The sequence below is a fragment of the Equus przewalskii genome, unplaced genomic scaffold (assembly GCF_037783145.1).
Source record: "Equus przewalskii isolate Varuska unplaced genomic scaffold, EquPr2 ChrUn-8, whole genome shotgun sequence".
Taxonomy (NCBI): domain Eukaryota; kingdom Metazoa; phylum Chordata; class Mammalia; order Perissodactyla; family Equidae; genus Equus; species Equus przewalskii.
The window spans coordinates 150,144-222,232 of NW_027228756.1; the positions used below are offsets into that span (position 1 = coordinate 150,144).

A 72,089-nucleotide genomic window follows, 5' to 3' on the forward strand; every position below is an offset into this window, starting at 1 on the left:
CTAGGAGTTTTATGGTTTCAGGTGTTACATTCAAGTCTTTAATTTGCTTTGAGTTAATTTTTATGTATGGTGTAAGATAGTGGTGTAGTTTCAGTCATGTGACTGAAGTCAAGTTTGCATGTGACTTTCCACTAATTGCTTTATATGTTCTATTGTCTTTTATTTCCTTAATAATCTTCTCTCTAGATTTTCTGTCCATTACTAAAATTGGGGTATTGAAGTTTCCAAATATTATTGTTGAATTGTGTCTTTCTACTTTCTATTGTGTCATTTTTTGCCTCCTGTATTTTGGGGCTCTGTTTGTAGGTCCATATAGGTTTATAATTGTTATATCTTCTTGATGGATAGACTACACTGTCATTATAAAATATACTTCTTTGTCTCTGGTAACAAGTTTTTTTTCTTTTGAGGAAGATTAGCCCTGAGCTAACATCTGCCACCCATCCTCCTCTTTTTTGCTGAGCAAGATTGGACCTGAGCTAACATCTGTGCCCATCATCCTCTACTTTATATGTGGGATGCCTTCCACACTATGGCTTGATAAGTGGTGCATAGGTCCACACCAAACACCAGACTGCAGAAGTGGAGCACGTGAACTTAACCACTGCACCACCAGGCCAGCCCCTCTAGTAACAAATTTTGTCCTAAAGTCTATTTAGTCTGAAATTAGTATATCCACTCTATCACTTTTAGTTATTATTTTCATGGCATATCTTTTCCCATCTCTTTATTTTCAGCCTATTTTTATCTTTGGAACTAAAGCATGTAACCTATTGGCAGTATATAGATGGATCACCCTATTTATTTTATTTATTGTGTCTAAATTTGCCTTTTAATTAGAACTATTAATATGCTTACATCTAATGTAAAAATTAACTTAAAATTTAGCTCTGCCATTTGGAAGCTTTACATCTGCCATTTTTCGATTAATTGTCTATCTTATGTATTTTTTGTTTCCTTATTCTGACATTACTATCTTCTTCATGTTAAACAGTTATTTTCTATTGTACAATTTTATTTTCTCGTCATTTCTTCCACTAGATAGTTTTCCATTATTTCCTACTGATTGTCCTGGAGATTACAATTTACATATTAATTTATAAATATCCAGTTTGTATTAATACCAACTTAATATATAGATTAACACTATTATAATGGATATAATGCTTATACAGGAGAAGTCAATTAAATAGGCTGAATTTAAGATCAACATATCAAAATTAATAAGCCATAACACATCAGTTGTAGCCAAACGAAACACAACTGAAGGAAAAATGATGTAGTAAAATGATGCCTGTGATTAAATGTAATAAATGGTTTGCCTTAACTGAAACCTGCTTCTCCCCTTACAGATCGTTATCTCCCCCTGAGGCCCCAGAACCTCTCAAGAAGAGGATGAGCATTTTATCACACCCACAAACCTTAGGAGAGAAAGGTAGTCAAGCCTTCCTTGCTTCTCCCTGTTGTAGCCAGGTCACAATTCCTCCACTACATGTCAATTCCTCTATCCTTTGAGGCTATATCTGACTATATTACACACTAACTGCCACATCACAGTAATCCATCAACCATTCTCCTGATCTCCTCTCACCAAAGACAGGATCAGACATTTTCTTCAGCCAAATTCCTGCACTCAGCATTGCATCAGTATCCATGTGTGTATCAATCAGGATGCTTTGCTACAAGCAAAAGAATGTCTCAGCTGTGATGCAGCAGTCAAGAAGCCATCACCAGCACTGCTGGTTGCAGAGCCATGTCTAACCTTCTAGATACACATTGGTAAAAAATCAATATCCAACAATTTGTCTCCCAATAGCCATGGATATTATGCTGCAGAAAACCCAGTGACTCCATGACAGGCCTTAACACAGAAACAGCAGAAACTGGGATGTCTTGAGTCTCACTTCCGCCTTCCAACCCGCCTCTGAAAATAACACTCACATCACACCCAGAACCCTAACTGCAAGAGAGCCTGGGAAATGTGGGTTAGCTCTCCTGACTCTGCAGTACAGGAATCCCACTGAGCGCCTGCATACCATATCCACCACCATTTCTTCACCACCCTGCTAAAATTCCATGGGTCAACTCATAAACACTCTGGCCAGTCTCCTAAATGCACTTTTCCTGCTGACACTCAGTCTGACTTACTTAGTAAATTATAAACCTTGGATCAATCTAACTGTCCTCCACCTCTGCTCAACACTCACCCTGCCTGACAAAATCACTAACCTCCCAGACAACATCCTTATAAACTCACAATATCTAGCCTCAAGCAATCTTTAACACCACTCAGTAATCAGCCATGTGCATGACAGCTATTTCAATATAAATAATATAAATTTGTAATATCTAGCTCTTATTTACTTCTTGCTATGTGACCTACAATATTATAATCATCCTGAGTGCTTTAACTCATTTAATCCTCATAAATCCTCAGTGAGATAGATATCATTATCCCCATCTTCCAGATTAGAAAACTGAGACATGGAAAAACAAAGTCATTTGTTCAAATTTACATAGCTAGGAAACATCAGAACCAGGAGTCATTACAAGTAGTTTGGCTGCAAAGTCCACCTTTTTAAATCATTCTACTGACTACCTCTCACATTCAAAAACATTCATCAGCTATGGACCAAGTTGTGTACCCCTCAAAATTCATATAGCTCTAACTGCCAATGTGATGGTAGTTGGAGATTGAGCCTTTGCAAGGATTTTAGGGTTAGATGAGGTCCATCAGTGTTGGGCCCTCATGGTGAGATTACCACCGTGAGACAGATTCTGTCTCTCTCTCTCTCTGTTTCTCTCTCAATCCAGTGAGAACACAGGGAAAAGGTGGCCACTTGTAAGCCAGGAAGTGATTGCAAACCAGGAAGTAATCTTTCACCAGAACCCAAATATGCTGACACTCTGATCTGTGACTTCTAGCATCCAGAACTGTGAGAACATTAATTTCTGTTGATTAAGCCACCATCCATATTATTCTATTATGGCAGCTGAGCAGACTGAGACAACATCCTCCCTTATCACTCTTGTCAAATGGCAGGGCCTCCTACTTCTCAGGGAAAAATGCACAGCAGAAAGGGATAATTTCAAATACCTACCACCAAACTTGTAACTGACCTGCACTTATTTATGTCTGTCCTAAGTTTCTCTCCTGTCCCCGTGGAAGACATTGAGCTCCTACAGTCTAAAGTTAGTACCTTCACTGAACTTCGTGTCCCTTCTCCTCTCATCTTTTGTGGGAACCTAGCTTTCTAATATATTTCCTCTTTCTTTGCTGTGTTCCACTGATCCATCTCTGCCCACTCCTTTCCTGCACACTTAAATATTCTCAGGAATCTCTCTATTTACATCCTCCTTAACCCCATACCCCTGACCATTGTCCTATGTCTCCCTCTTCCACATCACAGTCACACTGCTGCACTTTCTCCAAGATCCTCCTTCCTTGCCTTCTCCTACTACTCAGAACATCAGCAACTGACATTATTGACCTCTCCCTCCTTCTTAAAACACTCTCTTCCTTCGGTTTCCTTGATGTCAGACTCTCCTGGATCTCCCCTTTCACAATGGCCATCCTCTTCAGGCTCTTTTGCTGGCTCCTCTTCCTCTATATCCATTCTTCCCTCAAATGTTAGTGCTTCCAGTGGTTTTGTCATAGCCTCCTTTTCATCTCATTTTTCACTCTGTCACTAGGACATCTACTCTGTGGGCTCCAATTATCATTCACATACTGCTAATGTCCACGTCTATATCCCCACCCCACATCATCTGCTTAGCATCAGATCCTGCATTCAATGCAACAAGACATCTCCACTCAGGGCTCACTCTCAACATGTTCACTGCTTCATTAATTATCTCCATTTCCAACCTATTTCTGTCTTCCCACTTTCAGGCAATGGACCACTCCAGAAACCTGGACATTTTGCTTGGCTCCTTCCTGTCCCTCCACACCCAGCGTGGTTGATCAAGTACCTACAATGCGTCAGGTCTCATGTTAAGCAACTCACATGCAAAGACTTTATTTTATTGATCCAATCTTAAGAAGGAAAAAATAAATAGTCAAACTTTAGATGTTTCTAGCACTTATTGGAAGGAAATTGAATGGGAATTGCCTAACTACAGCAGGCAGTAATATAATTATTAACTACTTCTCAAACAATCTGTGAGAGAAGTGCCCAACATGAATTAGTAAATGATTCATATTTTCAGTTTAGAACAAACAGTAAGGGGGATGGATCAGAGACTGGAGATGAGTACACAAGACAATACCTACAGAGCCTGACAGACTCCATGCCACCAGTTTCTTGCCACACCCTCTAATCCATTTTGTAGAGATTGGCTAGATTAATCTTCATGTATGCAGACTCCTTCAAGAACCTCAATACACTTCCCACAACCTGGAATTCAAACTTTTGAACCCTGGTGTTCATGTCTTTCATTAGTATATAGAAGTACAACAATATTTTTCTGCTGAGTTTCTTTCCTATAATCTTGCTAAACTCAATTATTAGTTCTAGAGGGTTTTTTATATAGACAAGCATGCTGTCTACAAATAATGATAAGTTTCTCCTGCCTCTTTCTCAATTTGTAGACCTTTTATTTCTCTTTCTCCCCATAATGCACTGGCTAGGACTTACAGTACAGTGTTGAATAGAACTGCTGAAATTGGACATATTTTCTTATTTCCAATACTAGAGGAAAAGCACTCAGTGTTTTCCCATTAAGACTGACTTAACTGTAGGTTTCAGGAATATACCCATTTTTAGATTTATCATTTTCATTAGTTTCTGCTCTTCTCTTTATTATTTCCTTCCTACTGCTTGTTTTAGCTGTTTTTAATTTTCAGGTTTCAGAATATGAGAGCTTAAGTTATTTATGATATATTTCTTCTTCTCTAATATAAGCCTTTGATCCTACAATTTTTCTCTAAACACTACTTTAGCTTCATCCCATAAATTTTGATACGTTGTATTTTCATTTTCATTTAGTTCAATTATTTCCTAATTTCCTTGGAGAATTCCTCTTTGACCAACAGAATATCTACAAGTGTCTTCTGTAATTTCTAAGAGTTTGGAGATGTTTCTGTTCTCTTTCTATTGCTCATTTCTAATCTAATTCCATTGTGTCAGACAATATATTTTTAAAATCTTTTAAATTTGCCAAGTTTCCTTTTATGACCCAGGATAGAACCTATCTTGCTGAATTTTCCATGTTCTTTGAAAAAAATGCATAGCTTGCTGTCGTTTGGTAGAATGTTCTAAAATGTTAATTAAGTCAATTTAGCTGATAGTGGTGTTCAGTTCTTCTATATTCTTACTGATTTTCTATCTACTACTTCCACTTCTGAGAGAGGATTATCACAGCCTCTGACTATTGTTTCTTTCTCCTTTCAGTTCTGTCAGTTTTTGCTTTATGTGTGTGGAAGCACAATTGTGATATGCATACACATTTAGGATTGTTATCTCTTTGTAATTCAACCCCTTCGTCATTATGTGATACTGTGATTTATAATAAAAACATATATTTGGTCTTCCTCTCCATTTCTGGCACAGAGCTCCTAAGACCTTTAGAATTTCCTGTGATGAGAGAGAGAAAAGTGTCTTTTGTTATGTTCATGAGGTGACTTTTGGAATGCACCTAAGGATGGGAGCTGGTTACCAGTGGGGCCAACCATATAATTAGAGGATTGCAACATTCAGTTCCACCTGCTGACCACTGGGGAGGGGAGAGGGGCTGGCAGTTGAATCAATCACTAATTGTCAATTAATCAATCATGCCTATGTAACAAAGCCTTCACAAAAACCTGAAAGAACAGGGTTCAGAGAGCTTTCAGATTGCTGAACACGTGGAATTTTGGGGACAGTGATGCACTCAGAGAGAGCTTGGAAGCTCCATGCCCTTTCCCCATACCTTGCCCTATGCATCTCTTCCATCTGCCCGTTTCTGAGTTATATCCTTTTATAATAAACTAGTAATCTAGTAAAATGTTTCTGTGAGTTCTCTGAGCTGCTCTAGAACTTGCAGGACCCAAGGAGGGCATCATGGGAACCTGTGATTTATAGCCAGTCAGTCAGCAGTCCAGGTAACAACCTGGCCTTGCTACTGGTGTCTGAAATGGAGAGGGGAGAGTCTGGTAGGACTGAACTCTTAAGTGGTGGAATATGATGCTATCTGCATGTAGATAGTGTCAGAATTGAGTTGAACTGTAGAAGACACAGCTAATGTCCAAGAATTGTTTGTTGGTATGGGGAAACACCCAAAACACACACACACACACACACACATATACATTGAATTTGGTACCAGAACCCAATTAAATATCCATCACTATTTCTGGTAATTTTTGTGCTCTGAAGTCGACTTTCTCTGATATGAATTAGCCATTCCAGCTTTCTTTGAATTAGTCTTTGCATGGCACATGTGTTTCTCTCTTCTTACTCTTAACCTATGTGTACCATTAATTTTAAGGTCAAGTCTGATGCAGAATGGTGGTTACTGAGTCATCAGGCCCTTTAGTCCTGTGTCCTGTTGCCTGCTCCCCTAGCGGAGGTGTCCCTTTGGCCATCCTCTGCCTCTTCCTATTCCTCCCTACCAGGTCCTTGTTAAAGGCCCCACACAAATTGCACCACCCCTTTATCCATGCAGGGCCCCTGGTTTTCCTGACCGCTGATTTTCCTGAGATCCTCTCTCTCAACCTTCTTTTCTTCCTAACTTCTCTCCATTCTCACTTACTGTCACACTGAGTGTCATGCTTTTCTCGCTTTTACAGTGGCCATGCAGCCTAAGACAGGCTCCACCCACTCCTAACTCCCTGCCCCAGTGGGGCTGCATCTAGAGTGTGACAATGATAATAGTTTCCTTTGTGCTAAAGTTCCAGAACTGGACCTGAGAGGGAGGAGATGTGGGGAAGGCACCACGCAGAGAGGACTAGAGGGTTTCCTCACCACTTCACCCCCTGCCGAGGTTCTAAGGTCAAGGATAATGACAATGATTTATAGAGATGTCTCTTGTCAGAGCCAATTTCCCTTTCATAATTTTTTTTAAATGCTATAAAAAATAAGTCAAGGGGACAAAGGTGAAAGAAGAGAAAGATTGTCAAATAGGGACAAGCGTTCACCCAACAGCCATGGTCCACATAGCAGGATAGTCACTGACAGTCCAGGCCAAGAGCAGGCGAGGGAGGCTTCAGGACGCTAGATGTACAAACGTCCTGGAGAGACAGTTCTCATTCTAAATACTCACTTTCTTTCCTGCTTCTAGGTATAAAAGGTTGAACATATTAAGTCCCACAAAACCTGGCTCTGGTCCTGCCTCTTGTCTCCTCAGACACATTGTTTCATCCATTATTCCCTCCCCAGTCTTGTGTCAACTTCTCCCTCTCTCCTGAATCTGTTCTCTCATCCTAAAAATATGACTCAACCTCTTCTACTAAAAAAGTCAAAAACTTACTAAATCTTATGACCTCCCTCCTGATCCATCTCTCTCTTGCTCATCTCAGGCAACCTTCCTGGAAGAAAAGTCTGCATCTTTTGTTCCACTTCTTCAGTTCTTTCCCACATCTCTCCCTGGCTCTCACTGTGCTCACTGGTGTAAGGAGACAGGAAAGTCTCACTCACCAGAATTCCCCAGGGGGGTTGCTGGTGAGGGCTGGAAGATGACAAGGTCACTCTCTTGGAGAACGAATTAGAGTGAGGGGCAGTGGATTCTACACCCCACAGGACACTACAGGGCAGGAGAATGGTCATGTGTGAGGACCTTGGGCTTTAGAGGGAGGCTGTGATGGAGGTGATGGCAAAGAGGGGAAAGCCCGTGTGCTGCCAATGAGACTGATAACACCTCCCTGTGATAGACCGGAATCTACAGTACTGTCCACAAACAAACATGTTCTTGGCTCAACTGGGTTTTTTTCACGGAAACCAGGGTAGAAGAGAACCAAGAGAGCGGGTGGGAAGGCAGGCAAGATGTGGTTAATGTGGGAGGGAAAGGAAGCGGGGGGGACTATGAGCTGGTAAAGCAGTATATTTCAGGAGGCACCGGGGGGCTTGTATTGTGTCAAACCCAACAAGTGGTCAAACCGAGTTCAAACAGTTCCTTGAGGACAAGATTGGCAGATCCCATGGCCTGGCTCACCCAACACCCACTAAGTCCCTGATCGAGGATCCTCCCTGTACTGCAGGGGATGCAAATCTAAGAACTACGTTTTCCAGATTCATTATGAGTAAGGTCCCAGCAATCATTTTTACACACACAAGACTTTTATTTGAGATTGAGTTACACTGGGTCCAGGCAGGATGCAGAGCATCCATTTTGCTGGCATGGAACGCTGGCAGAGAGCGAATGGGCACAGGCTAGCAGCTCCCGATCCTCCAGTTTCCTGTTCGTGGCAGAGGCAGCAGCCCTCTTAGCAAACAAATTCTGCAGTGAGGTCCTGGAAGTCATTTCTGGGATCTGACCTGAGTTTTCTTTCTTCAGCCCTATTAAAACACTGTTGACTTGATATATACCCTTTATTAAACGTCTTTCTTCTTAAGTAGCTGAAGAGAATAGTAAGTCTACAACTAAAAACTTGACACAAACAATACATAATATCAAAAATACTTGCACAGTTCTGTGTGAGACAGTTTTCAATTATCTCTATTTTGTGAGGCTGGGCAGCCTAAGACACTATTCTGGAGGTGAGGGACCTCCAATGTTGGGCAGTGAGGGCTGCTGTGCTCAGGTCACTGAAACAGGTCCCTGTGTCCATGGCAATGAGGTGGGAGCTCTGCCCTGAGCTAAGTTCTAAAGGGTTACGGATGGGAGAAGTCTGGCTGATGGATAAATGGGGACACTGCTTAATTTGTTCTTGCTGAATCTACACAACAGACATTCCCCTGGTCTCAAGTCTGTCAGGGGCACCCAGAGCTAAACATCATTAACACCACCCACTTGTCTAGCACATTCCAGTTTACAAGCACTTCCACATGTGAGAGACAGGCATCATTAGGATTACCTTCCCATTTCACAGATGGGGAAACTGAGGATCCAAGGAGTTTCCTGCATAAACCCAAGGTCTGGGAGCCAGCAGGTGGCAGAACCAGGCCTAGAACCAGGTAGTCAGCCTTTCAGACCAATGGTCTTTCCAGATCCAGGTCCCTCCCAGGGAAATGAATCTCCGACACTAAGATGGCTTCAGAGCTTGAGAAGCCACATGGAGGGGGCGGGAGGCCTGTCCTGGTCTCCAGCGGGGCCTATGACCCTCATGTCTCTGAGCTGAAAGCTGCTGAGCCCTCCCCCCTCCCTGGGGCAGGGAGCGCTGTCCTCCTAAGGAGTGTCTCAGTCTGCCTTTCACAAGGTCTTTTCATTTGGTCTTAACCATCCCATCAGTCTCGCCAACTACAATACCATTAAACCTGGAGAGGTCCCACTGGTGGGAACTGCTCCCCTTCCCTGCCTGGCCCCAGCTCCTCTGAAGGGCTCCCGTCTAATCTCAGATTGTCGGTGACATTCATCCCACCCACATCAGTCAGCCCCTTCCTGCTGGACTTCCTTTATCACAAGGTTTCCCTCACGGGTCTCGGCTGGATGGGTTCCCATGATCTCTCATCCATCCAATGGGAGAGGACAGGCCACGACACCCAGAACAACCTCCTGCCCACCCAGGGGCTCAGGCCACACCACTCCACCCCACAGGGCAGTGGGTAGGCTCTGCAGACCCCACAAACAACCACTGAGAACATGCCCTGGGATCTTGGAGACTCCCTCCAGAGGAGGGTACAGAGGAGAGGGAGAGTCCTGTCTCCCCAGCAGGACAGTGAACTGGGAAAAGACCTCCCAATTTATAGGGGCCAATCCCCATCCCCTCTGGACCTAAGAGAGGACGCCCTGTCAGCCTCCAGACTGTGTGCCTGCTCCTGCTCCCTAGAGTAACACCCTTCCCTCTCGTCTCCCGTCACATGTCTGCTGACCCTTCCAGAAGCAGCTCAAATGGCCTCCCTGGGGGCCTGCCCTGTTCTGTCTCAGATGGAATTAGATGCTCTCTGTGCTGGGTTCTCACAGAAGTTTAGCAAGTCATCATTCATTTGGGATACCAACAGGCATCACTGGCTCTTGCCCTCTCCTTTCTGATGCAGGACCCAGGCCCTGTGAACAGGTGAGGCGAGGAGGCCACTCTGGCTGGTGCAAGTGCAGGTCAGCACCTGAGAGTGGGTGTCTCACCCTAGTCCCAGCCCTGCCTGTGAGGACCCTGGGGTATCACATATGCTCTCGACACAGACAACCAGCTTTCAGCTAAACTACACATGGCAGCCATCACTGGTTTCCACTCAGCAAATATTTACTGAGCACACCTGTGTCTCGGCGCTGCCAGGGACTTCCCTTCCTGTCCTGGTCACCATCTGCTGCTTCACTGAACCACGAGGTGGCTTCACAGGCAGCATGACCTCACCCAGCACTTCCTGTTCTGGCAAATTCAAGGGCCCAGACCACACCGTTCTGTGGGAAAACAAAGGTGAGCTCCTCTCTGCTAGTTGTCCCCACAGACCCTGAGCAGTCACATGTGTGCTGTCCTTCCCTAGCTAACACCGCAGCCCACCCTGTCCCCGGTGGGTGCCCAACCTCCCTAGGACCCAGGCATGACTTCATCATGGATTGGGCCCAAAGATATCTTCCAGCGTCAGCCATCTTGCTTTCCAGTGGAGACACAGCATATTCGTGTTTTACTACTCAAATTGAATCATCTGCCCTCAACAACAAAAGAGAAGAGGGAGAAAAGAGAGGCAACTTAAATTGGGCAGCAATTCTACTCCAGTAGTATTTACTCTATTCAAAACCTGAGGACTTGGAGGGAACTTGAGATGGAAGCTGTAAATCCATGGGTTAGCCGTGGGGTCCCTTGGTCCATCTCTCTGCTCCCACCGGCCTTTCCTGGTGGGCAGTGGTGTGCTGGTAACTGCCTAACAGCTGGCTCCTCAGGAGGAACAAGCCCTGGTCTCTAGCATTCGAAAACTTCTGTGGTGTAAATACTCCCATCTAGGGCTCATTTCAAACTACCGCCTTGATCGCACGAACACACCGTTGGGAAAAGATGCATGAAAGCAGCTCTCACAGCCAGTTCCAGCTGGCTCCAGCACACCACTGTCTGTGGGGGAATCCGATGTTTCGATATGCAGGACACAGGTTTCATACAGCCTGGCCCCTCATACCAGCCCACTGTTTCATAAGGAAGAAAAGGCATGTGTTCCAGAGCAGGAGGAAACACCTGCTGAGGGTGGGAGGTCGGCCTGCAATCCCACAGCATCCTAAGGGATTCGCAAGAGTACTATTAACTGCATTTGATTTCCACCTTAAAACCTAATTCTCCCCTTCAACAACCAGAGCTAAGGCTTGGGGACTCCTCATGGACCCTCCTCCTTCACTAGACAGTCCTGGCCCAAACTCAAATGGAGTCACCCCACATCCCATCTACCTCCCCATGAGACTGTGTATCCTGGGGGCACAGAATAACTTTTTCTTTGGGAGCCCAGCGTGCATGGAGGCGGGACTTTGGAGACAAACAGACCTTGATTCCGTTTCTGCCTCCACCACTAAGCTGTGTAATCGTGGGCAGATCCTCAATGGCCTCATCTGTAAACTGGGATAATACCTACTTCACAGGGTTGTTGGGAGACTTAAATAAACATAGTATAAAAAGCACTCAGCACAAGGCAGCGCCAACAGGCACACCACCACTACTTCCCTCCTGCATGTCCCCAGGGGAGTGGGGCCTGAGCCACAGTCAGACAATGTCGCAACTTAGTGGCTGAGCTCAAAAATCGCACAAAGGCCTGTAGGTGTTCCTGGATTTGAGACAAACTGCTCAGAGAAGAGATGGGATGGTGGGTTTCTGATAAGAATGAAGACTGTGTTTTCTGAGAGGCCGTCTGGTGTTATGGAAAGTCATTGGGCACTAGTATCAGGTTCAGGTCCCAGCTTTGCCACATAGTAGCTGTTTGACCTTGGGCTAATTTTTTCAAAACTCAGTTTTCTCATCTGTGAAATGGACCAAATGATTTCTATGTCATTAGATAAACACTCAATAGGTGTCTGATGCCCTTCTCCCTGCTCTTGACCCCTCTTCCAGCCCCCTTTCTAGACTCTAATAAATTTCATCTGACTGTCTCCTACACCTCCTTGGTGGTTGCCCCAACCACATTTTCTCAATCCTGTTTTCAGGGATGCTGCCTAATTTCCCTCAGGACTCTTAACCTCTTGGGAGAGAATCTCAAAGGCCATAGCCATCCATAGTACTTCAGATCCTAATGCTCTAAATGTTTACAATATTCAGTAACGTCCAGACTCTTTGGTGATGCACTTGGGCTGACAAAGTTATGTCAAGGATGACATATGAAGTAGATGCCAAGTTACTCATTGCAGTAAAAGGCTCCCCAGTCAAACCAGTGACCCAAGACACCCTCTTCCCATTAACAAGTTCTCTCTGCAACCACAAGGGGACCTCACTGGGCACAGATCCTGCGATGGTCAGGGTAGGGGTTATCTCTCCCACATTCGGGAACATTCTGAAACTTCCTGACTCAACTGAAACACCTCTGTGGTGGGCAGACTGCTCATGACCCCGATCCTGAGGACACGCACTGACCAGCGTGGCTTCTGTGCTGACTAGGGCCCTTCAGGTTATAGACCCTCCTGAGATGTGCCAGCGCCACAGTCGGCTGTCGTGGAAATGTGGGGCTTTAGGACTAGATGGAATTAGGTCTGAATCTCATCTTTTTTACTTATTACCTGAGTGGCCCTGGACAAGTGGCTGAACTATTTGAGCCTACGAGCTACCACAACAGTGGGGGACATGTTCCTACCTCAGGAGTCTCTGGGTTTAGTAAATGGGGCCCTGTGTGCGCCCAGTGCAGTCACAACTGCTCAACAAATACTCCATGTTATCGAGAATCCACTGTATAGGAGACACTTCCTCCATTATGAATGTGTTGGCTTCACTACTAGACCACAATTCTAGGGGCGTCCCCTCCTGGCAGTACATTTTCCTAATTTCCTTCAAAAAATATAACTGTCCTTGGGGATAGGAAACACCTGAGCATAAATACCCACTATTCCTTTCCGTAAACTTATTTCTGTATTTCAAGATATGAGCCACTGAAACTCTTCACAATGAAAGAGAAATGCAAATGTGTGTCATAACATACTTCCCAACATACACAGTGGATTCTCCACTCGCCAGAAAGAAATGCCATGAAACCTAAGCAAGTGGAAACACAGAAGAAACTAGATATTCATGGCCATAGTACGGGAATAAATGGATCACAAAAGAAGAAATGCAATTACTTCACCTGTGCAGGAGGAAAAAATACGGGGTGACTCAATGAATGTTTGCCCCTAGCTTTGCAGTCTCTGGGTGCAGTTTTCAGCACATGTGCGCTCCCCACTGGTCTCGCTATCTGAAACAGCAATCAGTATAAAACCAGACTAATCGTGAGGCAGAGATCCCTCTGGGGGATTCATTTAGAACGTGCAGCCCTGTTCCTACCACCATCATCATGTGGGACACCAGCTCTATCAAGGAGAATGCTGTCTTTCCCCCTGGCTTTCAGAGCTCATGGGACCCGGCAAATGATGGTGGCATCTATTACCGCTTAAACTACCCCACATGGGTGATGGAAGAACTTCTCCCTCCCAGAACGGGCTCTCCTGGGGCTGAACCCATCCATCACTTAGATCTGCCTCTGATTCTCATCAAGACCTGCAGCGAGAGCTGGCCTCTGCCCATTGCATTACTGTAACCATTCTACTGCTGTGTTCACTCTTTCTTTCCTCTGGGCCTTCAGCCTAGGGAATGTGTGGAGGAAGGCAGGCAAGTCACAGTCCCCATCTCTGTAGAGTTCGCAGATCTAGGGGGACCCATTTATCAGAATGTGAGCAATAGAGCAGCCCCCAGACCCCCACCTGGGGAAAATATCTACCACTAATTTCTCTGCCTGAATGTCACTACATTTTGGTCCTTAAAATAATTTTGACCCATTTCCTATACCTGTCCACACCAAAGGCCAAAATCTCCTTTTCTACCACATTTATTTGCAGGTGTCTGGACAGGCCCCGTGGGCCTCAGGCATGTCATGTGGTCCATGTGTTTTCCCCTGAGCAGGTGCTCTGGACATATTTCAGGCAGTTGACATTCATTGAGTGCTTACTATGTACAAGGCACAGAGACTAACACTTGATATGAATGATCTCATTAATCCTCCAACAGCTCTCTGGGCAGGTAGGATCATTATATCCACTTCACAGATGAGAAAGTGGCTCAGAGGAATAGAATGACTTGTCCAAGATCCAAGGCTGACAAATTACAGTAAGGAGTCAAACCCAGGTCAGTCTGGCCCCAAAGCACTTGGTCTTGTCCTGTACTTCCAATACAATTGTATTTGTAAAAACAGCTTTGCTGAGATACACAATACGTTTCACCCACTTCAAGGGTCCAAATCAATGGCTTTAGTGTATTCACAGAGATGTGCAGCCATCAAAAGAGTCAATGTTAGGACACTTTCTCCACCTCAGAAAGGAACTTCGTGTCCTTCAGCTGTCACTGCCTTCTCCCTTCTTCCCCACCCTCTCGCAGCCCTGAACATCCGCTAATCTATTCTGGACTTCCATATGAGTGGAATCGCATACTACATGGTCTTTGGTGTCTGATTTCTTTCACTTAGCATAATGTGTCAAGGTTTATCCATGTTGTAGCGTGCATCAGTACGTCATTCCTTTCAATGAGTGAATAATATTCCATTGGATTCATGTACAACATTTTGGGTTCATTTTGTTTTGTTGGAGCAAAACTTAAACTTGTATTATCTGTAAGCCACTACCATTGGAGGTATTTCTGTTATATATAACCAAACTGATTTTTTTTTTTTTTTGGTGAGGAAGACTGGCCCTGAGCTAATATTATACACTTGAAAGTTGTTAAGAGAGTGGATCGGAAATGTTATCATCACTCATGCAAAAGAATGGTAATTATGTGAGGAGATGGAGGTGTTACTATCCTCATTGTGGTAATCATTTTGCAATGCACACATTTATCAAATCACCGTGTTGTACATCTTAACATACATATGTTCAATTGCAGTCATATCTCCGTAAAGCTGGGGGAAAAGAATGTGTATGGTGGTTAGCTTTGTGAGGTGTGATAACAAGTGATTTTTATTCTTCTCTTCAATTTTCCATGTTTTCTAAATTTTATATAATCAACATGGATTGTTCTCAGAAAAAAAAAAAATCCTTCCTTTTACACATTTTTATGTCCCTTGGCTCATCAGGCAAGAAGAGTGTGAGCTGAGAGGATTCAAAAGGAAAGTGAGGATGGGAGGGGGACTGGAGGCGGGGAGAGGAGGAGCCACTGGTCTAACCTTGTCAACAAGCAGTCATGGACTCCTTGTGCCACAGCTGGTTCTCCGGCCAGACCCTCATGCTGCAAATCAGCCTCCATCTCGGTGAGTAGCAGAGCAGGTGGGGTGGCTCCTAGGCGGTTGTGGAGGAGGCTGAGGAGCCACATGGGAGGGGGAGCTTGGGCTTGCATGGTATTAAAACTCTGACTCCTCCAGCTCTTTGAGGGTTAAGGGGGAGGGAAAGGGGCTAGGGCTTTTCTGGGATGCCTGCACCTTCCTCAGGACAGGAAAACCTCCATCAAACCTCTACCTCAAAGGGCAGTTATTTGTCCTGCTCTGTTGGGCTGCTGCCGCTGAGATCCTCAGACCAGCGTCTCATTTTCCACCTCCCTGTTTGGTGGGAACAAATCCACAGTCTCAGGTCCTTGTCTCTGTCTGCTCCCCAGGGCCAGCCTGCTTCCTTCTCCTCCCAGGCTGAGGAGGGCTTGTGTGGGGAGTGAGGGGTCAGAACAGCTCCCACTGCCCATCATTAGGGACAGCTGAGCTGTGGCACCATCTGCAGAGGTGGGGACCTGGGGGCCTCCGGTGTGGGGGCGAAGTGGGGTCTTCCCCTTTTGCTCTGCTGGTGACCTTTCTGTGTGGTTACCAGCTGTTTCTGAGCTCTCCGTGGGGGTGGGGGTTATGCTGTAGTAGCTGCCTCATGGGAACCAGGCTCAGACTGGGTGGCCTGGTCCTCTGCCCTTGTCCCCAGAACTTCCTTGTGGTGGAACGAGGGGCTGAATTCAGCAGTCAGACCAGCTGGGTCAAAATTCTCGTTCTGCCACATATTGACCATAAAATTTTGGACACATTGTAAATACCCTGCCAGAGTGACTTTATCTTTCTGGGCTTCAATTCCTCACCTGGAAAATGGATAGAATAATGCCTCACTCAAGATGTTCTTGGGAGAGTAAGTGAAATTGTGCACTTTCCGACCAGTGTCTGAACAGGGACACAGATTCTTTATGTATATAGCATCATACATTTCTTGCTGGATAAAAAACATGCCAATAGACACTGTAATAAAAGGTGACGTTTCCTTGTTTCATAATTGACAGTGTTATCGTGATCCAACAGTTTAAAAACAGGAAAGGTTTCCCTCTGGGACATGAGGTAGTTGTGGTAACACAGAGGTCGCACACGTCCCTATGCTCCCCACTGCCCTCCACCTCCTGCACTGTGGTGAACATTGTGGGAACCTTTGACACAGTCCATTCCCCCTTACCCATCAATAGGAGAAATGTTACCACGATTGTTGATGATGAGCAGAGGATATGAGAGACGAAACATAGGGAAAAAATAGGTAAGATAAATAAGCATGAAAGACAGTCATCGTCACAGGTAATCAAACAAATGCAGATGAAGAAAACTAGGTATTGTATTTTGCCTGTCACATCAGCATGGGTTTTTTTTCTTAATGTGAATGCTCCGTTTGGCAATGGGACACTACGACAGGCACTCTCATATATGGTAGCCAGCTTTTTAAGTGAGGAAAAGCTTCTTGGTAGTATATTTGATGTGTCAGAAACATTTAAACATTTATAATATTTATACCTGGGAGCCAGCGCGGTGGCGTAGTGGTTCAGTTCACACGCTCCACTGGTGGCCTGGCGGCCCAGTGGATCCTGAGTGCAGACCTAACACCACTCGTCAAGCCACACTGTGGTGGCATCCCACATAAACAGAGGAAGATTGGAACAGAGGTTAACTCAAGACCAATCTTCCTCACAAAGAATAAATAAATAAATAAAATATTTCTACCTTTTCCTTGGTAACTCCACTTCTGGGACTTACCCCAAGGGAAAAACCTTCATGCAGAAGAAGCTTATGCACAAAGACATCATTTTGGTCTATTTATAATAGTGAAAAAATTGGAACCCAATGAGAGGGTAAATGACATAAGGGCAAGTTACAACATTAAGGTGGTGACAACAACAGCCCCAGGTAAGCTGGGTTGGGCGGGTGACTGAGAAGATGGAAGGGATTTGGTCAGAAGGAAGACAGGAATAAACATGTGCTGAGCATCTACCATAGGCAAGATCTGCACCTGGAGTGTTACATACACTCTCTCATTGCAGCCTCACATCACCATGCATTTCCTGTGGGGCTGGGAGGGATACTGAGGCAGGGAGGACAGGACAACGGAAGACCTGTTGCTAATGACCAGGCACTGTGACACATGGCAGGAATCTGGCTTTCCCCATTGTAGCCCCACTGAGTAGATGACACCACCCTCGTCTTACATTTGAGGAAACCAAGGCTCAGAGAGGCCAATGAACTTGCCTGAGAGCTCAGCACTACTACGTCTTAGCCCAGGTATCTAAGAGCTCCAGGACCACGTTCTGCCTCAGACTGCAGAGAGCTGGGGACTCCGGCTGTGTTGCCTTCCTCTCCTAACTCTCCCCGCCCCCGCTCCCACACCCAAACCTCTGAATTCTTAACTAAGAGGATAGAGGAAGCTGTGCTATTTGACAGAAATTCCTCTCACACTTTCTGTTCCCGCCACCCCAGCCTCTAGGAAAATTATTCCTTTTATGTTTCTCAATAGGGAAACAGCTGCTCCTTTAGTGCCTTCCCCCATCTGAATTTTCTTTCCTTTTTCTGCTCAACAAATGCTATCATTTCTGGGTTAGGGTCATGGAGTCTGTGGGGTCAGTGAGCACTTTAAGGAGTCCTCCTGGGTTTTTCTTTCTTGAGCTGTAGTTACGTCTATGCTGGCTCCTCTGGGAGTGCTTCCACTGCTCTGCCATTGTAGCATTTGTCACGATTCTCAGAGAGCTGCATACATGGCAGGACCAGGGTGCACAGGAAGCTGCCTCTGCCCCCAGCTGCCCTCTCTTTGTGTGCTATTGGTTGCCACACAACCACTGAGGGCGGTAAGTCCCTCAGAGCAGAAAATTCAGCTGTTCCTGCCTCACCCAAGCTGGCATCAGCCTTACTGAATTCTAAGCAGATTGAGAGCAGCCATTACCAGGCTGCATGGGGTCTCATAGGACAGGGGAGGGCAGGGAAGTAGGAGGGGCCCCTGACTCTAGCCACAAAGTCCTTTCTATTCTTAAATATTGACAAAACAAAATCTCTTTCCTGTAAATGCATCTTAGATTAAAGCTGATTCAGGCAGCACTGGGTTCATGGTTAACTCATTTTTCTTAAGAATTGAAGTTGACTGAGCTAGTGAACTTTTGTCCGTTATTTATAAGAATTATTTTTAAAACATTCAAAGGATATAGCATCATGTCATCATGCTTAATTTTAGTTCCTTAAAATTTTACAAGGGAAAAATTTTATGGAAGTATATTTACATTGTCCTCAAGGAGGGCACGGGATGTGTTGGTATATGAGAGATGGATCGGCAGTCATCGCACTGCCCTTGCCCACTCTATCAGTCATTATTGGAATTGGTCCTTCCTGTATGTTTTATCTGTCAAAGCAGTGAACTAGGAAGAGAACTGGAAATCAGGAACCTGGATCTCATAAAGACTGTGGCACAAACTTCTCTCTAGTGATTTCTCTCAGTGTTCTTATAAATTGGAACTCCATCTCCCTGTTCATAGTAAAGAATCTTTTCTGTAGCCTGTGAGAAATAGCTTAACAAATTTCTTTAAACATAAGAGGGAAAGACAGAGAGACAGAGAGATAAAGCAGGAGTCAGGCAGTTGGAGACCACTCAGATGCACAGATCTAGCTTCACTGCTGTGTGAACTCTGGCAGCTCTCTTCATTAAATCGTTGGTCTTTGGAAATTATCTCATTTCTATCTTTTCCTGAACCCTGGCTCCTTGCCTTCTATTTAGTAATTTAGGTCTATTGATGCAAATAATCCCTAATCAACCTTAAATCAAAATTGGGATGAGTTTATTATGAGCCACATTTGAGGACTATAACCCAGGGCCTACCTTCTTCAAGGAAGGAAGGGCACCAAAGAAGTGTATAGAGTGGATATATACCATCTTGGGACAAAGAACATACATCACATATGACAGGAATAGCCCTTTTCCTACTGTCACGAGATGCTTAGCTGGCACAGCAGGTTGGTGGTCAGCAGGCCAGTGGTCAAAAGACTAACACAGCAGAACAGAAATGAATCCTTAGTTCCTAGGAAAAGATGCTTATTTTTAAAGAAATGCTGATATGGGGGGAAATTACATACCTATATTTAAGGGCATTGAGCCTGTCTTTGCAACATGGTAAATGCTTAAAGCAGGTGTACAATGCATGTTCAACAGGCCACATCAGGCCCTTTGGAAAAACAAGGTCAGGCTGAATTAGTTTTAGAGTAAATGGCTTCCTCAAATACTACTGCTTTTCATTTATTCATCATTTCTCCCCTTTTTATCTATAATCTTTCAATAGAAAGCACTGATGATCAAAATATGGTCCCTCACTGCCAGGGTGCTTGCTGCCTGCCCCGGGTGCATCATGTCCTTCAGTGTTGGGCTTGGATCATATTAATTTGCCCAGTAATCCATGTTGGGAGGAAATAGTTGGACAAGCATAGACATATTATTTAACAGAGGAAGCATTTCATGGGTTGTATAATTTTTCAATTAATTTAGATTGTCACACAAATGTGCATATACTTCACGTGACTCCTCATGCTCACATTGTTTACGATTATAGAATGGGTACAAGAACAACGTTGATAATTCAATATCTGAAAAGATTAGTTTTAAAATGAGTTCCTTGGCATAGTCTTTATTAAAAAAGGAAGTTTGTCCAGGGTTGTAAGATCGCTTGACCATCTCAAGTCACTGAGCAATCACTACTCTAGCCACCATGCCACACTTACAACACTGAGTAAAGAAAACAGTAACTAATTTGAATACTATGACTAATACAAGAATTCCAAGGAGTAATAGAAATAGGAATTGTAATCTGGGTCAAAAAAGGGAACCAATACCTGAAGGGGGCCAACCAAACAAATCAAGACTGGGTGTAGAATTACTTCAGGCATTCACCTATTTTTTTTTCCTGTGCTTTAGCAGAGATGACATATTGGAAGCTTCATCAGGTATAAGATCACAGCATTCAGTGTGAATGATTGTACACGTATCACCTTGGGATGCAGTTAGGACATCTAAGGCCATTCTATTTTGAAGGATGGCTTTTCTCATTAAAGACATTTTAGTGTTTAGTAAGGCTATTTCTACTTGACTATCATTAAGGTCTTGTTGAGTTAATTCAGTCAGGCCTTCTATATGTGATATGACATCTTCTTTCCCCAAGGAAAGAATAAATATAGCTACTAGGTGGCCATATCAGTGGGACACTGAATGACCCCATCTGGCCTTAAAGAGAAGATTGGCAACACATGTTAGCTCAGGGTGAATCCTTCCCTGTATCCAAGGGAAGCTCAGGGTGCAGTGTTTTAGCCATATAGACAGTAGCCAAGGCCAGAGGTTTGTTTCATATAACCATTGGGTTCCATTAGGAGCCACCCAATAAATGCCTGACCTTCAAGACCAGTCTGTTCCAAATCAATCACTTTCTTTAAGTATGATAGTATTCTGAAACCTGAAATAGAACAATCATGAAATAGGTGTATGGTTTAAGCATTACAAAGGTTTAAATGAGGAGATATAAGGTTGGCAATACAGGCCTGGTCTGGAGTCTTGGGACAGCTGTCTACAACAGATGCCATCTTCTTCTCATCCTGGTTTGGAGATGTTTTCATTGGTCAGTTAAAGCTGGGTAACAGAAATAGGAACTGAAACCCACTCAGGTGAAGAAGAGTTTTTTTTTTTTTAATGAAAAATGTGAATCCATGAGTCTATGCCTTTTGATTCCTCAGCACATGAATTGGTTACAAGTACCTGGAGTGTTCCTTTCCAACAGGGCTGCTAAGAGTCTTTTCTCTGGTGTCTTTTCCAATGAACAAAATGTCCAGGTTGAAGTCCGTGGTCCTTAAGGCTTTCGTCTCCCAGGAGCTCACTGGGAAGAGAATCAGCTACCAACCTCTCACTTCCATTAAATGTATTAATGAGACCTTAACAGTAATGTAGGATATCTCATTTAAGCAAACTTGGTTCATACATCCCTTCATCTAATTGCATATGCTGTCCAGTTATTATATCCAAAGGGGACAACTGAAGTTTACTGAAGGGTGTAGATCTAAGGTTGAGGAGCACTTAGACGAAGATCTTTTGGCCATGAGAGATTGAATGATCCTAAAGCTTTGCCAATTGAATTTTGATTGTGCCATTAGTTCTACGGTTGTATTATTGGCCAAATGTCACCACTAGATTTAATTTCTTGTCCAGTGAAATAAGCTCCTTGGTCACTGTGTAACTCAGAAGGATTTCCTCTAACAGGAATTATCCTTTCCAATAATAACTTACCTACAGCCATCACTCTTCTGCAAGCAAAGGCCTCAACCCAGTGTGAGAACCTACAGATGATTACAAGATATATTTATCATTGAGATCATGGCATTTGAACAAAGCCCAATTGCCATACCTCAAAGGATCCCTGAGGAAGGGAAGGTGGCCTTGTGACCCATGAAATAGTTTCCCTAGATAATATTTTGGGCATATAACACAACGAGTATAGGCTTTATGAGCCACTGTGGGAGAAAGTTTCCAAGAATTGTTTTCCCCATGAAATCATCTTTTCAGTCACCTAGTGGAAAATTGCTTGTATGCTGGAGCAGTGGCAATTGTGCTCCAGGAGGCACTATGGTTTTGGGGGGTTTTTTATTGAACCCAAAACACATCTGTGTGGTGGTGTCAAAAATTCCCTATTTTTATTGCCACCTTTGTTTCTCTTCTTCTGTGGCAATTTCTTGAGCCTGTAGAAGGAAATTTTTTACTGGCTTAGTAGAGTTAATAAGAAGTAGCAGGCATTCTTGAGGCTGGACAGCATATCCAGCTGGTTAATGTCCTTGCTCAGCATTTATTTAAGACCTATCTGTAAACCAAATTAGATAATCAAATGCTGTCATGGTCATTTTCCTCCTGTGGTGCGAGAAGCAAGGTGGCAGGATTAAGAAAATGAATAATATTTGCCTACACAATATGACCTAAGAAGGCTTATCAGCATTTAGTTGACAATGCTTCCTGTGCCACTTAGCATAGCAAACAAGCCTAATTAGTTTAGTATCTTCCTCTTTCTAGGAAGAGAGAACACATTTCTCTGAGAGGGCCCAGGGTCACTGAAAATTAGCAGAGAAATTTTTAAGTCAAAAGAAAGACTTCATTAGGATATGAATTTAGGGGAGCTTGTGCAAAATATCAAAATGTTAAAACACTTGATCAAACAACGTCAATTGTTTGCTGAATTGTGTTGCTGTGAAACAGTGCTTTAGTTATCCATTTAGCCAAAGTGAGACTCACTTGAAAGTAAAGAAAACTTTTTATAATCTCTTAACCAAGAGCAGACTAAAAGTTCAGCAAAAGTATCCTTTTAAGAAAGAGAAAACCAAATTCTAACTTTTGTACTAGTTTACTTTTGATGTTAAACCTTACTCACTCCATTAAATTCATATTAATCCTGGCCAACTTGACAAGGTACAAAATTCTTTCCTTGGGGTTCCTCATCCACAAGTCCTCTATAACTTTCTTTTTACATTCAGAATTTTATCTCATGCCTTCTTTCCTTCCTAGTCCTTTAGGACAACTTTATCTTTCTTAACAAAACAAATGAAAATATTTCCATGCTTTATACCTTATTTACTGAAAACATACATCTTACTTTGAACACAAAGATGTTTTCCTTATTAAATTTTAGTAGCCTTAAACACATATATTAATTAGAATTTTTAAGCATTACAGACCATACTTTTTAGTGAAAACTAAGAAGTAAGCAATTATAAAGTGTCTTTTAAATGAGCATTCTGTGGCTTGGGAAACTTATATTTTTCATAATTTCTAGAAACATGCTACTTCATAGTATAATTTTTAAATAAAATAAAAATATGCTTACTAATAGACCCAAGCATCTTTTGATTTCTCTCTACAAAGACAAAAGTAGATAAACTATATTTAATAATTAATGTCTAATATTTTATCTCATTTTGGAATGATCTAGATACTCAATAAATTTTATCATTTAACTCAATTAGCAAAACACTAAGCTTTCAAGTTTCCAAAAAGTTTTGAAATTATTTTAAGTACATACACCATAATTCAGAATTATTGTTAAAAATTCACTCAACATTTTTATCTTTTCCACGTCTATTTGGTTTACTTGTTTCCATGTTGAGAACTCTGAAAATGTGCTTATTTTAATCAAACCAGCAAACTTAAGCTTGCATTTACCAAAGGTGATTTTACGTCATGTTAGCTTGGAAGACACTTGGGTTAGTCTCCATTACATTTATAAAAGCACTTACTTTAAGCCAATTAAATAGAGCTTTTTGGAAATTATACCATCCAGAGGTAAAACATCACACATACATAACACACATATGGATACACACACACAACACTCCACAGCTACTCTTTTAAGATTACTGCCATGAATCAGGTGCAGTAATGTAAGGCTCACTAGTTATGAAAGAATAATTGAATCCAAATTTAGTTTTAAGCTTTTTCCACTAATATTTGTGGAGAAGACACTCAAGGTTCTAGATTTGGGGAGGAAGTGCTCTTATGGCTGTTTTTCTTGCCTTTTTTACTACTTTTTCTTCACTCTTACGAATTGGTGATGGACTAGATAACAGTTGCTGGAGGGATGATAAGCCTTTTGAGATAATGGAAATGAGTGGAATCTGAACTGCCTCTAGAGCTGCATTTCTAGTCTTGCAAGGACTGTTTTTTAAAGGACAGTTGCTCTTAATTCCTCAGAAATTGAGTTGTAACCTAAATGACACTATAGGTGGATGTAGCTGTCCAACTACATCAGCCCTAATTTGCTTTCTTCCCTGTGGATGTTTAGTTTTATTTTAACTTAGGGGAGAAGGCCTAGAAAGAAAATCCCTATCAGGCTTTGAATATCAGCTTCCAGTCTGGCTGAATTTCTGATTGTAAGTTGCTAAATCTTTTCAAGTGTCTTGTCAGGTTTCAGCCAGGACAACCAGTAACTACCTGGTAGTATTGAACCATTCCAGTGATCTTTAACATAGCAGTTTCCCAGAAAGTCTCTCAGAGTCTCATTAACTCAGGGAGTAGATTACAGGGGTGTCTGTAAAACCATGGCCTAATATATTTTCCTTTTGGTACCTTTTATAACTTAATTTTTATTAGCCTTTTGCAACAAAACTTTCAATAAGGTTGTTTTGGAATTTTAAAGTCTTTGCTTTTAAGTGCACTTCTTAAGTGATCTTATCTAATCAGAACATTCCTTCTGATGGCCACTGTAATTCCCCGGAGGCTGGCAGCTGTTTGGGGGGACCCTCAACATCCAATGGAATGCAACCCACATTTCTGTCGGACCATCTCTGACCAAAAAATGGGGTGCAACCGCATTTTTGTCTGAGTGTATTTTGGGATCCCAAACAGACGATTATTAAGCCAAGCCCTCAGGATACAAAACAAGTTTTGTAAGATTCTGCTCTTCTTCATAAATATTTACAGCTTCTGGAAGTTTAATCTTGAGCAATTGTGCTGGACGGTGGCAAGCTCGACTGTTTAAAAATTCCTCTATTGCCTGGCTCTTAAAAAGGAGTCCCACAGTAGCCACTGTAATTTTAAATTATCCCAGGTTATCTTGCCAGCCGTTGTGCAATCCAGATTTCATTACGAACCTGCAAGTTTCAGCATGAAGCCAGCTGCAGTTCTGAGAGAAGGCAGCCCATTCGGGAATTGGTTGGCTTTTAGAAACTCAAATTTAGAAATTCAAACTCATTTTTCTTTCAGTTTAATTTTACTATAACTAAACTAAGGACAGCGTAGTGGGTCAGAAATGTGAGTGCTACTTCCTAACGAAAGGTCATAAACACTCTCTTATGTGCCTCAGTATCTCCCACCAGTCATCTAAAACTGCAGTGGGGGCTTGGAGCACTGGAAGACCACTCCTAATATGCCTGGACGAGCCTTTACTTAATTAACATGAACGATAGTGGAGTTCCCTATAGGAGCCCTATGCATCATAAGGATTGATCCTCTGACACTTCCGTGAGGTTCTCAGTCACCTGAAAATGCCTTTCAGCTGGAAGGAGCTGGTGTCCTGTTCTTTGGAACTGAACATGGTCAGAATCTCATTTCTCTATCAAGCAGTTTGTTCAGATTTTATAAACACAATTCTTTCCAACTTAAAGCCAAATTAAAAAGGTCAGTCTGCCCCATTCACTCCACAGTACCCCCTAGCCTCCCCTGACCTGGGAAATTCCCATTGGGTTTCTCCTTCCTAGCAATTTCCCCTAGGTTCCTCTTTCCTAGGGTGTGTACCGGTACCCCCAAGGCACCTAGTCTTAAGGCTTATATAATCTGGACCATTGACTTAAAATCAGAAGGTCAGAGTTCAGAAGATCTCACCAGGGTCACCTGAAGAATGCAATGATCCAGGGGGCTCAGCGGGCCCCTATTGGTACTGAATGCCAGTTCAGTGGAGGTTCCAGGTGGTCTCCAGTGCATTTCTCTGAAATCCTGCTGTGACCACAAGAAGAAATGTCGATGCAAGAATCCATAATCAATCTATAAATCAAAATTGGGGTGAGTTTATTATGAGCCAGTTTTGAGGACTATAGCTGAGACTTCTTTCTCCAAGGAAGGAAGACCACCAAAGAAAGAGGCTGTACAGAGCAGTTGTGGACCATCTTGGAACAAAGAGCATACATCACATATGGCAGGAATATCTCTCTTACTACTGTCACAAGACGCTTAGCTGGGACAACAAGTTGGTGGTCACAAGGTGAACGCAGCAGGTCAGAAATGAATCCCCAGTTCCCAGGAAGTGACACTTATCCTTAAAGAAATGCCATATGTTAGGAAGGTACATCCCTATCTTTAAGGGCATCATTCTTGCCTGTGGGACATAGTAAATGTTTAAAGCAGATGTACAATGAATGCTCAACAGGCCATGTCAAGCTCTTTTGGAAAAAGAAGTTCGGGCCAAATTAGTTTTAAACCAAATGGCTTCCTCTTATACTGCAATACAGACTATTGCTTTTCGTTTATTCATCAGGTCCCTGTTTGAAAAACCAAACATTGCTTTGGGGAAACAAACTGTCTCCTACTTTGAAATGTTTTGTCTGAAACAGATGAAACCCCTCATTTATTGCCATGAGCACACAAGCATGATTGAGTGGTTCCAATCTTTCCAAACCCTCCCAGGAAAGCCTAAAGACCCAAAATAAGAAATGAAACAGCAGGAAAAAATCACATACACAAAGGAAGTTAAGCAAAAAACTATTTTGCTTAACTTTATACAAATTTATGGAAAACTGAGATGAAATGGATAATTTTCTAGGCAAATATAATTTACTGATAGTGACTCCAGAAGAGAAAGATAATCTAAACAGATAAATTACCTGCTATGGAAAAACACACTCTTCTGTTTCTCCTTTACTCTCACGCGACTACCACACTACTTAAGAAACTAGATGTGTGTGCTCCTCTCCCCTCACGGAGCAATTTTGTGATTTCTCAGACACCAGCTGGGTGTCCTACAATTTTACTCAGTTCTAACACTGTTTTCCCGCAGTTTGTGTCAGATCCCACAGGTTTAGGGCTCAGTCCCACAAGACTATCATCCCCCGACTTCAGACACCAGTCACGAGTCCTGGTTGTTACCGACTGGCTTCCGACTGACAGGCTAAACATCGGAGGTTCCCATGACCTTCTGGTCAGGTTTGAGTAATTTGCTAGAGCAGCTCACAGAACAATGGGAAAACAGTTTACTTACTAGATTCTTGGTTTATTATAAAAAGATATAACTCATGAAAAGCCAGTTGGAAGAGATGCACAGGGCAAGGTATGTGGAAGGGGTGTGGAGCTTCCATGCTCTCTCCAGGTGGGCCACCCTCCAGCACCTCCTTGTGCTCACCAACCCAGGCGCTCTCCTAACACCGCCCTCCTGGGTTTTTATGGAGACTTTGTTACATAGGCTTGATTGAGTAGAGGTTACCAGAGGATGAGGAGGAGGACAAGACAGTAACTATTTGATGGGTATGGGGTGTTCTTCTGGGATGATCAAAATGTTTTGAAACTGGAGAGAGGTGGCACTGGCACAATATTGTGAATACACGAGATACCACTAAAAAATATGCACTTTATAATGTTAATTGTATGTATGAGGATTTCCCTTCAGTGAAAAAAAAAAAGACACCCACCTAAGAGTAGCTGATATAATTCTTACAATACCACGAAAAAGACCAAAAACTTAGAAAGCTTCCACAGAAAAAATACTTTGAAATGAAAAATAATCAAACTTCTTGTCTGCAATAACAGAAGTTTGATGACAGTGAAAGGACATCTATGTACTGCTTAAAGGAAAGGACAGCAATTGACAAATCCTTGCAAATCAGCTAGATGTCACTCACTGTCAGGGTAAGACAAAATATTGGCACTGAGGTAAGGATTCAGAGAATATATCAGCACAGAGAAAATTTGAGGAAAATCCTTCAAACAATTCTCCATCAAATAACAAATTCATCATAACAGACATCTCTAGAATCGGGAAAGATAGAGTCAACAATGATAGCAAAGAACCACATGACAATTGTAATTAAACACAATGGAAGATGGTAATGTGACTGGGAACTTATGATTTAAGTGCAAAGTAAAGATTCCTGGAACAAAGAAGTCACATTTTTGGAGAAAATCTAATAAGGTCTGGAAATAGAATACTTGACTGTTTCGGTGAAGCCTCTAGGTTGGAAGGCTGCTGCAGGGAGAGGGGTAAGAATGTTACAAGACTGTGAGGTGGCAGAGAACGTGGGCTGCTGAGTGTTCTGCATTCTCATCCTACTTGGGGTGGCTGAGCAGTGGGACATAGAGGGCAGAGGGGTATAATTCGAATATTCAATATAATAGCAGGGAAATGTATGTATTACTGGGGTAAGCACCAGTGGAATGGAGAAGCACCAAAGAATTTTGGATGTACTCAGGAGGAAAAGAAAAGAACAGAGGGCAGCCTGGCCTCACTCTCAGCAGGGCTGTCCCAGTAGCCTCCCCTCTCTTCCTGAAACTCCTTCTTTAGCTTTTGCCACACTGCGCTCACCGGCATTTCCCATTGGCTGTTCCTTCTCCCTCTCTCTTAATGGTGGTTGGTGCTATACCATCTTTTCTTCCCTAGCTATAATCCCCGCCCCCCCCCCCCCCCAGGTGATTTTAGCTGATCCCATGGCTTTAGTAGCATGGCTGGGCTGAGGGCCACATCTCCAGCCCTGACCTTCCCATGAGCTTCAGACCCAGACCCATGGTCTATTTAACATCTGTTCTTGGAAGCCAAGATTAAAGATTGGATATAAAACCAAATTCTTGTTTTATGCCTCCCCTCACGCAGAACCTGCTCCTCCTCATGCTTTAATAATAATTACAGGTGGCCGGCCCCATGACCTAGTGGTTAAGTTTGGTGCACTCTGCTGTGGCATCCAGGGCAGTTCCCACGCGTGGATCTACACCACTCATTGCCGGACATGCTGTGGCACTGACCCACATACAAAATAGAAGACTGGCACAGAGGTTAGTGCGGGGTGAATCTTCCTCAAGCAAAAAAAGGAAGATTGGCAATAGATGTTATTTCAGAGCCAATCTTTCTCATCAAAAAGAAAGAAAAAGAGGAAAAAAGGGAAAGAAAGAAGGAAAGAAATGAAGGTAAGAGGGAAGGAAGGAAGCAAGGAAGGAAGGAAGAAAGAAAAGAAGAAATAAAGAAAAAAGAAAATATTTACTGCTCAATAAATGTAACACTACCTACCCACTTACTTAAGCTGAAAACCAGGAAGTCATCCTTGTTTCTTCTTTTCCTTCGCTCTGACATCCAGTCCATCAGCAATCCATGTCAGCTCTACCTCCCAGTCTTTCCTGAGTCTCTCCACTTCTCCCCATCCCCTGCCACCATCCTTCTCTCACTTAACCTATTGCAAGAACCCCCTCACTGGAATCCTTTTTCCTAGCCTTTCCCTCCTATCAATCATTCTCCAGACCATATCTAGTCTAAAGTGGTCATTAAGAATGTAAATCACGTGATATCACTTTGCTAAGAACCATCTGGCAGATTCCTGTTGCACTCAGACTATGTCCAATCTCCCTACTGTCCCTGCAAAGCCTTCCCTGCTCCCAGTCTCGTGTCTTCAGATCTCTGCTTCGCTCCTTCCGCCCCAGCCACGGTGCTCCTTCTGTCCCACATGCAGGCCAAGATCATTTCTACACTGGGAACTTGGCACATACTCTTTCCTCTGCCAGGAATAATTCATTCTGTCCTGTCATCATTCAGGACTCACCTTAATTCTTATCCACTCATAGGGGACTTTCTTGATGAACCACCCACACCCCAACATCTCCACCCAACCAAGACTCTTCTATCACATTATCCTAAGTGTCAGTCAGGGTTCTTGGTTACAAGCAAGAGAAAGCAGCTGACTAATTGGGTATGTATATATTAGAGCTTAGCAGGTGGCCCACAGACCTTTGAGGCATCCAGATGGCCAGGCTTTGAGACCACTCATCCAGGAGCCACACCCTGAGTCATACCACCAGAGCTGGTCCAGTAGAAGCTGGTCCACTAATCCTGGCCAAGACATCACAGCTCAAACCCTTGTTCCACTGACTCTGGACACTTTCTCTGCCCCAGAACTGCTGCCACCACTGCCTCAGGCAACTGCAGGTGGCTGCTGCCATGACTGCCATTGTCAATAGCACAGATCCTGTGGGCCACCTCCCTTCATGTCATCAGATTGTGTTTGAAAGTCTGTGGTAGGTGCATCCGATTGGAAGAACCCAGGTCATGTGCTGTCTCAGCCACAAAGGAGGCTGGGAAAGTATCTGGCATTTATAGCGGGAGGTGGTCTCTGCCTCGTAAGGTAGAAAGTTCCACAGATATGTGAAGGAAGTTCAGATGCCAGGCAACAGAGATGAAATCTATGCCACATCCTTTTCATTTTCTTCACAGCACTTATAATTGTCTGAAGTCATTTGTTTTCCCTGATTTTTTCAGCAGTGTCCCTCACTAGAATGGACGGCTCCATGAGAGCAGGGACCAGGTCTGCTTGTTCATCCCTGTGCCCCCAGCAACCTCAACAGCACCGAGCTTATTAAGCATTTACTGAGTGAAGGCTGGCTGAGGGCGCAGAGGGAGAAAAATTTGTATCAAATAAGTAGAATTTCAAGGAAGGAAGAACAATGACACGTCAAATGCCACATGATGGTCCTGAACAACTACGACGAACCAATGACAGTTGATTTTGTTAATTTCAGGGAGTTGTTAGTGACCCAATCAAGAGCAATTTCAGAGGCGTGATGGGCCAGCAGCCACACTGCAGCGGGTTAAGGGGAAAATGGTGGCAACAGAGAAAGCTGGAATGATTTTCTTCTGGTGTGTACAAACTAATGGAGAAACTGGATTATTGTTTAACAGTGTTAATATTTTCAGTTTCCTTTTTCTGCAATGAGACCAAAGACCATGTTAGGTGCAAGCTGCAAGAAAAGGAAAGAGCGTGATTGTGGGAGGGTGACAGACACATGCTTGAATCAAAACTGCCATGCTCTAGGCAGGACCAAGGCCTGGGCAAGTTGCCTCTCAGTTTTGTTTCCCTGTCCGTAAAAAGAGAGAATTCTCTTTGTGTGAATATAAAGTTAATGAGATGTGAAAGCAGAGAGGAGATGCAGCGTGGTGTTTGCCCTGTTTCTTTGTTTCCTCAATCTCAGCTGTTCTCTCACCAGGTTCCCAGACTGTCAAAGACCCCAGCTCGTCCTGCACGTTGCAAAGGACCGTGGGGGGATCTGTGCAGCTGCAACTGACCTCCTCCTCATCTCCTGATGTCCGAGAGATTGAGTGGATTCGGGATTCTGGTGATGAGAGAGATTTGATCCTGGTGTCCTGGAAACCTGATACCTATACTCCTGAATGTATGGCCTTGAAGAAAAATGCAAACACAGATTCAGCCTAACAGAGCTGGCTTTCTTGATCATCAGAAATCTCAGTATGGAAATGAGTGGACTGTACACAGTGAAAATCAAGTTCCAGTCTGGAAAATCCCAGGAGGAAGCCTTCAGGCTCTGTTTATACAGTAAGGTTTGTAGGGACCATGCCCCACACAGGCATTCTGACAACCACTTTGTCTAAAGCAAGTTAGACTAGAATTGGGTAAAAAAAAAAAGGAAAAAAAAACATTTTTCAGGAGTTTTGCATTTCTTCTCATGTGCTAAAGATAAAACTAAATTTTAAAGATTACACTCCAGGAAAAAATATTTATAATTTCTTAAAAAAGTATAAAATATACATGAAATGATGGAGGCAGAAGGACCCACTGAAAAGGATAAAAAAAATAGTTTATTCAATCATAAAAATACTGCAAAATTGATTATAAGAAATATGCAATTATATCAAAAATGTCCTGAATTGGTTGATTGAAAACCTGATTTCAAAATGTTTAAATGACCCAAAAAGTTGGCAACACCAAAGCAACAAAACAGGACACAAAAAAGATGAAATAAAAACGCCAAGAAGGAGACTGATGATAGGACGAGTCATTAGGTAAAACACTTTGAGACCAATTAACCTGAAGTCCAGCTGCAGAGATCTCAGGACAAAGCTCTGTCCCGCTCTGTCCAAGTCAAAGACGCAGGAGGAGACCCAGCCGCTGTGCCCTGGAGCTCTCAGGCCAACGGGGAGCCCAACACCCTGCCCCAGGAAGCAGAGAACCTGCGCAGACGTGCAGTGGAGAAAGCAGAAAAAAGGGAGGAGGGGGAGTAGATCCTGAGGGCCATCCAACCTGCCAGAGTTCTTGCCCATTGCTACTCTCTGCCTCCACCCTCCGTCTCCTCTGCTTGGGTGATCCCAGCAGCCTCCTAATGGGCCTCCCTGCCTGTTGTCTCTTCCTCCTTCCAAATCACCCTCCAACCAGCTGATATTTGGATCTTTTTAAAAATGCAGTACTCTTCCTGTTATTCCCCTGCTTAAAACCAAATAATGCTTCTTGTCCCCACCCCCACAGGATAATGGCACTCAGGAAAAGTCCAACCCCACACAGGATCTGGTCCCTGGCTGCCTCTCTAGCCTCATTTCCCAGCACTTTGCCTCATGGCCATGCTCCAAATTAGCTACCCTTCACTCACCCACCTGGCCCTTTCTCTTCTCCTGGACATATGCTGGTGGCTCTCTAGGGGACATCCACCTCCCACGCTTCCCCTGCACAACTGGCAAATCCTCACCCAGTGGGAGCAGGGGAGGGGTGAGGGACTCCAACATGGGGGATGGGAACGCTTGTAAGAAGAGACTGGGGAGACTGGCTTGACTGTCCAAGCTGGGGTTTTCCAGTTGGTGAAGGGTGGGGAATACACCCGCTGACCCCCTAGCCTCCAGCTCCTGATTCCTGATCTTGTCTCTGTCCTCCTTGGCTGATAAATTCCTTGCATAGCTTTCTCAGTGACATCATATTGGTACAGTCTCATCCTATCTCTTTTGGCAGCAAGAAATGGAAACCTACTCAAATTAGGTCAATGAAGAGGTTTTCATTATAAAGACACATAGGTTTTTGCTCCATGACACAGCAGTTAAGCTTGCACGTTCCACTTCAGCAGGCTGGGGTTCACCGGTTAGGATCCTGGGTGTGGACATGGCACTGTTCAGCAAGCCATGCTGTGGTAGGCGTCCCACATATAAAGCAGAGGAAGATGAGCGTGGATGTTACCTCAGGGCCAGTCTTCCTCAGAGAAAACAGAGGAGGATTAGCAGCAGATCTCTAGGAGGAAGATGCATACAGGAGCTCCTCTGGCCCTCATGCTCAGGGACTGGAAAGCTGATGGGCTCTCTCTCCTCTCTGTCAGGGACTGTATCGTCTCTCATCTTTGCTCTCAGTGTCTCTCTCTCTCTCTTTTTCCTATTCTCCTGGGCTTCTCCACACGGTAGGGAACATGGCCTTCTGCAGCTATGGGTCCCGCTGGATCAGACAGCAAAGGGACTTTCCTGGTTCACTCCACATGGAAAATCCAGGGAAGGACCCTTGTTGGCTGGTCTTGGGTCACAAGGCCACCCCCAGATGGCTCACTGGCCAGAGGAATAGTAGATTCTATTGGCAAGGCCTGGGAATGTGCCCTCCCCTGTAACCAGGATTAGGGTGCTATGATTAACATAATATCAAAAGCAAGGTTGGAGCAGAATAGAATTTGCTGAAAGAAGAAGTGCTACTAGCTGGTTTCCTTTAGCCTTGTTTTCCATTCCCTGACATCCCATCAATGCCCAAGTTCAGTCTTCCAACAACACTCGCTCTCTCCCCATCACCTGTAGGACTAAGTACTCATCACAGCATTAGGCCCTCCACCAACTGACGCCGTCATTCCAGCCTTGTTTCCAGCCAAACATATTGTGCCTCAAATACAGCCTCTCTCTCCCTCATGGCTTTCAGAACTGCCATGGCCTAAGAAAATGATTTTCTGATCCATATTAAATGAATATTTCCATTTTGAAGTCCCAAAGTTCTTTCTCCTAGTTCTCCTGCAGATCGTGTTTCTGTCTGCCTTGCACTACCATTGTTTGTGTGTGGTCCACTCTCCACTTGAGAGCGGGGTCCGTGCCCTGCTCTCCTTGGCATCTGCCCAGTGTTTTCTACAGCTCTCAGCAGGCCTTCAGGAAGTACTGTATTCCTGTAACCAGATAGAGTTAAGCAATATTTAAAGGATACCTACAGAAACACACCTACTTTTTCTAGGATTTTTGATTATTCAAGCCTGATTACTATTCCTTCACCTCTTGAAAAGAGCAGAATAAAGATTCATGTAAACCAATTATTGAGTGAATACTCTAAATGCCTAAGAGCATGAGCTTTCTAAACACCCGTCTGTGCTTCCTTACTCTGTGTAGCAGACAGTCTATTTGGTTTTATATTTAAATTATTATCTGTTCATTAAGTCAGATCTTTCAAAAAGATAAGTAAATATCATTTTCCCCAGACACATGTTCAAACAGTCTTGAGGAGGGCCCACACATTTGTATTTTTAATAACTGCCCAAGATCAGGACCTGGTAAACTATACCCATTGGTCAAATCCAGCCCAGTGTCTGTTTTTATACATAAAGTTTTATTGGAACACAGCCACATCCATTCATTAACATGTTGTGTTTGGCTCCTTTTGTGCTATAACGTCAAAGTTGTGTAGTTGTGACAGAGCCCATATGGCTGGTGAAACCTAAAATATTTGCTATCTGACCCTTTACAGAAAAGTTTGCCTCCCCTGCCTAGATGAATCTACTGACAGCTGATCCAGGTAACTTCAGAGGTTAACATGAGGATTAAATGAGTCCATGTAAACCCTTGGAGCCATGACTGGAAATGCATACCTGCTCAATGAGTGCTAGCTGTGGTTTTCTTTTCATCTGCTAATGGAGTAAATTACATTAATAAATTTCTGGATTACACTAACTTTGTATTCCTATAATAAACCCAACTTGATCATGATGTATTGTGTGACCGTATTTGCCAATATTTAATTTAGGAATTTTAAGTTCTCTGTTTGTCGCTGACATTAACCCATGGATTTGCAAGTGTGTTTTGTCTTGTGTTGGTGGTGGTATTCTCCTTGTCTGATGTGAGCATTCAAGTTCAACTATCCTTTCAGAACGACCTGAGAAACGTTTTGCCTTTTTCTAAGCTCTGAAACAGTGTCTGTAACATAGCAATTCCATTTTCCTTGGCCATTGGGGAGCACTCAACCCTGAAACCATATGCACTTCATGCCCTTTGTAAGGACAGATTGTTGTCCACCTTTCTACTTTTTTCTAAGGCTGTGGGTGTATTCAGGTTTGCTGCTGCCTCTTAACAGAATTTTGATCATTTACACTTTCCTGGAAAAGCATTATTTCATTTACATTTTCACATTATTTGACATGTAGTTGTACATAGTATTTCCTTATAATTTTTTAATATCTGTAATTTTGCCCCAATGCTCATTCCTATGATATTTATTATAGCTTGAATTTTTTAGTTAGATATCAATATGGCCTCTTTTAATTGGCCTGTTTTTGAAAAATCAGCTTTTGATTTTGCTGATGGAATCTCCTTTTTTATTGTTACCTATGCATATAAGTTAAGAATATATTTGACTGCAATTAGCATAAAACTTGATTTTCAAAGGTTTAAGCAAAGTTGTTTCTCTCATGGAACGAAGTCAAGAGATAGCATTTGCTGGTGTTGGGCCATTTGCTAGGCGCTGTCATGGGGACCCAGGCTCGCTCTGTCTTCCTGCTCTGCCATCCTCGGCACATAGACTTTTGTCCTCGTGCTTGTTGCCTCGTGGTCCAGAGGTGGCGTTGCTCCAGACGTCACTCCACAATAAAGCCAGCAAGGAGAGAAGGACAAGGGGAAGGTCCTTCTCGGTCTGGGGCTCTGTCTTTTCAGGAGTGAAGACCTTTCCTCCCCCAGCAGATCCCCCTACTTCCCTGGTCAGCACCAATGCAGCTGCAAGAAAGACCGAAACCGAGACTTTGGCTCTCTAGATTCCACAGCAGAGGAAGCGAGGACGGAGAGGGAAGTGGGGCTGCGTGTGGATGGGCCACCTCTCAGATTGGCCACGTGGCCGTTACTGGCTGGTTTTACCTGTGTCACATCCTTTGCTCTGGTCTACCCACCATAGTAAAATAATCCACTGGAGTAATAGTGGATTTGAAAATTTCTCCTTGAATTTCCAATAGTGTTTTGGCTTTGATTTTGTTTTGTTTTGCTTTATAACATTTATGCATTTCCAAACCATGTTGTTAGGTACATATTAATCTAAAATATCTCTATTTGGCCTGCTAATGTTTTTTATCTTAAATTTTATTTGGTCTGTAATGACTCTTGCCACACCTGCAGTCATTTTCTTGACATTTTCTTCATCTGCTGTTTCCCATCTCTTTCTTTTTGATCTTTCCGTGTCGTTAGGTAATGGAAATAGTGTGCAGCTGGCTTTACCTCATCTGAGTCCTGGCTTTTAACAGGGGGATATAATGCTTTCCAAGGTATTTCGTTTTTTTACAGGTATGGACCTAAACTCCTGAAATCTTGTTTAATGTTTTTTGGGGGGATTGTTTTTTTTCAAAGATTGGCACCTGAGCTAACATCTGTTGCCAATCCTTTTTTTTATTTATTTTTCCTTCTTCTCCCCAAAGCCCCCCAGTACATAGCTGAATATTCTAGCAGTAGGTCCTTCTCATTCTGCAAGGTGGGACACTGCCTCAGCATGGCTTGATGAGCGCTGCTAGGTCCGGGCCCAGGATCAGAACCAGCAAAACCCTGGGCCACCAAAGCAGAGTGCATGAACTTACCCACTCAGCCACGGGGCCGGCCCCTAATGATTTTTATTTACCTTTTTTTCCTTCCTTTTCTTATTTTTTCTTGCTTTTATTTGATTAGTAGAGTTTTCTTTGACCTAAACTTTTCTAGTAGTTTGGAAGTTATACCACCTTGGATTTTTATCCTACAGCTTACTGAAATTAAATTTTTATTTCACCATTTAAAGATAATCAGTATCCTTTTGTTTCTGTGAACAAAGCTTGAACTTTAACATGTTTTTCCACTGTATTCTCAACACTCCCATGTTGTAGTTATTATATATAAGAATACATAAAATTATTATCATCCATATGATTATCATGGATACATATCATTGTGTAGTTATCATATACATCATGTCTATTTAATCATCTAGGCTTAACTGGGCACGGGAGGGACTCAGCCATCTGCCCCTGGGCTGGAGTCAGAACCCCTTGGGCCAGAGGGAGAAGGGTCCTTCCCCAGGGCTGCAGTTAGGAACCTCACACAGCTGCACCACCTTAGTGAGAGCGGATGATGTACTTGGGGGGCCTCCAGTCCTGAAGGTCAGTTTCTCTTTTGTCCCCCCTTGCCCCAGAGCCCAGCCCCCAGCCCCAGATTCAGATTCATTCATCCTCTCACATCAGGCTGGTGCAACATCAGCCTGGAGTGTGGGACCCCAGGAGCCACAGACAACCTGGCAGTGACCTGGCTGAGCAAGGGCCTCCCAAGGGAGCTGGAGCTGAGAGAGACACTGGGGCCAGTCCCCAATTCCAGCAATTTAAGCCTGAGCCTGCCCCTGGGCCGGTTGAACGGCCACCTCACCTGTATGGTCAGCAACCCTGTGGACGAGAAGAATGCAACCTTATACCTGGAGAACATCTGTCCATTGACGGGTGGGTGCGATTTGCTGGGAAGGGTGACGAAAGTGGGCTAGCAGAGAATGGGGAAGGGACGAGACTGGGTGGGCTCAGGGAATGTGGCAGGACAGGGGAATATTTTAAGGCAATTGATGTGGTGCAACCAACAGGTCCCCACCCCAGTGAATGGCCACACCCTCGTTATAGTCTTTAAACTTGCAAGTCCAGAAATTGGACCAATATGTGGAGACTGCTATATCACCCAGGACATAAACCCAGGACTGGCATGTGGGCACCCCCTTTCCCAGCCTTGAGGAGCCCGGAAGGCTGAATTAGTCATCAGAATCCAAGCAGGGGAGGAGGACTTGAGGATTAAGGACTGAGGATTCCTTAGACCTGGAAAGCTCATGTCACCCAGACTCGGGCCCCCTCCCTGGATGGGCTGGACATGTTTAGCACATTCAGGCTGATAGATGCCTATTTTTTGCTGCATGTCAGTGGTGCCATTTCTGAGATGATTAGCACCTCTGAGTAAGTAAACCACAATTCAACCATCCACTGAGCAGTGAGAGCACCTGTGGTCACTACAGCCAGTTACCCACTTCCCCCATCAGCCTAAGGTGTCACCCTGCTAGATAAAGGGATGGTCCAGGGTAGGTTAGGGGGTGGAAGCCCTTACAAAGGAGCCTTGGACCTGGTTTCATACAATACGAAACCTCCTACTTTCCCTAGGATTACGCAGGAGGAACAACAGATGGATAAAAGGAGGATGAGTTCGGCAGTCCCCTCCCACCCACGTCTCCCTGAGCTCTGCTTGCTCACGTGGGGCTCCCGTGTGAACAGTCTCCTCCGTGTCACTTCCTCACTCACTCAGCCACTCAGCATTCAACCCTCACACTAGCACTGAGGTTCTACCATGTGCTGGGGGGGCGTCCGTGAGCGGTAAGATGAGCCCCGCCCTCAAGGAGCTTACAGTGCAGTGGGGCATTGCAGCACACCAGCTGTGTGACCCTGGACAAGTCACTTGATTTTTGGAGCCTTTTTGTAAGATGTGCAATAATTGTATCTACTTCATAGGGCTGTTGTGCGAATTCAAAGGGAAATCTATGGAAAGTTATCAATACAGTGTGTGGCATAGATTGTGTCAATAATTATTAGAAAATACTTCAAAGAAGAGGAGGAATAAATTTCTAAATATAAAGCCACACATTAAGTGCTGAAGTCGAAGCAAATACAAAGGATATGGTTCAAGCACAAAAAAGAAAGAAACTGAGCAACTGCTGCAGGAGTTGGGAAAGGCATCACAGAGAAAGAAACACCTGAATTGGGCCCTGAAGGATGAATAGGAGTTTTCTTGTGGGAGTATGAGAAAGATACCCCAAACAGAGAGCAGAACATGTCCTGAGATCTGGTGACCCCAGATTCTTCCATTCCCTCCCTCTCTTGGGATATATTTCTTTTCTGGGATTCTGAGAGGAGAAAAGAGAGCCAGGTTGAGGGGATGACCAATGGGACATCTGGTTGGTGGGGGCCTCCAAGTTGCCTGTGCAGAGAAGAGACAGAAAGCCTAGCAGCAGAAACGTTAAAGTGACAGTGGGAAGTGTGCAGTGAGACTAGAAGGGAGGAAACCTGTCAGGGCTGCATCAAGGATGTCCACTTGGGATACAGGTCCTGAGCCAGGGTGGTCCCACCTCCTCCCCCTGTCTGCACCAGGCCTGACTGAGGCAGACCTGACACCAGCCTTTGACCCCACATTCGTTTCAGAACAAACGGCTTTGGAGAGGCATCCGTCCCATGGTTCTGATGGTGGGCCTGGGCGCTGGAGTGTGGATCTGGATGAGGAAGAAGACGGAGACTGGGAGAGGTAGGTGCTGGAGAGACGCTGAGAGGAGCAGTGGGATGGGGGGCCTGGAGGACACCCCAGGGAGCGGGGCAGGACTGGGCAGGACAATGGGCAGACAGAGGCTCATGGACCTCTCCTGTGAATCATCCCTGGAAGGCTGGGGTAGAGCCTGCTGGGGGTGGGAGCTGAGAACATGCCCAGGAAGGAAGGTGATGTGTGGCAGGGACAGGGCAGGGGTCTGGGACCTGAGCTTACAGCCTGGGGAGCAATAGCTGCCCTCACCCAAGGGCTGATGAGGGGTCACCTCAATTCCACGCAGCCTCACTGAGTCTCTGCTGAGTGCAGGTGGGTCTGCTCTCCTGCCCGAGGGGCCCGGCTCAGCAGCTGCTCCCCAGGCCCTTCCCACAGAAGAATCTGCTGACCTGCAGACTGGTGAGGCTGACAGCCACTACTCCCCCTACATGAAGATCAGACTCCTGGGACACCCTGAGGTGGGTCTGAAGGAATCAAATCAGGTTGACCAACATCTACTCAGAGGTCATGAATTCTGGGAAGTCCAGGGTACTCTGCTCCTTGTCGGCTCTGGGTTCAATCCTTGCTTTGGATGATATGGTTGCTGTGCCCAGGCACTCACAGGATGCTGGGAGCTGAGGTGCAATGGGAGGAAACCACTGATGGGGAGGACACCTCGACTGAGTGTCCACAATCTCACCAGATGTCGCTGCCACCTAGGGTGGAGGGGTGGCAGAGCAGGAGAGGGAAGAATGTAAATGGACAGGTGTCTGGTAGACCCTGCCATCTGCATAGGACCCAAAGGAAGCAAAAGTAGGTGAGACCAGCAGGGCCTGGAGGTGGAGCAGACCCAAGGATCTGAGGAACATCAGGAAATCTCCTCCCTGCAGTCTGTCTCCCTCCTACCTGCCTGAGACCCTGCCATTAATGCCACCTCTTTGGGTAAAGGCATTGTTGTCACCACTGATGAGATGTCCCAGGGAGAGCATCTCATGTGGCCACTCGCCCTTAGATGGAAATTGGTGCTGTGATCACAGAAGGAATGATTCCACCAAAGGGAAAGAGCTGGAGACAGGACAACTGTAGGAAGCGAGGACACTTAAGGGACTTCCCTAGAAGCACTGGTTCTTAAACTGAGCTCACATCAGAAATGCCAGTAGGATGTGGTAAAATAAAGGTTGCTGGGCCCACATGCAGAGTTTCTGATTCAGCAGGTCTAGGAAGACCTGAGCATTTGCTCAATCCTAATGAATTCCCAAAGGATGCTGACACTCTTGTTCCCACTCTTTGAGAACTACTGGGCTAAAGAAGGGGCCAGGGAAAGGCAAGTAGAGCCGCTGTCTGGATGTCCAAGACTAGCCTTTCCTTAAAGATAGGGCTGTAGCTCCCCTGACATGGGCACTTCCTTAAGGATAAGCATCTCTTCCAGAAACTAAGGATTAATTACTGACCTGCTGTATTCATCTTGTGACCACTGATGCAGGAAGGAGCAGCGTGTGGACAGGTGAAAGGGAATGGTTTTGGAGTTTGCTGGTTGCTTTGTATCTGCTAAGTTATAGAGCACAGAGAAGGAGGGGCTGGAGAATAAGTTGGACACGGTGATTGAAATTAGGTTTGGACTTCTTGTTCAAGATGTTCATGAACCAAGTAGGTGCATCCTTCTCCTCTCCTTCCCCAGAACCTTAAAACTATACTAAATTGATTTTCATTAAGTGTATACATCACAAAACGAAAGATAGACAGGAATAACTAGTCAGCAGACCTGAGACGCCTGGAGTTTCAGAGCGAGAAGGAAGAGGGCAGCCTAGCAGGGCAGAGCCAGACCCCAGACCAATGACGTCAGCATCTCTGGGCTAGTGCCCAGGAACAGTATTTTTTCAATGGCCCAGGTGAGCCCAATGTGCAGCCAAGTTTGAGAACCAGTGACCTAGGACAGACACTTAGGGGCTCAGCAGGGGACAAAGCTGTATGCCCAGAGGAACCCACAGGGGCTCTGAACTCACAGCCCCAGGTAGGATGGAGGGTGGGGTGAGAACGGGGCTGAAACAGGGAGAATAGTGGGAGGTTTGTGCATGGAATAGTCAACCCCGAAACCTCTGTCCAGCTCTGGCCATGGACCGTCATGGAGCCAGGCATTTCCTTCTCAGCATCAACAAAGGAGAGCTCTTCCAAAACCAAAACCAAAATCCCTCAATGCACTGTCTGGAGAGCCTTGACAGCTTGTGTGGGTATGTCACTCTGACATTTAGGGGTTCTGGGCATAAAAACCAGCTCCCTGCCCACCCACCCCCACAGTGGAGCCTGATGCCCACAGAGCTGCGTGGCTCATTTTATAATTATAAGAGGAAAACCAAGGATCACCAGGCAAATGAGAAAACCTGGCAACAGGAGGGTCAGTTCCAACCACTGGGAGGCAGAAGGGGAGGCAGGAATGGCATCAGTGAGTAAATCCCCCCCAGAGTAGCGGGAAGTCACTAGGTGATGTCTCAGTTTGAAAACTCCAGAAATAGCCTTAGAAGCATCAGCTAGACACATAGAAGTAACCACAGGAAGACTAAAGCCAGAAATAATAATAGAAGTGGTTGCCTCTGGCAAGAAGAATTGAGGTCAACAGAATACTGAGAATTTTCAGCACACTTTTTAAAACCATATACATGTATGACTTTGATGATATATATATTTATGTTATACGGATATTAAATATCTGATCACATATAGATTTAAAAAGGAGAAATCAGTCCATAAAGCAGCACTTGTGCAACTTGAATGTGCACATGAGTCACTTGGCAATCGTGTTGAAAAGCAGATTCTGGGGGGCCCACGAGTCTGCACTTTTTATAGGCCCCTGGGAGACAGTGATGCTGCAGGGCTTAGGACCATACTCTGCGTAGCAAGGCTGTAGGTGATGCTGCAACCAGGCCGAGGCATCTGAAATAAATTCTGTGAATAGCTGGAAGTCAGTGAAGCTCTGTGAACAGGGTGAGGCAGGATAAGAGGATGCTTGAGAGGACTAATCAGGGTAGCATGGCCTCTTGGGAGACACTGGAGGCACAGGGCATGTTGTAAAAACCCAGGCAAGAGACGAGGGGCTGAGTCAGGGCGGGGATGGAGGGGGATAGGATAGAGAGATGTGGCTGTGGGAGAATCACTGAACAGAGGACTGGATGCGAGGAGTGAAGGCAAGGACATCCAGCATCCAGGGGAGAAGGTGCTGGGCCTTCACCCTGGGGATGAAGAGGAGGCCCAGGCTGGGTGGCTTGAGTGTGAGGGGCCTGTGAGACCACCAATGACAGGTAATTTTGAGATAATAGAAAATACACATTGGTCTCTGCCCTGGGTTCCTGGCACAGAATTTGTAAAACCTTTGTAATTTCCAAAGTGATAAGAGTACTACGAACATCTTTTGTTCTAATATTTGGTCTTTGACCCTGGTTCCCGACACAGCATTCCTAACTCCCTTGGAATTTTCGGGGTGACAGCAGTGTCTTTTGTTCTAATGAGGTGGCTCTGAGCGGCATCCTAGATAGGGGCTGGTCACCAGGAAGACCAAGCTATGATTAGCAGCTTGAAACTTTCGGCCCCACCCCTCATTCTCCAAAGAGGGAACAGGGTCTAGAAACGGAGTTAATGATTCAGCATGCCTATGTGAGGAAGGCTCCATAAAAATCCCAAAACTATGGGGTTCGGAGAGCTTCCAAGTGGGTGAAGACGTGGCGGTGCTGGGAGAGTGGCGTGCTCAGAGAGGGCACAGGAGCTCCACGCCCCTTCCCACTACCTTGCCCTGTGCATCTCTTCCATCTGGCTGTTCATCTGTATTCTTTATCACATCCTTTTATAATAAACTGGCAAATGGTAAGTTGACTATTATCTTGAGTCCTGTGAGCCACTCTAGCAAGTTAATGGAACCTGAGAAGGGGGTCATGGGAACCTCTGATTTCTAGCCGATGAATCAGAAGTACAGGTAACAGCCTGGACTTGCAATTGGCATCTGAAGTGGGGTGGGGTGGGGGGCGTACTCTTGTAGGACTGAGCCCTTAACCTGTGGAATCCGATGCTATCTCCGGATAGATGGTGTCAGAATTGAGTTGAATTGTAGGACACCCAGCTGGTATCTCAGAATTCCTTGGTGTGGGAAAAATCCCCAGATATCTGGTGTCAGAAGCGTTGTGTTGTGTGTGTGGCAGTAACAGTAGTGTGAGAGTAAAGGAGAGACACACAGGAGGAAAGGCTGAGTTTTTCCTACATGTTAATGCAGAGCCAGGAGCTCAGAAGAGGCGGAAATTAGCTAGGAAGTGACCCAAGGGCAGGAACCATCCATCACTCCTAGCTGTGTCAGGAGCACACCCAGGGCCTGCATCCGATGTGGGTTCCAGCTCTCAGGGACAGATTGAGGCCATTCAGGCAGCCTCCTTCCTGCACCCCACTCTACTCTGGGGCTCCGTTCTCCAATCCTAACATCACATTTGTAAGTCCAGGGCCTAAAGCTGACCAGAAGAGCCAGGACAATTCTGGCCCCTCCAGAGAAGGGCCTCAGGGTCCCAGAACAGACCTCATTCTCAAGGAGATGTGACCTCCGCTGTGGGCTGGGCCCAGAGTTTCACTTCACATGCCTCCCAACAAGGCTGGGGGTGAGGCAGAGAGGCAGGGAGATGGACACCCTGCCTCTGGGTGACCTCCATCTTTTCAACTCAAGAGATACTCACTGAGCATAGATAAAATACTAAATATATGCATAGTCTCAGGATAGTCACTGAGAAACCCATTAAATGTGGCACTGTAGGTTAAGTTTTTACATCTAATATGTTCAGGATACTTTTGTTTTTTTAAATCTGTAATATGATTTGCCAGAGAATCAAAAGAGAAAATGAAAACAGCTGCATGGTTCTGTGGGGGACACTTGAGAAGGATCTCCATTGTGCGAGGCTGAGCAGCCTGAGAGAAACAATTCTGTGGGTGAGCGGTCCCCAGAGGTGGCTCATGGAAGCTCCTGTGCTCAGGTCACTGAAACAAGTCCATGTGCCCATGGCAATGAGGCGGGAACCCTGCCCTGGGCTAAGTTCTGAAGGGTTAAGGATGGGAGAAATCTGACTGATGGATAAATGGCAGCACTGCTTAATCTGTTCTTGCTGAATCTACATAACAGACATTCCCATGGTCTTCACTCTGTCAGGGGCATCCAGAGCTAAATCATCTTCAATGCCTCTTACTTGTCTAGCACGTTCCAGTTTACAAGCACTTCCACCTGTGAGAGACAGGCACCATTAGGATTACCTTCCCATTTCACAGATGAGGAAACTGAGGTTCCATAGAGTTTCATGAATAAACCCAAGGTCTGGAAGCCAGTAGGTGGCAGAGCCAGGCCTAGAACCAGGTGGTCAGCCTTTCAGACCCATGGTCTTTCCAGATCCAGGTCCCTTGGATCTGAAGTGAGGTGAATCTCCCACACTAAGATGGCTTCAGAGCTTGAGAAGCCACACGGAGGGGGAGGGAGGCCTGTCCCACAGCGGCCTCTGACCTCCCTCACACCACCCCCAGGCAGGGGAACCAAGGCCTGTGGCTGCATCTCACAGCCTCTGAGAACCAAGGCAGGCCCTGGCCAACCACAGCCGCCTCCCCCTGCACTCAGTGCATCACAAATGGGCCTGCGCCTCCAGCCCAGCCCACGCCTGCAAAGGCTGCTGGCCTGAGGAGCCTCAGCTGGTCTCCAACAGGGCCTGGGACCCTCATGTGTGTGAGCTGGAGGCTGGTGAACCCTCCCCCCTCCCTGGGTCAGGGAGCACTGTCCTCCTAGGGAGTGTCTCAGTCTGCCTTTCATAAGGTCTTTTCATTAGTCTTAACTGTCTCATCAGTCACGCCAACTACATCACCCTTTAAACCTGGAGAAGCCCCACTGGTGGGGACTGTTCCCTTCTCCTGCTTGAGCCCACCTCCCTTGGTAGGACTCCTGACTAACCTCAGTTTGTCGGTGACACTTACCCCAACCAAATCAGTCGGCCCCTTCCTGCCAGACTTCTTTTATCACAAGGTTTCCCTTGCAGGTCTTGGCTGGACGGGTTCCCATCATCTCTTATCTGTCCAGTGGGGGAGGACAGACTATGACACCCAGCACCACCTTCTGCCCACCCCAGGGGCTCTGGCCACACCACTCCACCCCACAGGGCAGTGGGTGGGCTCTTCAGATTCCACACAGCCCCTGAGAACGTGCCCTGGGACCTTTGAGACCCCCTCCTGATGGGGGCAGAGAGGGGAGGGAGAGCCCCAGCAGGACAGATAACTAGGAAAAGATCTCCCCGTTTATAGGGGTCAATCCTTATGCCCTGTGGACCTAAGAGAGGACGCCCCGTCAGCCTCCACCCTGTGTGTCTGCTCCTGCTCCCTGGTGTAAGACCCTTCCCTCTCGTCTCCTGACACATGTCTGCTGACCCTTCCAGAAGAAGCTCAAATGGCCTCCCTGGGAGTCTGCCCTGTCCTGTCTCAGATGGAATTAGGTGATCTCTGTGCTGGGCTGTTACAGCACTTTAGCAAGTTGTTGGTCATTTGTGACATCAACATCAACTGGCTCTGTCCTTCCGCTTCTGATGCAGGACCCAGGCCCTGTGAAGAGGTGAGATGAGGAGGCCCCTCAGGCTGCTCCAAGCACAGGTCGGCACCTGAGAGTGGGTGTCTCACCCTAGTCCCAACCCTGCCTGTGAGGACCCTGGGTTGTCACATATTCTCTCGAACAAGACAACCACCTTTCAGCTAAAGTGCACATGGCAGCCATCATTAGTTTCCATTCAGCAGATATTTACTGAGCACGCCTATGTCTCAGCGCTGCCAGGGACTTCCCTTCCCGTCTTGGTCACCATCACTGAGCCCTGAGGTGGCTTCACAGGCAGCATGACCTCACCCAGCACCTCCTCTTCTGATGGACACTAGGCCCCGGAGGGCCCACGCCACAGCGTTCTGTGGGAAAACAAAGGTGAGCTCCTCTCTGCTAGTTGTCCCCACAGACCCTGAGCAGTCACATGTGTGCTGTCCTTCCCCAGCTAACACCACAGCCCACCCTGTCCTGGGTGGGTGCCCCACCTCCCCAGGACTCAGGCATGACTCCATCATGGGTTGGGCCCAAAGACATCTTCCAGTGTCAGCCATCTTGCTTTCCAGTGAAGACACAGCATACTCGTGTTTTACTACTCAAATTCAGTTATTTGCCTCAACAACAAAAAATAAGAGAAAAAAATAGCTGTTTAAATTATGTAGCAATTATATTCTAATAGAACCACTCTCTTCAAATGCTGAAGGACTTGGAGGGAGTTTCAGAGGGAAGCTATAAATCCATGGGTTAGCCTTGGGGTCCCTTGGTCCATCTCTCTGCTCCCACCGGCCTTTCCTGGTGGGCAGTGGTGTGCTGGTAACTGCCTAACAGCTGGCTCCTCAGGAGGAACAAGCCCTGGTCTCCAGCCTTCGAAAACTTCTGTGGTGTAAATACTCCCACTAGGGCTCATTTCAAACTACCACCTTGATGACATGAACACACCGTTGGGAAAAGATGCATGAAAGCAGCTCCCACAGCTAGTTCCAGCTGGCTCCAGCACACCACTGTGTTTGGGTGAATCCGATGTTTCAATATGCAGGACACAGGTTTCATACAGCCTGGCCCCTCATACCAGCCCACTGTTTCATCAAGAAGAAAAGGCATGTCTTCCAGAGCAGGAGGAAACACTTGCTGAGGGTGGGAGGTCGGCCTGCAATACGGCAGCATCCTAAGAGATTCGCAAGAGTAGTATTAACTGCATTTGATTTCCACCTTAAAACCTAATTCTCCCCTTCAACAACCAGAGCTAAGGCTTGGGGACTCCTCATGGACCCTCCTCCTTCACTAGACAGTCCTGGCCCAAACTCAAGTGGCGTCCCCCACACCCCATCTACCTCTCCAGGAGACTGTGTATCCTAAGGGCACAGAATAACTTTTTCTTTGGGAGCCCATCACGCTTGGAGGCAGGACTTTGTAGACAAACAGACCTTGATTCCATTCCTGCCTCTACCAGTAAGCTGTGTAATCGTGGGCAGATCCTCAGTGGCCTCATCTGTAAAATAGATAACACGTATTTCACAGGGTTGTTGGGAGGACTAAATAAATAAAGTACAGAGAGCGCCTAGCACAGGGAACACCACCACTGCTAGTTTCCTCCTTCATCTCCCCAGGGGAGTGGGGCCTGAGCCATAGTCAGTGTCGCTACTTAGTGGCTGAGCTCAGAGTCACCAAAAGGCCTGTAGGTGTTCCTGGATTTGAGGAAAACTGCTTAGAGAAGAGGAGGGATGGTGGGTGTCTGGTGAGAATCAAGACCACATTTTCTGAGAGGCCGTCTGGTGTTATGGAAAGAGACTGGGTACTAGTATCAGGGTCAGGTCCCAGCTTTGCCAAATAGTAGCGGTTTGACCTTGGGCTAGTTATTCAATTTCTTCAAAACTCAGTTTCTTCATCTGTGAAATGGACAAAATGATTTCTATGTCATTAGATAAACACTCAATAGGTGTCTGTTGCCCTTCTTCCTGCTCTTGACTCCTCTTCCAGCCGCCTTTCCAGACCCTAATAAATATCATCTTGCTGCCTCCTATACCGCCTTGGTGGTTGCCCCAATCACATTTTCTCAACCCTGTTTTCAGGGATGCTGCCTAATTTCCCTCAGGACTCTGCCCCTCTTAGGGAGAGAATCTCAAAGGCCACAGCCATCCACAGTACTTCAGGTCCCAAAGCTCTAAGTGTTTACAACATTCAATAATGTTAAGACTCTTGGTGATGCACTCATGCTGACAAAATTATGTCAAGGATGACATATAAAATAGATGCCAAGCTATTCATTTGTAGTAAAAGACTCCCCGGTCAAACCAGTGACCCAAGACACCTTCTTCCCATTGACAAGTTCTCTTCCTAACCACAAGGGGGCCTTGCTGAGCACAGACCGGGCCCTGGTCAGGGTGGGGATTATTTTTCCCACATTCGGGAATATTCTGAACCTTCCTGACTAGCCTGGAAACACCTCTCTGGTGGGAAGATTGCTCACGACCCCGATCCTGAGGACACACACTGACCAGCGTGGCTTCTGTGCTGACCACCGCCCTTCCCGTTACGGAACCTCTCGAGATGTGCTAACTCCAGTCGGCTGTCCTGGGAATGCAGGGCTTTAGGACTAGAAGGAATTAGATCTGAATCTCATCTCTTTTACTTATTACCTGAGTGACCTTGGACAAGTGGCTGAACTATTTGAGCCTACAAGCTGCCACAACAGTGGGGTTACCTCAGGAGTCGCTGGGTTTAGTAAATGGGGCCCTGTGCGTATGCCAGGTGCGCTCACTGGCAGATATTCAACAAATAATCCCATGTTATCTGTGATCCCCTATTTAGGAGATACTTCCTCCATTATGAATGTGTTGGCTTTGCTACTAGACCAGAATTCCAGGGGCGCCCCCTCGTGGCACTACATTTTCTTAATTTCCTTTAAAAAAAATAAAACATTTCTTGGGGATAGGAAACACCTGAGGATAAATATCCACTAATCCTCTAGGTCAACTCATTTCTATTTCAAGATGTGAGCCACTGAAACTCTTTACAATGAAAGAAAAATGTAAATGTGTGTCATAACATACTTCCCAACACATGCAGTAGATTCTCCACTCACCAGAAAGAAATGCCATGAAACCTAAACAAATAGAAGAAACTAGATATTTGTGAACACAGGATGAGAATAAATAGGTGACATAACAAGAAATGCAACTACTTCACATGTGCAGTAGGAAAAACATGGAATGACTGAGTAAATGTTTACCCCTAGGGTTGCAGTCTCTGGTTGGAATTTTCAGCACATGCACGCTCCCCACTGGCCTCGCTATCTGAAACAGCAGTCTGTATAAAACCAGACTAATCATGAGGCAGAGACCCCTCCATCCCACTTGGGGATTCATTTAGAGAGCGCAGCCCTGTTCTTACCACCATCATCCTTTAGGGTACCAGCTCCCAAGGACAATGCTCTCTCCTCACTGGCTTTCAAAGTCCATGGGATTCCACAAATGATCTTGGCCTCTATTACTTCTTAAACCTCCCCATGTGGGTGATGGAAGGACTTCTCCCTCCCAGAGCGGGCTCTCCTGGGGCTGAACCCATCCATCACTTAGATCTGCCTCTGATTCTCATCAAGACCTGCAGCGAGAGCTGGCCTCTGCCCATTGCATTCCTGTAACCATTCCACTGCTGTGTTCACCCTTTCTTTCCTCTGGGCCTTCAGCCTAGGGAATGTGTGGAGGAAGGGAGGCAAGTCACTGTCCCCATTCTCTGTAGGGTTCGCAGGTCTAGGGGGACCCATTTATCAGAATGTGAGCAATAGAGCAGCCCCCAGACCCCCACCTGGAAAAATATCTACCACTAATTTCTCTGCCTGAATGTCACTATATTTTGGTCCTTAAAATAATTTGACCCATTTCCTATAGCTGTCCACAAAGGCCAAAATCTGATTTTCTACCAAATTTATTTGCAGGTGTCTGAATAGGCCTTGTGGGCCTCGGGCACATCATGTGCTCTATGGGTTTTCCCCTGACTGGGTGTTCCTGGTGTATTACAGGCAGTTGACGTTTATTAAGTGCTTACTATGTACAAGGCACAGAGACTAAGACTAATGAATTATCTCATGAATCCTCAAAGAACTCTCTGGGCTGGTATGATCATGATACCTACTTTACAGATGAGAAACTGAGGCTCCTAGCCGTAGAATGACTTGTCCAGGAGCCAAGCCTGATAAATTACAGTAAGGATTTAAACCCAAGTTGGTCTGGTCTCAAAGCACTCGGTCTTGTCCTGTACTTCCAATACAATCTCATTTTAAAAAACAGCTTTGCTGAGATATACCATGCATTTCACCCACTTAAATGGTACAAATCAAAGGTTTTAGTATATTCACAGATACGTGCAGCCATCAAGAGCCAATGTTAGAACACTTTTGTCACCTCAGAAAGAAACTTTGCATACTTCGTCTGTCACTCTCTTTTCCGTCTCTTCTCCACTCTCTCTCAGGTCTAATCAACCGCTAATCTGTTTTCTGTCTCTGTAGAGTTCCCTCTTCTGGAGATCCATATGAGTGGAATCATAAAGTATATGGTCTTTGTGAATGGTTTCTTTCACGTGGCATAATGTTTCGAGGTTTATCCATGTCGTAGCCTGTATCAGTACATCATTCCTTTTTATGACCGAATAATATTCCATTGTATGGATATACAACATTTTGGGTTTGTATTGTTTGAGAAAAAATTAAACTTCTATTATGTCTAAGCTGCTATCCTTGGAGGTATTTTTGTTATATACAGCCAAACTAATTTTTTACAGGTACATTCATACCTTCTGTTACTTCAGTTGAGGCCATGGCTAAGAGCACAGCAAAGCAATTAAAAGCTGAAGATGTTTTGTGAAACTCCCTTGGTTGAAAGCACTAGTTTAAACAAGACAGTGTGAGGGGAGATTATTTCCGTTTTTCTATTTTATTGAGGTCACATTGGTTTATAACATCATACATTTCAGGTTTACGTCATTATATTTTGGCTTCTGTATAGACTGCATCTTGTTCACCACCGAAAGTTAAGCTTCCGTCCATCACCATACATATGTGCCCATTTACCCCGTTCACACTCCCTCCACTCTCCTCCGCTCTGGGAACTACCAATCTTTTCTCCTTATCTATGTGTTTATCTTCCACATATGAGTGAAATCATATGGTATTTGTCTTTCTCTGTTTGCTTAGCATGACACCCTCAAGATCCATCCATGTTGTCTCAAATGGCATGATTTTGTCTTTTTTATGGCTAAGTAGTATTCCATTGTATATATATACAACATCTCTTTATCCATTCATCCAATTATGGCATTTAGCTCGTCTCCAAGTCTTGGCTATTGTCAATAATGCTGCAGTGAACATAGGGGTACACAGATCTTTTGAATTAGTGTTTTCATGTTCCTTGTATAAATACACAGAAGAGGAATATCTGGATTATATGTTAGTTCTATTTTTAAGTTTTTGAAGCATCTCTTTACTGTTTTCCACAGCGGCTGCACCAGTTTGCACCCCCACCAGCAGCGTATAAGGGTTTGTGAGGGAGAATCTTGTGTGTCTCAGGACCATGTTTGGTCACAAGGCTGCCCCAGTGCAGTTGGCAGAGGGCTGGATGGGGTGGAGCAGAGGCCATGCCCCTGGGAAGACTGCCCTCGGTCTCCGAGGCACCTCCTCTGTGTTTCCCGCCTTCACAACAGACCCAAAGGAAACAGCAGCTGGTCACTGCCAGGAAGTAAAGGACACAGGTTTTGGCGTCATGGGAAAGGGGCCAGGGAGGCCAGGGGAGGCCCTTCCATTCTGGGCACAAGCCTAAGGAAAATTTGGGAAAAAGAATAGCAAAAGCTTCTTGTGATGTGAAACCCACTTTCTGCACCCAAAGGAAGAGACTCTGATCTTTCATATAAAGTGCATACAATTCCTCTTTATAGCAAAAGACACAACCAAATGAGCTGGACTTCCTACAATTCACAATGCTGAACAATCACTTCTAAAATTCAATTTGCTGCTAGAATTTGAGACTTGTTTTTTGCTGAACACTCAGTAGAGGTAAAGCACAATGTTTTCTGTCTGTTTGCAAACCTATAATGCCAAGTTCAAATGTGCATTATACATCATACCTCTTGAGAATGAGGTGACAAATTTGCTTTCCTTTAAGGCCCATCTTAAAATACATCAAATCACAGCATTTTTCTCTCAAGATTTTCTTCCTTATTTTTACATTGCTGTGAATCTCTGTCTGTTGTGTTCAACACAGGACCTTCAGCACCTACAATAACGTTTTTCTGGGACAGGGCTGGAAATGCTCTCGTATGGTCAGTTTGCCATCTGCAAAAGAAGTCATCATGCTTCTGCAAGAGACACGTTTCGTGAAGTCCTTCAGTACATCTAATGGCCATACACGAAGTATTTGGAAGAGATTATTTAAATTGTACATTGTCAGGAATTAAACATTCAAGTGTAATAAGTTTAATTGATGAAGGGATTTTTTTTTTCAGATAATGTAGTAACCAAAAAAGCACATCCGTGAGAATGTACTTTTAAAAATATATTTAAATGTTGATTTCCTCTGTAGCTCCTCCATAAGGAAGCTGTCTTGTTCCAAATGAAATGGAGCCATCACTCAAGGGCTGGGAAATGCATCATGGAGGTGTCTGTGAAGAACTCAGCCAGAGAGGCCTGTCCTTGTCCAAGATGGATGCACCCACCAGGGTATGCAGGGCCCTAACTGGGGGGCCCTCTTCCTCATCATTCTCCAGCTTCTGAGCTGACTCTCAGATAGTGATGTTTGCTGTATTGGGTTGTATTGGTTGCCATACATCTTCCCAACAGGCCCCTGGAGTGTCCAGGACTTAGAGATGGTGGGTAGCAATGATGAAGAGTGAGAGTGTGTGTGTGTGTGTGTGTGTGTGTGGAACATTTTGTGTATCCACTTATCCATTGTTTGATATTTGGGTTATTTCTACCTTTTAGCTATTATGAATAATGCTGCTATAAACATTTGTATACAAGTGAACATGTGTTTTTGTTTCTCTTGGGTACCTGCTTAGAAGTGGAATCACTGGGCTACATGGTAACTTTACATTAAATCATTTGAGGAACTTGCCAGACTTCTTTCTAAAGCAGCGGCACCATTTTACATCCCACCAGCGGTGTATGAGGGCTCCAATTTGTAGCTGTCTTCACAGACATTTGTTCTTATTTGACTTTTGATTCTAGCCATCCTAGCGGGTATGAAGTGGCATCTCATTGTGGTTTCGATTTGCATTTCCCTAGTAACTAACGATGTTGAGAAACTTTTCACATGTTTATTGGTCATTTTTAAAATCTTCTTTGAACAAATGTCTATTTAGATCCTTTGCCCATTTTTAAATTGGGTTATTTGTCTTCTTATTGTTAAGTTGTGAGAGTTCTTCATATATTCTGGATAAAAGTAACGTAGATATAGAACATGCAAATATCTTCTCCCATTCTGTGGGTTGTCTTTTCACTTTCTTAATGGTTCCTTGGAAGCACAAAAGTTTTGAATTTTTATGAGGTCCAATTTATCTACATTTTGCTTTATTGTTTGTGCTTTTGGTATCATAACTATAAGAATCCATTGCCAAATCCAAGATCATGAAAATTTACCCCTAAGTTTTCTTCTAAGAATTTGATAGTTTTGCTCTTAAATTAAGTCTCTGGTCCATTTTATGGTAATTTGTGTCTATAGTGTGAGGCAAGGGTTCAACTTCACTCTTTTGCACAAGACTGTCCAGTTGTTTCAGCACCATTTGTGGGAAAGTTTATTCCCCATTGAATGAAATTGGCAACCTTGTTGAAATTTGTTGGCGATAGATGTATAGGGTTTTTTTCTGGACTCTCAATCTATATCGTTGATCTAAATGATGTTCTTGTGTTAGTAGACACAAGTGTCTTGCTGTCTTGATTACTGTTGCTTTGTAGTAACTTTTGAAATCTAGGAGTGTGAGTTCTACTACTTCTTCTTTTTCAGGATTGTTTTGGACATTGTGTATCCCTTTCAATTCCTTATGAATTTAGAATCAGCTTGTCAATTTCTACAGGGAGGTCAGCTGGGATTCTGATAAGGATTGCACTGAAACTGTTCATCAGTTTAGGGAGTATCGCCATCTTAACAATGTGGAGTCTTCCGATACATGAAGTTGGACTGTGTTTCCATTTTTCAGATCTTCTTTAGCTGTTTTGAGAATATTTGTAGTTTTCAGAATATTAGTTTAGCACCTCTTTTGCTAAATTTATTTCTAAGCGTTTTATTCATTTTGATGCTATTGCTAATGAAATTATTTTCTTAATTTTGTTTGTGGCTACTTCATCACAAGTGTATAGAAACATAAACGATTTTTGTGTATTGATCTTCTATTCTGTGACCTTGCTGAACTCATTTATTAATTGTAATAATCTTTTTTAGTGGATCCTTTAGGATTTTCTATATAGAAAATCATGTTATCTGCAAATAGAGATATCTCTACTTCCTTTATGATCTGAATGGCTCATATTTCTTTTCCTTGCCCAACTGCCCTGGCTAGAACCTCCAGGACAATGTTGAATAGAAGTGGCGAGAATAGACATCCTTGTCTCATTCCGGATCTCAGGGGGAAATAATCCAGTCTTTCATCATTAAGTATGATGTCAGCTGTGGATTTTTCATAGATGCCCTTTATCATGTTGAGGAATTCCCTTCTATTTCTTGTTTGTTGGGTGTATTTAGCATGAGAGGCTGTTGGATTTTGGAAAGTGTCTTTTCCGTGTTTATTAAGGTGATCATGTGGTTTTTGTACCTGCTAGTTTTACTCTCTTCGATTGCTGTATGCATGTGATATTATAACTTATAATAAGAAATACATATTTGGTCTTCATCTCCATTCTGAGCACAGAGCTCCTAAAACTCTTGGAATTTCCTAAGTGAGAAGACCTATAAGGAGTCTTTTGTTATGTTAATAAGATGATTTTTGGAAAGCTTCTTTGGATAGGAGTGGGGAATCAAGGGGACCAACCTTATGATGAGAGGGGTGAAACTTTCAGTCACCCCCGACCCCCAATCTCTGAGGAGTGGAAAGGCGGTGGAGGTTAAATCAATTGTCGATGGCAATTGAAGCTTCTATAAAAAAAAGCGATCGGTTTCAGAGAGCTTCTGGTTTGGGGAACAGGTGGAGATTCAGGAAGAGTGGTGTGCCCAGAGAGAGCATGGAAGCTCCATGCCCTTTCCCACATAACTTGCCGTATGCATTCCCTCCATCTGACTGTTTCTGAATGATATCCTTTTATAATAAACTGGTAACCTAGTAAGTCAAATGTTTCTCTGAGTTCTGTGAGCTGCTCTAGCAAATTAATCAAACCTGAGGAGGGGATCATGGCAATCTCTGATTTATAGCCAGTTGGTCAGAAGCACAGGTGACAACCTGGACTTACTCATTGGTATCTGAAGTGTGTGTGTGTGTGCGTTGCAGGGGTCTTGTAGGATCTAGCCCTTAACCCAGGGAATTTGGTGCTATCCCAAGGTAGATATTGTAAGAACTGAGCTAACTGCTTGGTGGTGTGGGAAAAAACACACACCAGAATTGAAATTCCATTAATTGATATTTCTATGTTAAACCAACCTTGAATTCTTAGGATGAAGTCCATGGGGTATAATTATTTTTACATGTTGCTGGATTTGGTTTGCTGCTGTTTGGTTGAAAATTATTGCATTCATATTCATAAGACATATTGGTCTGTAAGTTTTCCTGCGATGCCTTTTTCTGGTTTTGCTATCAAGGTGATACTGATCTTATAAAGTGAGTTGATAAGTGTTCTTTCCTCTTCTACGTGTTGGAAGAATTTGTGAAGAAGTGGTATGAATTCTTCTCTGAATATTTGATAGAATTCAGCAGAGAAGCCATCTGGGTCTGGAATTTTTTTTATGGTTAGTTTTTTGATTACTTAGTCAATCTCTTCACTGGTCATGGATGTATCCCAATTGTCCATTTCTTTTTGTGTCACTTTTGGTACTTTGTGTCTTTCCAAAAATTTGTCCATTTCACCTATGTTATGTTTGTTATTGGTGTAAAAGTACTCATACCATTCCTTTATATCTTCCTTATTGTTGCAAGGTCATTAGTAGTGACCTCTCTTTCATTTCTGATTCTAGTCATTTTAGTCTTCTTTCTTTTTGCTTGCTCAAACTAGTTTACAATTACCGATTTAGTTGATCTTTTCAAAGAACCAGCTTTTGCTTTCATTGATTTTATCTATTGGTTTTCTATTTCATTAATTTCCATTCTAATATTTACTATTCCTTTCTTGTGCTTACGTTAGTTTTAGTTTGCACTTCTTTTTCGAAGGTCTTTGGTGGAACGTAATGTTATTAATTTGAGATCATTTTTCTTTCTTATTATGGGTATTTACAGGTATAAATTTCCCTCCAAGCACTGTACTAGCTATGCCCCATAAGTTTTGGTATGTTGCGCCTTTATTTCCATCAACTCAGAGTATCTTCTGATTTTCTTTTTGATTTATTCCTTGACGCACTGGTTTTTTAGGAGGATGTTGTTTAATTTCCACATACTTCTTGGTTTCTCAAATTTTCCCCTGTTATTAATTTCTAGTTCCCTTCCATTGTGATTGTAGAAAATACTATTATTTCTATCCTTAAAAAATTTATTGAGATTGATTTTATGGACTAACGTATGGTCTATCCTTGAGAATGTTCATGTACAATTGAGAATAATATATATTCTGTTGTGGTTTGGTGGAACGTTCCATAAAAGTCTGTTAAGTCTAGTTGGTTCATAGTGTTGCTCAACTCTTCTATTTCCTTTTTCTCTTCTGTCTAGTTGTTCTACCCATTTTTTAAAGTGGCACGTGGAAGCCACCAACTGTCATTGTTGAATTGCTCCTTCATCTGTCAGTTTTGCTTCATGTATTTTTAGTGGATGGTTTGTGGTGCTCTGTAATCAAGTGCATATACGTTTACTATTGTTATATTTTCATGCTATATGTTTTTACATGATTCTTTAAGCTTTTACTTTAACCTATTAGTGTCTCTGAATCTACATTGTATTTCCTGTAGACAACTTACAGTTGGATCAATTTTTTTTTAATCCAGTTTGACAATCTCTGCCTTTTGATTGGATTGCTTAGTCCATTCACATTTAATGGACTTATTTAATGTTATTATTGATATGCTTTGATTTATGTCTGCCATCTCACTTCTGTTTTCTGTATGTTTCAAATCTTTTTTTGTGTCCTTTTTGCTCCTTTGCTGCTTTCTTTTGCATTGAGTGAATATTTTTGGGTGTTGCACTTTAACATAATCAGCAATATTTTCACTGTATTTTTGAAGCTTTCCTTTTAGAGGTTTCTCTAGGGTTTCCCATAAATATCTTAATGTATCAGAATCAGCCTCAGGTTTATACTAGCTTAATATCAGTAATATATAGAAGTGTTGTTCTTATATAGCTCTGGTCACTTTTCCCCATGGTTATGGTATTATATTTTTATATATTACATCTATTAATGTTAGAAACCCAAGAATACATTGTTAAAATTCTTACTTCACCATCTGTAGTCATTTCCTTAGCCCACACAGCTTTTCCCAAGCCTCCTTTCCATGAGTTTACAGAAATAACCAAATTACCCACCTTGGACCACACCTGTCTGGGACTTAGCCTCAGCAACAGACATGTGGGGGCAAAATGAGAAATGTTGAGTCCTGCTCCCACCTGGAAGAAAGATCTCTGGCTGGGCGCTCTTGGGTTGAGGGAGTTGGAGAGCCCTGTGTTCTCAGCTACAGCAGTCTGCAGTGGAGTCTCTGCCTTCCTAAGCTGAGAGGGAGAAGAAAAGGAGCAGTTTTGTCCAAATACCACAGACTCCCACCTTTCTTACTGAGTTTACACAGATTTTCTTGAGTAGAAGTTTCTTCCTTTGCTGATTATCCTAAGGACCATTTCTAGAGACTTTAATTTCTTAAAAATAATTTTTCCACTGGGAGGTAGGTTAACCAGTATGATGCCAGAAGTCAACCAATCTTTCCAATACAATCTTGATTGCTTTTACAACAGGCCTTTACAACAGCATCTGAGCTGTAGGTATTACTTAGCTAATTCATCAATAAGCCTTAGACTCTCCCTCTGTTTTCCTTGCTTGATTATCAACTTCTTTGTATTTTTCCAGCCAAATGACATTTCCTTTAGTGCCTTTTATTTTAATTACTCTTACTTCTAAAGATGCTTGTGATAATTTTCTAACCACTTTGTGTCATTAAAGTCTATTCATGTCCTAAAAAGCAGGACTATAATAAGGCCGGTGGGTTTGGGTAGAATCTCTGTCTATGGATGAGAAATCTTGTTCTCTATTCCTAACACTTGAAAAAGTGCCGCCACCTAAAGTAGTACCAGATGGAGCTAGTGCCCAGATCTTAGTTTTAATACTGTTCCTAAACAAGAAGAACTGGAGCTTTTTGGAGACATGGGTGAATCTAGGTCTGGGGCAGGGAATATACAAGTTGAGCCTGGAGCATCTTGCAGTGCCAGAAAGTAAGGAAACACTCAAAAACATAACAAAACAGCCTACCATTATGAGGATATGTCAAAGGGACCAGGAGTCAACTAGAGGAACTCCCAGGAGCCAAAGCTAGAACAATTTGAGTCAAAAAATAAAGGAATATTAGACTATATCTCAAGGATAAAATAAATATCTATGAGTTCATACTGTACAAAAGACTGAATAAATAAATAGATAAGGGAGAAGAGACAAACTTCCCATGCACAAGAAATTAAAACAAAGAATCACGTACCATTTAATTTAACCCTTTAAACAGCTTGATGAGGTCAGTGTCGTTAACATCCATTTTGGACTCATGAGAAATCAGAGGTTCTGAGAAGTTGGGTGACTTGCCCAGGGTCACACAGCCAGGGAAGGGGAAGCCAGGCTTCCAGCCCCAGCAGTCAGGCACCCAAGCTGTGAGTGCTCCAGGTGTGAAAAGATCCAGACAAGTGCCTTACAGGTGCCAAGCACCGTGCATCCATCATCTCAGCCTGTCTCCAAACCGACCTGAGAGGCAGGGAGGACTATCTCCACTCTACAGAAAAAAACAAAACCCACCTCAAAGGTGAACAGTGAGCATGGAAAGAGTGACAGAGACCTAACTGCGGGAGGTGGGTTTGCTGTTGACTGGGGGGCTTTTTCTCAGCCCTTCAAAGCAGGCTCCACTTCTAGGGAGCAAAATATTCTACCCAGAGCTGGGTATTTCCCTCCAAATGACACCTCAGCCAGGAAAACCCCTGAGCCCCATCTGCCCTCCCAAGGCGATCTGCCTTCACTTCTCAGAGTCTGTGTCAAGGTGTGGGGTGAAGGCTCCCCACTCTCCTCTTTGAAGCTGTTTCACCACAGAAGCCTCATAGCTGGATCAAGACCTTAAATCTGAGGTTCAGGATCCTCAAAGGTCCCCCACTCCCAATGGTAACACGCTCCACTCCCAGCCCAAAACAATTCTCATCCAGTGGAATCAGAGACGTGGACCTCAAGATCCCCCGCCAGAACCCTGAGTTACGACCTCTCCTACATCAGGACCTCGCCCCTGACTTCTCACTTGAGCTCATACCGCCTGGACTTGGCTCCCAACCGCTGAATCCTGCGGGCATGTTTGCTATGTACTGCTGCCCCAGCTACTGACCACCCTCTCCCAGTTTCTCTGCCTCTCACCACTCCTACCCGCCCCTGTGGTCAATCTGGGAGCCAAACGGGAAGACTGACCCCACAGCGCCGCCTGCAACCAGCGCCTCAGCCTCCCTCAAAGCATCCTCCCGCCCCGCCCACAGGCAGCGGCTGGGCACTCGTGCCCCCTGGCGGCTGGAGACCAAACTGCCGCTAGAGATTTCCTGATAGGAGGCCTTGCAACATCAGGTCACCACCATTCAACAAACATGAAATCAATGCCTACTGTGTGCCAGCACCGTGGGATGCAAAGACAGGAAGCAGAGCCATTGTCCTAGAGGAGCCCACAGCCCAGGGAGGTAGAAGCAGAAATCATTTCCGTGCAGGTTGTAAGTTCTGTAGTACAGACACTGAAGAAGCATTTTCTTTCATCAAGAAGACAAGTGGAAACTGAAATAAAGGAGGAAGGCGTCTTGGAGGAGTCGTGCAGGATGACCTGCTAGGGACAGGTGGAGCGCGCACAGCCAGCAGGAGGGGAAGGGGCTACAGGAGTGGGAGGAGATGTAGCTCAGAGCCCTGTGGCCCGGGTCTCTGCTCCTGATGGAGGCCAAGGCGGCTGTAAACTGGAGGAGATGATCCACGTCCTGGGGACGCACGTTCCTGAGTCTGCAGGTGACTGTTCTAAGGATGTTAGAAGTGGCCAAGGCAATGGCCTTAAGGTGAAGTAAATAGGAAAAAGTAAGCTTCTCATGCATAAAAATTCACCCGCAGCATGACAGTCTGAGGGAGAAGTGCAAAAGGGGAGTAAGTGAGCCCAGTGCCTGCCTAGGTTGTCCCGAGATCCCTCTTCACTCGTCTCCAGGGGCTCAGGTAAGGTTCGGGGTCTCAGCACAGGGGACGGAAGCACACAGGACTGATGGGGAGAAGGGACTCCTGCGCTGCCCCTTCCAGCTGTGAGTCAGTGTCCAGAGGGCTGATGTGAGCTGGGGGGATGGTGGTCCCATGGCCAGGCCCTAAGAGGACGGACAGTGACAACAGCAGCCTCAAGGCAAGAGTGGTGACAGAATTCAGCAGCAGTGGGTTCCTGGTAAACCATCCACTCAGAGCAAGACTCAGCCAGCCGAGAGGAGGGCTGTGGAGAAGCGAGGGAAGCCACAAGCAGAGACGCAGAGCCAGGCCAAGCTGACTGGGGCAAAGGCCAGGAGGGCAAGGCCAGCCACGACCCAGGGAAGGTGGGCAGAGCCCAGTGTCACAGGCCACATCGACATGATGAAAATACAGAGCAGCAGCACGACCGTGACCTCCCATCTCCCAGACTGTGGGTCCTGGTCTGGCTGTAGGTGGGGCCTGTGGCCCCCACAGGAAGTAGAGGTCCCTGAGGACAAGGACAGTCATTTCCACTCTGTGTGCTCAGGCTTCACTCAGGCCCTTCAGACAGTGGGTGCTGAGTAAACGTGTGCTGGGTGTGAGGACGGTTCAGCTTCCACAAGCGTTGCGGGTGGAATTGTGACAATTCTCCTCTGGAGACTTGGCTCCCATGTGGTAATTCAGCCCCTGGAACAACAGAGAATTCCTCCCACCTCCAGGTCTCCCTGAGGATTGAAGGCCTTGGGCTCTGAGCTAACTTTCTCCGGAAGGTGTTTTAGGCTCCAGTCGGGGCTCAGAGGCACCTGCCTGCTGTGAACTCTGCTCCTCGGGGTCCCCAGAGGTCCCTGTAGAGAAGGCTGCCTCCTCCCACACCCTGACCTACCCAGTGAGCACTTCCTGCCCCCTGTCCCAGCTCAGCCGAGACCCTGGCCCCATGCAGGTCGTGACTGGGGACAGCGACCGTGGGCTGCATGCCTGTTGTTTCTCGACCTGGGCCCACGCCTTCATCCATGGACTCAGTGATCACAGGCTGACTGTAGCCAGGCCACCTAGACAGCCCAGAGGACAACTGAACAAAAGTGGGCCTGGAGCTCATTCTGGGCTTTCCTGGATACCGCCCCAATTGGTATTGGGGTTCCTCCTCCTTCCGGGAGAGTCTGCAGCCACACTCAACTGCCCATGAGATCATGAGCTCTCCTCCCTAGGACAGAGGGCTCACCAGAGTCCTCAGGTCCCCCAGGGCCCTGGTGCTGGGCAGCCCGCAACCCCAGAAAACTCTTGTCATTTGCTGGCACCTAACCTGGACTCTTGGGGTCACAGATCTACCCATCCCCTCACTGTCGAGGCTCCCCTCACCGCTTGCCCTGTAAGAAGGGGAAGGACTTGGGACCAGGCTCCCTCATCTGGAACACAGCCCCACTCTCTGTGCATCCAGCAAATTGCTGAGGCCTGGCCACACCTTTCTATCTGATGATGGGAGGAGGATGAGGAGTCCCATTCCTTTTCTCTTCTTGCCAACCTCTCTGGTAAGTTTCCAGGATAAAGCCTGCTCCTTAACCCATGTGGATTCTCAGGAATTCTTCCTGAGACCTGGCATACATGGTGGCAACTACAATAGGACACACCCTGCAAAATGGCACAAGACACTGGAAACTGAGCAGGGGGACACAAAGCTGATGTTTTAAAGGACAGAGTCAAAAAGAGGGGGGATTAAGGCCCCGAGGCTGTTTCTCCAGGCCCGGCTCTGCCCACACTGCCCCTCTCCAAGTCTGGCAGCCACCTCGCTGCCCTAGCCCTGCCTCCCACCCCTGCACGTTCCTGTGGGCTCCACTTCCCGGATTTCATTCTTTTTAGCCTCAACTTCTTTGAAACAATGTCCGAAAAGCCTGAGTATTCATCCTCCTCTGAAATAGAGCTGAAACCTTTCCCACATCCCTGTGTAAAGATCCACCCGCTGAGAGCGCAGCAGCGCGGTCCTTCCCGCAAAGGGTCTTAGTGAGGAACCAGGGGCGGAGACAGGGGCGGCCTCCACTTGGGTGACCCTGTCTTGTTCTTGGAAGAAAATCCTAAGGGGCCCTCAGATGAGCAGGAGCTGTGTGGGCGGCAGAGGGATAGAACACAGAGACAGCCCTGTCCCAGGAGCCAGGGGAGAGAGCCCGGACTCGGGGCGGCGGTAAGAAGCGGTGGTAGCGGGATGGGCAGCAGATCGTACTGGGGAGGGGGCAGGGAGAGCCCTGCTTCAGACATGGGGCTGGGCCCTTGTCACAGAGCTGGGGAAAGAATGACACCGGTACTCAGTGTGCCCCCCCCCCTTATGTTGGGTCTGTGACGAGGGCTTCCCTGCGTTTGTTCCCCCACAGAATACCCAGGACTCAGCGATTCTGCCCCTGCCTGCCGGGTCTACAGAAATGCATGCACTGCACTCCGGAGACACGTGCACTCCTGTGATGTGGGTCACTCTGTGACTTCACTTGTGTGAACCCCAAAAACAGGTGTAGGGGAGGAACATTTCCTCTACTCACTCTGTGTCCTTCTGGCTGGGCTAAGAATTAAATTGACATGAGACAGAATAACAGAAAATCAAACAAAGCTTTGTAACATGTATACATGGGAGAGAGGAAGGAAAACTGAGCAACTTGTCAAAATGGCAGAGGCTCTCCTCTTAAACACCAGCTTTAGCTAAAGACAAAGGATGATGTTGGGGGTGAGGGGAGTCAGTTATGGGAGATTACCAGAAAAGCACAGTAAAGGAGAGTAAGGTTATTATGCTGATTAGTCCTTGCCTTCCACATTGGTAAGAGTTTCTGGAAAAAAGATCCTGCCCCCTCCTTCCCGGTACAGCCAGGGAGTACCTTTACAGTTGGAGATTTCCCTTACAAATGTAAATGTCTCTCACAAATGGTGAATTCTACTTTTATTTGGTTTTCAGAGATGTTTCCTATGTTTGCAGTTTTTGAAAGTAACCAGCCCCAAATAATCCTCATGCCAAAGAGACACAAAGGTGGCCAATTCTGATCCATCATGTTCGTGGACGCCTACTGACGTGGTCAGACACGGGGAAAAGCAAGGAAGTGGTTATCTGGGAGGGGACGGGGCCTTGCGATTTGTAAGGGACACAGAGACTCCTGGGTGCCAGGGTGTTCCACCTCATGACCCGTTGTGCTTACATTGAGTGTTTCTTCATGACAGTTCACTAAGCTATACGCTTGTCATTATGTTCTCCTTGTGTTGTGTTTCTCGATCAAAAAGGTCTGTAACAAGGAATACCGTGGATAACTTTTGAACATAAAGTGTTTCCAATATTTACGGTTTTTTCCTTAGGATTTAGTCACAGATTCAGCAATGAAGCACATGGTGATGTGGGTCAAAGCTGCCCCAGGGAGAGAAGCCCAAGGCCTTCTGGCCTACCTGCTGATCTATACCACCCTCCAGGAAGTATAGGACGTCCTGACCTGATTCGTATCTAAAGTCATAAGACCACACGATAACCAGACCCCACCTGCACTGATAGCATTTTAACGACGTTTTTTACTTGATCTTTCCTTTGTCTTGTAAAAAATAACTCACATACCTATGCCTTATAAATTCATCCCTACCCTCAACACATTGCAGCTCTTCACTCCCCATGGGTCCTGTCCCCATGCCCTTCTCTGAATAAAGGAGCACTACCACCAGAACTTGAGAGTCCAAGAAATCTTTCTTTCAACTCCTCGGCTCGTGGAGCCTGCATCACATGGTATGAACACTTTATAGTTCTTGATACACGTTACATTTGCATGTCTATGAATACTATTAAATTAGAAAATGTGCCCAAATGTTTCTTAGCTGGTTGGATTTCCTACTTTGTGAATCATCTACACATATCTTTGAATATTTTCCTTTGGGGAAATCTCAGTCATCTTTGGGATGGTGACTCCTCAGCATTTTGAGGGGAGAGAAGGACCCACGGAGAGGAAGATACTCCAGATGCCGAGGGGACCTGGGCTACTGGAGGAGCAGCCAGGCCGCTCTTCTTCCAGAACCTGTGACGAGCTGGGGCCCCTTCCCAGGCTGTGGACACAGAGTGTGCGAGTCCTTTCCTGTGGCTCCATTCATCCTGCGTCCACTGCAGCAGCTCACAGGCAGACCCTGGGGATGCGGGTGAGCTGGCTTTCTACCTGCCCAAAGGGAGCAGGTCCAGAGGGGTGGCAGACAAACCACAAGACAACTGAGCCCCAGTTGGATGGAATACGCACAGTGATGGGTGTAGACGATGCACACAGGTGGGGTTGGGGAAAGGGGCACTTGAGCTGGGCCAGGAGGAGTTCTGGAGAGAGGGCTGGTGGGTGGGGAGAAGAAAGAACCATGAGCAAGTAGAGAACTGCAGATTTTGGGTGAAACATGGGGCATGTTCGAGACTAGTCTGGAGAGACCAGAAGAGACTGTGAAGGCCTTGGATGCTGTGCTCAAGGTTCAGCTTTATCTTATAAGGCAGCGTTAGTCATGAATTTAGCAGGCGCTCAGTAGAGCTTTTACTTGAAAAAAGAAAGAAGGAACGTGGAATCCCATGGTCATGTATGTTGTGAATTACCAGATGAAAGAATTTTAAACTGATGTTCCCTCTGGAGTCAGGACTCTGAATATCTCAGAAGGGATCCGGTCTGTAGCATTTCCCAAATTTATCTGAAGTTTGCACCCCACTCCTTCTTTGAGGAACATTCCTCAGAATGGGTGTTCCATGGAGCACACAGAGGATATCTGACGTAAGTAAACTGAGTGCCAGTTTGTGGATTTGGTGAGTGACAGGGGCCAAGCTATGTGTGTTCTCCCACGAGCCCACGCCTTCTTCTCGCTCTCCCCACCTGTGATCGCTCATCAGCAATGTGGGCCTTTCAGTGAAACCCCGTTTTGGTCACAGTAACACAACCATTGCTACTCACTAAATATGAGCTATTTAGGGTGGACCTGTCTGCCCCCCAACCAGGACCATCCTCAGTGGTACACTCAGTTCTTCAGCAATGGTCATGAGCTCCTGCTGCATGCCAGCCACTGGTCCAGGTGCTCAGGACACATCCATGAATGAGTTCAACAAACTCTCTGCCCTCGACTAACAGGAGGAAGGAACTACACAATAGTCGTAATAGACAAGGAAATGGTACAGGATGTGAGAAGGTGATAAGGGCTCTGGAAAAGAGCAGGTTGGGAGGGTCAGGACCTGGGGGCGAGGTTTCAATTTTACATCAGGAGGTCAGAACAGGCTCCATCAAGGAGCAGACTTTGAGAAAAGACTGGAAGGAGGTGAGGGAGTGACCAAGTGGACATCTGGGGGAGTAACTTTCCTGGCAGAGGTGACAGCCTTGCAATGCTCTCAGAGGGGACCACGCCTGGTGTGTTCCAAGAGCAGGCCAGTTTGGCTGGACAGATGTGAGCACAGGCAAGAGAAGTAAGAGCTTCTGAGATCAGAGAGGTAACAGGGAGCCAGATCAGGTCCATCCTGACCTAGAATCTCGGGATGCCCGAATCCGAAGGGGCCTCGGACACTGTGTGGTAACCCACCGCTTGCTGGACAGGTGAGAAACGAGGTGGTCAGGGTAGGATGCATTGGGTCCTGGACAGTCCTTCTCAAACCCAACTCTTGCTGGAGAAGACCTTGCCTGGGCCCTGTGCAGGGCTGTGCTCCCCACTCTCCAAGTGTCCAGGAAAGACCGGCCACGGGCCAGGGTGCAGGGCTGGGGACCTGGCTCTGGGTGGCTGCCGCTGCAACACTCTCCACCAGGGGGCGCTGGCCCAGTGCGCAGCTTCACCCTCGCTCTCTGCAAACCCCCTGTTCTGGGTTCACAGGGCAGCCCCCACCCCATCTGACCCTGACTCCAGCCCACCCAGTGATTCCTTCCCCCCTGCTTGACCTTTTGCCTCAGTTTCTCTCGCTCACCTCTGCCCCTGGCTGTGGGGTGGGACAGCCCAGCCCCACGAAGAGCTCTGAAGAGGGGATCCCAGCCTGGGTGTTGAAGGGCAGAGGAGGGGGAGACAAGGAAGGATGCCTGAGGGCCGGTTGTGGGGCGGTGTGGAATGTGCACAGTCACCCTGTTGTCTGCCCAGTGCCCGGGGGGCTTGCTCTTGCTCTTTTCCTCTTGTGTTTGCTGGGAAGGGGTCCCCAGGGGCTCATTTGGAGCCAGGGAACAGGGCAACCAGGGGATAAGGGCAGAGGCGAGAGTCAGAGAGGAGAGAGAGGCCTCGGGATGACTGGGAGGCATTTACCAGGCCAGAGCCACTGGGAAAGGAAGCCATTCCCCCACAGCTCCGTCCACAGGGGTCATCACTTCCTACAGCAGCAGACCCAGACAGGGGGAAACAGGCACCAGAGAAAAGGCTGGCCTCCAGGTGCCCTCCTTTCCTGCCCCTAATTCCTGGATGTCTCAGGTGTCTTATGGGGACTCTGCCCACACACCCGCTCTGCTCTGGGGCCACAATGGGGTTCCCATGAGGGCTGGGGAGGGTGGTGCTGCCACAGGCCCCTTACCGACACTCTGTGCCCTGCCACACCCACCTGGCACACAACCCAGCTGGGAGAGGAGACAGTCCCTGCTCCATAGGCTGAAGGATGGGGGAAGCCAGGACTGGCAGAGGCAGGCAGGGGCAGCATAGAGTGTCTCTCACCCACTGCCCTCAGCGCCTCCTCTACCTCTTGCCCCAGGCCCTGACCTTGTGCTCTGGGCCTCTGAGGCCTAAACCCCCAAACCTGAATAGTAGAGGTCCGTGGGAGTCCCCAGCTGACAGGGAAACAGGCTCCTCCCCTGAACTTTGGTCTGGCTTAGTAGCTGGCCTGAGGCCAACTATCAGGTTTCCCGTATCCAAGGCCTACTTCCTGCTGGCCCCCAGCTGGGGAAATCCCAGAACATGAACTGTCCTTGCCCCCAGGGACTCACAGCCCCCCCCAGGTCAGGGCAGGGAGCTTCTGTGCCCTCCTGATGGCAGAGGGGGTCCCAGGGCAGAGGGTGGGGCTGGGCACTCAGGGAAGGGCTCAGGCTGGGACAAACCAAAGAGGAGGGATGGGGGTTGAGAAGGGGGCTGGGAGATACCAGGGGACAGGGCAGGGCCATGAGGGAGAGAGAGATGACTTCATTCACCTCATTGCCTCTTGGTTATCGGATTTTCTATCTATCAACCAGCTCAGGGCAGAGGGTGAGGGCTGGGGGAGAGTGGACAGGAGGGGTGGGGGCCGGGAGACACTGTGCAATGCTCAATTTGTCTGTTGGGACCAGACTGTGGGCCCTGCCAGCCAGGAGGAAGGGGTGGTGATGGGCTGAGGGGAGGCAGGAGGCACCTGGCAAGGCCCACCCTCCCCCACTTGCTGGGGGGTGGTGGCCCCACCTCCCCAGGGTCTGCTGGGGCAGAAAGTTGGGGAGTGGAGGAACAGGGAGTGGGAGTGAGGGGTGTCCACATGGCAGAAAGCAAAGCCCCACAGGGACAGAAGGCCCTGAGCATGGAATGGGGCTGGGCACTGGAATGGTTATTGTCATCCTGTCTCCTAGAGATCTCATCCGGGCCCTCACAATAGCTGTAGTGTGTTCTTTCTCCAGCATCCTGCTGACGGGTTAGGGGACCAGCCTGGACTCCCAGCCGGGGGCAGGAAGCCTAGTCTTCCCTCAGTGAGCAACCCCTCCCCAGTTCTGTCTTCCTCTTTTGCAGCTGACTGCCCCCTGCTGGCCAAAGCTGAGCCTCCTCCCCGCCTCATCCTCTTCTCCAAGAAGCTCTCCTAGACTGACCCCTGTGCACCCCACTCACTCCAGGGCTCCTCATCCTCCCACTGTGACCAGACACCCTTTCTTTTCAAGGCGTTGATAGGCAGCTGTGTAAGTGTTCTAACACTGTGGGTTCCTGAGTGTGTCTCAGGTGTCTCCCTTTAGGAACAACTCGTGGGCCAGGACCTTGACGTCAGGTCACATGCCAGTCCATGATGAGGGCGTGAGGGAGCTGCCAGAAGGGTTGAGCAGCCTGGAATGCTAATTCAGTGGCCACCATCTCTGCATCACAACCTGCCTAAACCTGACCTTTGCATCTCCTCTTCCCCCACTTTCTTCTCAAACCCGAGCCATCAGCTTCTCCCAACTTCCCTTTCTCTGCCAACAGTTCCACCTTCCCCACCTACCCAGATGTGAACCCTGGAGTCATCTTTGTCATCCCAGATATGGGCTCATGTGGAGCCCTGCCTTTTCCAGGAATCCCATCCCCATTCCCTCCTTTCAGGTCAGGTCAAGAAGCATTCTTGCGCACCTTCCAGGGGACGTCAGTGCTGGTCCACAAAAGATGAGTAAGACACCGGCCTTGCCCTCGAGGGAGTCCCTGACTATAAGCAGACTGTAACAAGTGTTATTCTAGAAGCACAGAGAGCTTTGGCATCAGGGAGATGAGTGTCCACTTGGATGAGGAAGGCAGTCGGGACTGTGTTTCTCCTTCACAGAAGGATGGGCTTCTGGCTCCCCAGTGACGGGCTGGGTGGCCTTGGGCAGGTTACTTAACCTCTGAGCCTTTGTTTCCTCAACAACAGTGTGGGGATGATGCAAATCTTTGAGGGATTTGAGGGGATCGGCTATAATAATAGCTAACGTTTATTAGCTCTCATCAGGTACCAGGCGCTGTCCTAAGTGTTTCATAAGTATTGTGTCATTTTATCCTTGCACCCGCCCCAGGAGGTAGATGACATTGTTGTCTCTATTTTCAGATGGAGAAACTGAGGCTCAGGGAGGTAAGGTAAACTGTCCACGTGAGACCAACTAACCAGGAAGGAGCGAGGATTGGATGCAAGACAGTATTTCATAATCCAATCCATGCGACTTTGTCTTCAAAATAACTCTACTAGTAGCTAGCTTTTTTTCAGCATTACTCTGTGCCGGGCTCTATGTGATTGTTTTCATTCCTTTTATTCCTTAAAGCCATCCTAAATAGGAAAATACTCTTATATGATATTATGAGAAAATTGAGGCCCAGAAAGATTAAGAAATGCCCAATCTTGCAGGTAGCTCCCTGCAGAGCTAGACTTAACCCTAGTCTGTCTGAAAAGGAGCCTACCTAGCCTAGAGTAGAAGTTTATAGAAGGCTTGGGTTGGGAGAAAAGGCAGATTATGCAGCCGTCACAGGCTCCAGAAGCTTCTCTCCTGCCCCTCCCTCACTCAGCTTTGAGAGCAGGACATGCAGAGAGCTCCAGGCTGGGTCGAGGAGGGGAGGTTGTCATTTTCCAGGGTCACTCAACACAAGGCAGTGGCATCAGGTGCAGCAGTGGGAGGGAGAGCAGAGGCATTTCCCCTTCTGCGCTGGCAGCTGCTTAACCTGGGTTCTCACTGCTTCTGCCCCTTCAGAGCCTCAGACCAGGATCCTGGGCCTGGGAGATGCAGAAGCTGTGAAAGGGTGGAGGGGAGGAGTGCACCCAAGGGCACCTCCAGCTATGCGTGGAGCACGACATCAAGAGCAACCACAGTCTTGCCAGCTGAAGGAGCCAGAGGTCAGAGATCAATGCTGTCAGGTAGCTGGAAGTTTGAAAGGAAAATCTGGAAGCATGGGAATTTAGGAGTGTGAAATGCAAATTCATGAAATAAATTAAGTGCCTGAATGGCAGCTAAACTATTTAGATATGAGCAGGAGATGCTCATGGCCCGGCAAAAAAGAAGGGATGCAGCAAAGAGACATCAGTTGTTGTCAAATAGAACAATGCAAACCAGACCTGTGAATCTTTTTTTCTTTTAACTGAATTCATGCCCCAAATGTGTGCTGCTTGATAGTAAAAAGCTGGAGCCAGGCAGGCTTGAAGTGTTAAAGAGCAGAGTCCACATGTGACAGAGCAACTGCAAAAATGGGGGAATACCTAGAAGCAAGGAACCGATGGAGAGGGTGAGGCCATCGCCGCTCAAACCTTGGCTGACGGTCTGTTTCCCAGGCTCAGGAAGTCCTACGGGCTAAAGAAGCAGCAGTGGCAAGTCGGAAGAACAGATATTGGCAGCTGCATACTGCAAGGGAGATGACTTTTTCACCTTCAATTTAAGCAAATTAACTGCCTGCTAGAACAATTTTCATCTTCAGAAGAACGTGGCGGAATCCAGAAATGCTATGACATATTGTTCACAATGCTAGTTTTTAACCAAAAATACTAGACATGCAAAGAAAGAGTGAAGTGTGATCTATGTAAAGAAACGGTAAAGTGTGATCCATATGCAGGAAAAAAGACCATCAATGGAAACTACCTTTACAAGGACCCAGATACAGGATTTAGCAGAGAAAAATAAAAAATTAAGTGTTGTAAATATGTTCAAAGAATTGAAGGAAATATGCTACCAATGAAAGACCACGAAGAGTATCTCAATGGAAAAATGGAAATTACAGAAGAAATAAGATGGAAGTTCTGGACTTTAAAATTACAATAACTGAAATTAAAAATATTTGATTTGCTCACAAGTATATTAGATATGATGGAAGAAAGAGTTCATTAACTAGGAGATAGATCAATAAAAATTTCTCATTTTGAAAAAAATTAAGATTGAACATTGAATGAAAATGAACAGAATCCCAGACCGGTGGGACAATATGAATAAGTCCAAGGTATGTGTAATTGAAATTCCAGAAAAAGAGGGGCAAAGAAGTGGAAAATATATTTGAAGAAATAAAAATGATTCCAATTTGTCCAAAATTTGATGGAAATCATTAATTTTAGAATCAAGAAGCTCACAGAAAATAACCACTAGTCACATTATAGTCAAACTGCTGAAACCCAAAAGTACAGGAAAAATCTTGACAACAGCGGGAGAAAAATAGTGTCTTAGCTACAGGGGAACAGTGATGATGACTAACTTTGCAGCAGAAGACAGTGGAATGGTTATTCAAAATACCGAAGGAAAAAAATGTCAATTGATATCCAATGAACTTGAAATCTAATGATGTTCTCCTTCAAAAATGGAAAAGTAAAGACATTTTCAGATAAACAATAATACAGAAATTTGAGTCCAGCATATCTGTACAAGTAATTCCAGAGACTTCTTCAGTCCAAAGGGAAATGACTCAAGAGGACAACTCAGATAAGCAAAAAGGAAAAAAGACACTGGAAATGGCAAAAATGTCAATAAATATAAAAGATCAAACATAATTGTGGTTTCCTTCTCTTGAGTGTTTATAAAGACATGGTACTATAAAGCAAAAATTATAACACTATGTTGGAGGCTTTTATACATCTTTCCCAGAAGTTAATAGAACAATTAGAAAAAAAAACCCACTAAGAATATAGGTGATCTGAATGACATAATCAACTTCTTTAACCCAGTTGACATTTATAGGAACTACACTCAGCTGCTAAAAAATGCACAGTCTTTTCAAGGGCACATATAAAATGCCCATCAAGATAGACCATATTCTCAGCCATAAAACAAACCTCAATAGTTGTTGAAATATTGCAGAGTATGTTCTCTGACCACAATGAAATTAAATTATAAGTCAAAAAATATAAAATATCCTTAAAAATGCCCCCAAAGTTATGGAAATTAAACAACTCTCTTCTAAATGACCTGTGGGTCAAAGAAGAAATTACAAAGGAA

At 45.5% G+C, this 72,089-nt stretch overlaps 1 protein-coding gene across 8 annotated transcripts; it reads left to right on the top strand.

Annotated features, from left to right (window-relative positions):
* The first annotated feature begins 15,359 nt into the window (after positions 1–15,359).
* Positions 15,360–40,789, top strand: LOC139081747 (uncharacterized). Of its 8 annotated transcripts, XM_070608500.1 has the most exons (5): positions 15,360–15,470; positions 28,823–28,965; positions 31,162–31,508; positions 37,372–37,620; positions 39,773–40,789. In XM_070608500.1, exons 3-5 carry the CDS (start codon positions 31,346–31,348, stop codon positions 40,033–40,035), a joined length of 675 nt encoding a protein of 224 aa, XP_070464601.1. In that variant the 5' UTR covers positions 15,360–15,470; positions 28,823–28,965; positions 31,162–31,345; the 3' UTR covers positions 40,036–40,789. The 8 variants fall into 8 exon arrangements, 4 of the variants coding, with proteins under 4 accessions (XP_070464601.1, XP_070464602.1, XP_070464604.1 ...); XR_011536975.1 differs by lacking the exons at positions 37,372–37,620; positions 39,773–40,789 and adding an exon at positions 33,179–34,894 and having other exon boundaries at positions 31,162–32,971; XM_070608501.1 differs by lacking the exon at positions 28,823–28,965.
* The last annotated feature ends 31,300 nt before the right edge of the window (positions 40,790–72,089 follow it).

What these genes read in the sequence shown, in the direction of transcription:
- LOC139081747 (XM_070608500.1), top strand. Translation starts at nt 31,346, where the DNA reads ATGTATGGCCTTGAAGAAAAATGCAAACACAGATTCAGCCTAACAGAG. An exon ending in CTTCAGGCTCTGTTTATACA is followed by an intron (nt 31,509 to 37,371) that starts GTAAGGTTTGTA and finishes CTCTCACATCAG; the next exon opens with GCTGGTGCAACATCAGCCTG. An exon ending in GAACATCTGTCCATTGACGG is followed by an intron (nt 37,621 to 39,772) that starts GTGGGTGCGATT and finishes TGCTGAGTGCAG; the next exon opens with GTGGGTCTGCTCTCCTGCCC.